Source organism: Cibotium barometz, chromosome 30, assembly GCF_041138505.1.
Source record: "Cibotium barometz isolate CiBa-2024 chromosome 30, ASM4113850v1, whole genome shotgun sequence".
In the NCBI taxonomy this organism is placed as follows: Eukaryota; Viridiplantae; Streptophyta; class Polypodiopsida; order Cyatheales; family Cibotiaceae; genus Cibotium; species Cibotium barometz.
Window position 1 is genome coordinate 38633401 of NC_141075.1, and position 72089 is coordinate 38705489.

The window sequence follows — 72089 nt, forward strand, 5'->3', positions numbered from 1 at the left end:
CACATCACACACCTCTCCCTCCCAAAAAATTTTTTTTTAAAGAAATTAGGGTTATGTATACAGGCTTTGATAGAGCACTTGATTGCTTTGTTTTTCAAGTTTTAGGTAGTGAGTTGGTGTTGCCATGTGTCGCACACGTGTTATGGAGTTATGATATTTTTTAGAGTCTTGGGGTTACTCGGCAGTGCCACGGAAGTGTGTGCACAGATCTCTTGCCCATGTAGCACCCAACGTCACATGGCACCACATGGGCCTAGAAAAAATGCATATGCACCTATCATATTCACATTATGGACCACTTGTACATAATAGCACTCTAGTACTTATGTTGGGTTTTCACTTATCTTTCGTCACCTTCTTTTGAGAGCAAGAAGAAGAAAATTAGGATTACATGTGCCACGTGGCAACGCATGCCCATGGTGCCACATCAAAAAAAAAATCACTATGTTTTAGAGGCAAGAGAGAGAGAGAGAGAGAGAGAGAGAGAGAGAGAGAGAGAGAGAGAGAGAGAGAGAGAGAGAGAGAGAGAGGGAGGGAGGGAGGGAGGGAGGGAGGGAGAGAGAGAGAGAGAGAGGGAAAGAGAGAAGGGGAAGGGGGGAGAGAGAGAGAGAGAGAGAGAGAGAGAGAGAGAGAGAGAGAGAGAGAGAGAGATCATAAAAACCTCCCATGAGAAGAGAACCTAACCAAGAAGAAGAGCCATCAACACAAATAAAGCCGACAAAAGCCTAATAATCAACCAAGAAGAAGAGCCAGCAACACAACTAAAGCTGACAATAGCCTAATAATCAACCAAGCTTCGCATCTCCCTCCAAAGAATTCCTACAACCATGCTAAAATCAAGTAAGGGTAGAGATGCCCCAGAGGTTAATACAAAGCTGCACGACACGGTCAACATTGCCTAATAATCCTAAATTTCACATCAAAGCTGTGTAAGCTCTGTAAATGCTTCACTTCTTTCCATCACACTGCCATAGTTCAAGCAAGGGGGTTGACCAACTTTTCAAAAAGAGTGTTAAGAAGTGCCCAAATCCATTCGGCCATGTCTAGTAAGCCACCCATAGCTTGGAGTTTACCATTGTACATGCAATATTGGGTGTCCTAAATTCTTCCATTCTAATGGACAACCCAACCTCATTCACTCCCACCTTATTGATTGTTGTATCAGCCAGCCTCGTTACACATTAACACTTGATTTCTTATCTCAAACCATGTGTAAGAATCAAAGAAATCAGACAAATAAGTGTCAAAGAAAGCGAGTTGTTGGAGTTTTTACTGAAAGGAGCTTCTATATGGGCACACCTTTTGCCCCCATGCCCATGCATATGGCACCTATAATACACACTTGGGCTCTGCATCTAGTAAACACATCAATAGGAACTAATATCTAAAGAACCTACATTAAGCCTCATCGTATACAGTTGTTCAAGTCTATTTTTGGATGGGCAAACCATGGCAGCTGGCCCATGGTACAACCCATCACCTAGACCTTCCTCAAGACATCAAGAACCTTCCATGGCCTCTTCTTTAGCCCCACCACCCATTGATCCACATTGTCTCTACCCCTAATTCTTGGTAATGCCAAATCCCTCAGCACCGATGTCACTCAGCTCCGTGTGTATCTATATGGAAACTCCACTACCATGCATCAACAATCTAATGATCTTGACTCCCCAAGAAACAAGATATCAAAGAAAGTAGTAAAGAGAGTTGAAGAAAGTAGTGAGTTGGAAAAAAGCCCACACGTCACTTGCATGTTTCACTATGGGCATTACATTTTTTTTGCATCTTATATCTCTCGGCATACACAAACACGCATCTCGCATCTCTCAACACACACAAACATATACACCTACAACTAACCTTATTCAGCACCAACCTCCCAAGTCCATATCTAAATGGCGGGCACAAGCTTGGCTCATGTTATGACCCATCGCCTCAAGAACCCTTGACCTTGCAGGTACCTCTAAGGAGCTTCAATGCATGCAACATCTACTTCGACTCCAAATTTAGCACCGGCAAGACCTATATTTTCCACCAAGATGCCTAAGCGCTAAGCATCATGTTGTGAGATTGGGACATACTATCATGTTCACGCCAAGAAGATCTGGACCACCATCTATCCATGCAAACCATTCCATGGTGGTCATGGAAATTATTCCACCACAATCACAGGGTGTAGACCAATTCAACCAACTACCTAATTTTGAAGGGTCCCAACCATTTCCAAACAGAAGGAGGCCTTGTATGAGAAAAAATTCTATATCACCTATACCTTTCATGCCACCTTGACAAGCTACCTACCACCAAGGCTACCTAAGCTTATCACCAATACATCATGCATCTAGCTAATCGGTCCCAAATCCTACCATCTAGCCTCACAAACCAACTTTATGGCATATCCTAGATCATCCACACTTTTCCATGTTGGCAACAACTTCACCACTGGCTTGGTGACACAAGGACGTGATCAACATTATGAAGGGGGGTATGTTAAAGCTACAGATTAACCACTCTATAGGTTAATATGGTTTCAATTGTCTAACCTATATCGTAAGTCTCTTTGCCAACTTACCTACTCAAATAAGCACTTATCTTTTGTAAGATGGCGTTGGAACGTATGAAGTGGTCTTACCTTGAGCTTAATATCGAATAGGGAAAGTCTAAGGACTTTGTGTACATACTTGCTTAAGACTAGTAATAGGAGGTCGTACCATTTTTAAAGTTTGGTTGGCCTAGTGTGTAAACTAGTTGTTTTTAAAGTTTGGTTGGCCTAGTGTGTAAACTAGTTGTTTTTAAGTTTGGTTGGCCTAGTGTGTAAACTAGTTGTTTGTATATATGTCATTTTTTAAACTAAGCAATGCACAAGAATTCCCTTCTGATAGAATACTTGTGAGATCTTCTCTTCTCTATTCTTTCTTATTGCAAGTATGCTATTGGATCTTGCTTGCTTTATGGATGTATGCTAGATAGGTTTGTTTGTAGGGTTCCCTCTTACATTAACTTCTTCTTCTTACTCCACTTTTTGTGAGAGAGAACCATCATCTCACGAAGGCTCTCTTTTTACCTCATCTAGGCGTTGATGCATTTTTTTGGAAACCCTTTTTCTCTTTTAGATTGTGTCTAGGAGCTAGCACAAAAATGTAGCTTTACACCTTTGAGTTGATCGGGGAAGTGAGCATAGATAAATGAATAAGCATGTAAAGGCCATGTGCCTTCTTTAAAGGAAAGCTATTCATGAAGATGCACGTGGAATATCAAAAGAATGAAGGCGACAAGAATGGGGAGGTTGCAGAGGTGTCGTGTGAGTCTCTTTTAGAAAGGAAGAAGGTAAGAGGTACAGCTTGCTTTTCCTATAAAAAGGTCTTTCAGCTAAAATAGGAAGGGAGAGGGAAGAAGAGAGATGAGGGAATATAGGCTTGAAAGGAGAAACACAGAAGAGTGAAGCTCCAGAGTAAGAGAGAAATGCTATAAGCTTTGTTTGTAAGACATTTAAGCATGTAGGTTAAGAGAGTCTTTATTTTCACTGTGTGGGTTTATTTGAGATATGGGATCCGTGTAATCAGTACAATAAGAAGAATTTCTTTTTGTTAAGGTTTGTTGAACCTTGTTCAGTTTAAATCTGCTTACCAATCGATGAGTGTGGAGTGCCTCATGTTTATTTACCTTCTCTAAGAGTCTCTTTGATTCATACTAAATATTGCTTATGGGTTATCAAGAATGTCAAGTTTGTGTTTGTCATTAAGTTTCTGTAAGGTAAGAGCTTTTGGGTCAGGGACCTAATTGCCTGTGGTTTTTTTTTGAAGTTTTCTTTGTGAGAGGTGTCAGTTGAAGGATAAATCAGATCAATTTAGTTTGAGGAGGAAATCTAGAGAGAGGTGTCAATTTTCTTTGTGAGAGGTGTCAGTTGAAGGATAAATCAGATCAATTTAGTCTGAGAAGGAAATCTAGAGAGAGAAAATACTGTAGCCTGTCGGAGTAGGAAAGCATTCAGATCAAGAGTATCTATATGAGGGAGTGATGGAATAAAGTTGTTTGAAGTAAGAAGTATCAAAGTCGGTGCTAACTAAATTAGTGCTGACTGAAATAGGACGAGTGAGGAGGAGTGCTTTCTAAATCAAAGCTGATTGGTTAGAATCAGGAGAAGTGTTAAAATCAAGAGTTATCTAAGTCATAATTGTCCAGTAGAGTAGCAAGTCCCTTAAGAGTTATCTAAAGTAGAACTAGTCAAAGTTAGGCTAATCAAAATAGAATTAAATTAGTGCTGATAGGTTCAGTGTTGACTGAAGGAGGAAGAGACAAGTTCAATGCTGACTGAAGGAGGAAGAAATAGGTGCAAAGCTAATTGAATGAGTGCTGGGCTGAAGTAAGAAGATTCACGCACCAGGAGCTGTTAGAATCAATGCAGACTGAAGCAATGCTTACAGATACATAGCTAACTAACGGAGGAAGAGTCAGGCTTAGTACTATCTGAGCCTGACTAAAGGAGGAAGAGTCAAGCTTAAGTACTATCTGAATCCGAACACACTGAAGGAAGAAGAGCCACGATAGGAGCTGACAAATTAGAGGTCAGGTCAAGAGTTGTCATATCTAAGTCGGTTTGAGTCAACTATAGTTAGATTATGACCTAGTCAAGATTGAAGTGTCAGAAACAATGCCGATCAGTGTTGATAGAAATAAAGCTGACTAAAAAGTGAAGTGACAGGATATAGAGCTGACTAGGCGAGTGCTACATGAACCATAATTGATTAGAGGAAGGAAAGGAACCAAGCTGACAGGGTGAGAACTGGCTGAATTAGTGCTGACTAGAAGAGGGAATGAAGAAATGGAGCTGATAGGATTAGAGTTGAAGTAGAAGGCATTTAGATCGATGATATTTGAACCCAAGTTGATTAAACCAGTACAAAGTGTATCTGCTGCCTAAATCAAAACTATTAGAAGAAAAAGAGTGTTAAAGATCTAAAAACATCAAAGGAGGGATCTGTCTGAATTGAGAGAAGGATCTAAAAGGTTTTAGGAGCAGTCTGAAGAATCAAAAAGATATTCAGAATAGAAGTTATCGAAATCAGGAAGAGGGTCAGAAGAGTTTAGGAGCTGATTGTATCATAAAAGTGTTCGATTTAGGAGATGTCAAGAGGTGTCCAGAGCTGCATTTAAGCAAAGTCCACTGAGTTGGATAGAGGCAAGCCAAGACCTTCAGTTTTTGGTGTTTTTTTAATGTTTGGGGGTGGTGCCTTGTATACCTAATCTCATCTAGTCCTCTTCTAGTGCTAGCTAGTTATAGCTAGTGTGGGAGTTGGAAAAGCTCTCATAGACTAGTGCCCCACTGAGGAAGGCTCTGAATTAGGTATAGCTTGTGTGAAGAAGCAGGTATTATGGAGCACATATATATGCCTATCTATTTGAGGATTCCTTTGTTCTTTGGAGAGGAAGGGGAAGATGCTCATACATTTTTAGAAAATGTGACCACTTCATGTATTCTAAGCCACAAAGATACACCAGTAGATAGGAGGACTACCTTGCTCTTGGGACGACTGAGGAGGAAAGAGGCTAAAGAATGCTTTAATAGTTTGGATAGACAGGTTCAGCAGCAGCAGGATCCTGATCATTTGGAAGGAGCTTTCAAAACTCAATTTTGCAAATGAAGAGATGCAACGACGTTATGTTATTGTAGAAGATTCTTGGTCTGAAACAAAAGAAATTGGATGAATACGCTTAATATAAAGCTGAATTTCTCAAGTTATGGGGCAAGTGGATTAGAACCTTAACCAATCCTGGAGAGGTGGTAGAGTTTTTTTTAAAAAAAATATTTTGCAGGTCTTCATCCTATGTTGAAGGCCAAGTGGAAGAGGAAGAACCTATTGACTTTGAAGAAGAAGAAGAAGCTAGGGTCAAAGTGGAAGAGGTTGAACCTATTGACTTTGAAGAAGAAGAAGAAGTACAAACATAGGAAACACATGCAAGGGACAAAGGAAGATGAAGAACCATTAACAGCCTATATGCTGCTATAGAAAATATGAATGAAGATGTGGCTCCAATTGTGGACTATACAATTAAAGGTAAGGTTGTACCCAATACTTTAGTGGATGGAGGAGCACAGATACGCATCATGTTTGAAATTCTTATGCATAAGTTGGGGTAAATTTTCATGAGATTCCCTACATCAAGGCAAAGATGGTAGATAACAGCAAGGCTAAATGTTTGGGTGTCAGGTAGATGTGGATGTGTGTGGTATCAAGAGGAGAGTGGATTTCTATATTATGACCCTCAAGGGGTATGGCTATGCTCTCATTTTAGGAAGACCTTGGCTGTGTGGGGTAGGATCTATACAGGGTTGGATGAAAGGACATCTTATCATGCAACAAGATGAGCATAAGGTTGTGTATGACTTGAAAGATCAGATCTAGTTTAGTGAGTTAGAAGAGGATGAGACAGAGGAGATGTATGATTATGAATTAGGATCATCTACAGAGAATGAGTGGTATGTTGGAAGTGAAGAGGAAAGAGATTTGGAGGTCATGGGATTGCTGTCAGGGGAAAAGGCTACTTAAATGTTCGGCAAGAAGACAGAAATAAGGAGTATACAGTTTTGTTAGACAAAATGATTGCTAGAGATTTGGATCAGCAGGAAAGGGGTCAATATGTAGAGATGTTGTCTCAGTTTCCAAACTTGTTCATTACTGAATATACTTAGATTAGGGGAGTAGAAGTTGTCCAACACCACATAGAGTTGAAGCCCAATGTGAAACCAATAGCACAGAACCTTAGGAGACTTGGTATAATTCAACAAGATGTCTTGTGGAAGGAAGTGACCAGAGTATTGGAAGCTAGTTTCACATACCAAGTAGAGGAAAGTGATTGGGTTTCTCCAATAGTAATAGTCCCTAAGAAAAATGACAAGTGGAGTATTTGTGTTGATTATAAGCCCTTGAATGCAGCTACCAAAAGGATCATTATCCTTTGCCATTCCAAGATGAGATTCTAAATGAGGTTGTAGGTCATAAAAGGTATCCTATATGTTATGGTTACTCAGGTTATTTCCAAATTAGCATAGCTCCCAAGGATCAACTAAAGACTACTTTTATCACTCCTTGGGGATGCTTTACATGTACAGAGTTATGCCTTTTGGGCTTACCAATGATGTTGCAACCTTCCAAAAATATGCAAACATGGTGTTTCAGCTTCTTTTTGGTAAGAGTATTTGAGTTTTTTGTGATGATTTTTGCATTTACAATTCAATTGTGCTTCATTGTTCAAAGGTTCAAGAAAGACTCAAAAGGTAAGATGAACTTAAGGGACATCTGAATCCAGAAAAATGCCATATAGCTGAAAAGAAGGCTATTTTGTTGGGTCACAAAGTGTTAGAGGGGAAGGGATCAGTGTGGATCTGTCTAAAGTTAAAGTGTTGTTGGAGTTACCATCACGAACAACCAGGTAAGGAGCTGATTTCTTTTATACAAAAGACCAAGTATCTTTCCAGATTCATTCATATGTCAAAACTGAATTATTACAACCCTTACAAAGGCTTAGCCATATGATTGAGTTTCACTCGAATAAGGAGGCCGAGGAGACATTTAAGGAATGTAAGCAAGTGTTGTCACACAACTGCCCACCATTATCATGCCACCAAATTGGACTCAAGGGTTTTTAGTAAACCCAATTATAGGATTAGATACAATTGGAGTAGCTCTCTTGCAAAAGGATAAAATTTCATGTATGCTAAGGCATGTGTACTTTGCTACTAGGGTCATGTGACTGAAGGTGAAAAGCATTATGCCCAAGTTGAGCAATTGTACTTAGCTCTGATTTTTACCATTAGGAAATTTAGGTTTTATCTACTCTCAAAGCCTTTTGTCATCATCACTATAGTGCCAATATTTACTCTGATTCATCAGCATAGGCAGTCAAGTGCTAAAATTGCCGATGGTTCTTGGAATTACAAAGCTATGAATATACCTTTCAGGTGGATTGTTGGTTGATTTGTTAGCTTATAGAACATCAAGGAAAAAACTTATCAAATCCAAAAAAAAATCTCAGCAAAGTTCATCTTGAAGACCCCCTGAACCTTTGAAAAATGCTTATACTCTATTCTTTGATGGAGTGGACAAGAGGGTGACTTAGATGGGGGTTTTCTCATGTATGATCCAGGAGGTGAATTAGTGTGCAAGAAGACAATGGTGCTGAAGGATGTCAACAATAATAATAATGCCGAATATACAATTTTGATCTCAGCTTTGGAGAAATTCAAAAGACAAGGAATTAAAAGGCTGATTGTCAAAGGGGATGCATTATTATTGGTTCAGCAAGTGTTGGGCATTTGGTCATGTAAGTCTGACCATTTGAAACAGCTTGTGAGAAGACTTAAAGCCTTGTTTAACTCATTTGAAAAGGTTTGACTGATACATATTCCAAGGACTAAAAATCAGGAGGTTGATTCTTTGGCCAAGCAATCAATGAACAGGATGCTAGAAATGTTTGTGTTCTATCCAAAGTTTCTCCTCACAGGAGCCTAGATATCAAGGCTTGGAATATCTTCGGGACATTGTGATGTACTTACAATATGGAGAGTACCCGGTTGATTGCTCTAAAATGGAAGTAGAGATTGTTGGCTAAAAAGGCTCTATCTTATGTTTGGCTACAAGAGATGTTATATCAAAAGGGTTTAGATCTGTTTCTGATAAGGATGCCCAGCAAGGATGAAATTCCCAAAATTCTCAAGGGTGCGCATGATGATATTTGTGGTGGCCATTTTTCTCATGATCTCACAGTGAAGAAAATTATGTAGATTGTGTGTATTTGGCCTAGTATGTAGGTTGATCTGTAGCATTGGTGTAGATCATGCCATGCTTGTCAAGTTGCAAGGGATAGGAGACTTACCTATGGACCTTTTGAAAAATGGGGCATAGACGCAATAGGACCATTACCTAGGACCAAGAACAAGAAAGTGTATATTTTACTTGGTGTGGATTACATGACTAGGTGGGTTGAAGCTATGTCCACTACCAGGATCACATGCAAGGCTCTCCCACAGGTTTATTTACACTCATATTTGTTGCAAGTTTGGTGCTTCTTTGGAAATTGTATCTCATAATGGTCCGATATTTGTTGGGGAAGAGCTGGATGAAGCATTAAAAGTCCTTAATACCAGACATAGGCATGTGACTCCATATTACCCTCAGAGTAATGGGCTAGTAGAGAAAGTCAATGGTATTGTTTGTAAACTTATCACTAAGCTTGTTAAGGGTAATCCCAAGCATCAGGATAAAGCTTTGGATGGAGCACTTTGGGCCTATAGGTGTAATCACAAACAAATTATAGGGTTAACTCCATTTCAGTTAGTATGTGGGAAAAGGCTTTACATCCTGTGGAATTGGATGTATCTAGTATGTGGTACCTCAAGAAGATTAGTATTGTACCTAGAGAAGATATAGCAGACAGGATGCTTAGCTTAGTTGACTTGCAGTTGAAGAGGCAAGATGCCATGAGTTAGGCAAAGGCCTTGTAGCAACAGAGGAAAGAGAAATTTGATGATCAGCTCTCAAGAGACAAGGGCATTAAAGAGGGGACATTAGTGCTCATGTATAATAACAAGTTGGATAATAGGCATGATGTGAAGTTTCAACAGAAGTGGAAAGATCCATTCAAGGTTCACTCTGTGTTCCCTACAGGTTATTATCACTTGGAAGATTTAGATGGTACTTTGCACAAAAGGAAACTTCCAAAGATTGTGGCCAATCAACTGGGATTCAAATGATTCCGATGATCAAATTGATGTAATACCAAATTTGTTTATGGATGCAGATGATGGGGATGGTACATGAATGTACCATCTTCCAGGGGGATGGATTTCCATGCTGCACTTTTTTTGGAAACACTTTTTCTCTTTTAGATAATGTCTAGGGGCTAGCACAAACATGTAGCTTTACACCTTTGAGTCAACCGGGGAAGTGAGCATAGATAAACGAATAGGCATGTAAAGGCCATGTGCCTTCTTTAAAGGGAACCTATTCATGAAGATGCACATGGAAGATCCAGAAGAATGAAGGCAACAAGAAAAGAAAGAGAATGGAGAGGTCGAAGGCGTCCTGTGACAATCTCTTTTGGAAAGGAAGGTAGGAGAGGCACAGCTTGCTTTTCCTATAAAAAGGTCTTTTAGCTGAAATAAGAAGGGAGAGGGAAGAAGGGAGAAGAGAGAATACAAGCTTAAAAGGGGAAACACAAAAAAAAAAAAGTGAAGCTAGAGAGTAAGAGAAAAATGTTGTAAGCTTTATTTGTAAGACATTTAAGCATGTATGATGAGAGAGTCTCTTTATTTTCACTATGTGGGTTTATTTGAGATACGAGATCTATGTAATCAATACAATAAGAAGAATTTATTTTTGTTAAGGTGATTTATTAAACCTTGTTTAGTTTAAATCTGCTTACCAGCCGACGAGTGTGGAGTTCCTCATGTTTATTTACCTTCTCTAAGAGTCCCTCTGATTCATACTGAATATTTCTTTTGGGTTATCAAGAATGTCAGGTTTGTGTTGGTCATTGAGTTTTTGTAAAGCAAGAGATTTTAGGTCAAGGTGGACCTAATTACCTATGTTTTTAGTTTTCTTTGTGAGAGGTGTCTGTGTTGAAGGATAAATTAGAGCAATTCAATCTAAGAAGGAAACCTAGAGAGAGAAAATCTTGTAGCCTGTCAGAGTAGGAAAGAATTTAGATCAGAAGTATCTAGATCAGGGAGTCATCTGGAATAAAGTTATTTGGAGTAAGAAGTGTTAGAGTCAGTGCTACCTGAATCGATGTTGCTGACTGAAATAGGAGGAGTGAGGAGGAGTGTTGAGATTGAATCAGATTTGATTGGTTAGAATCAATGAAGTGTCAGAATCAAGACTTATCCAGGTCATAATTGTCAGGAGCAAAGTCCCTTAAGAGTTGTTTGAAGAGCAGGACTAGTCAAAGTTAGGCTAATCAGAATAGGTGCTGAATTAAGTCAGTGCTGATAGGTTTAGTGCTGCTGACTAAAGAAAGAAGAGACAAGTCCAATGCTGACACGTTCAGTGTGCTGAGTGAAGGAGGAAGAGATAGGTTCTGAGCCGACTGAATGAGTGTTGATTAAAGGAAGAAGAGTCAAACACATGAGCTGTCAGAATCAGTGCAGACTGAAGCAGTGCTAACATATACATAGCTAACTAAAGGAGGAAGAGTCTGGCTCAATACTATCGAAATCAGAACAAACTGAAGGAAGAAGATTCAGGATAGGAGCTGACAAATTAGAGGTTGGTCAGGTCAAGAGTTGTCAAATATGAGTCCATTTGAGTCAGATACAGTTAGATTGTGAGCTAGCCAAGACTGAAGTGTCAAGATCAGTGCGCCGATCAATGTTGACAGAGACTGAAAGAGAAGTGACAAGATATAGAGCTGATTGGGTGAGTGCTACCTGAACCATAGTTGATTGGAGGAAGCAAAGGAACCAAGCTAACATGGTGAGAACCGGCTTAATCAATGCTGCTAGAAGAGAGAATGAAGGAATGGAGTTGATAGGATGAGAGTTGAAGTAGAAGGAATTTAGATTGGTGCTTTCTAAACCCAAGTTGATTGAACCAGTACAAACTGTATTTGCTGACTAAATCAGAACTGCTAGAAGCAAAGCGGGTTAAAGATCTAAAAACGTTAAGAGGAGGAATCAGTCTGAATCAAGAGAAGAATCTAAAAAGGTTTAGGAGCAATCTTAATCAAAAAGATATTCAGAATAGAAGCTATGAAAATCAAGAAGAGGGTCAGAAGAGTTTAGGAGCTGACTGTATCATAAAAGTGTTTGATTCAACAGCTGTCACAAGGTGTCCAAATCTGCATTTAAGTAAAGTCCACTAAGCTGGCAAGAGGCAAGCCAAGACCTTCAATTTTTGTGTGTTTTGTTTAGTATTTGGGGGTGGTATTTTGTATACATGATCTCATCTAGCCCTCTTCTAGTGCTAGCTAGTTATAGCTAGTGTGGGAGTTGAAAAAGCTCCGAGTGTAGCGGGCACTTCCTTCACCCATTGGCAAAAGAGCATCTTGGTGTGGCAATTGAGTGAACGGGCTAGTGCACCCATGTAACAACACATGCTTCAACTAGGCTAAGGTAAGCTCTTGCCTTGAACAGAGAAATGGATCCACAACCCTATACACAAACCAACCTATTCTCATGACTCCTCTCCAAAGCCAACACTTGTACGTTACATGCTACAACTTGGAGCTCAACCTTGACTTGCCACCTTTGCAGCTTTTATAAACCCCACTCCAACCCTCTCCAGACTAAAGCCAAACCTGAGAGAGAGAGAGAGAGACCTTTTGATTGTTGCTATTTGTTGATGGTTGATGATTGTGGTGCTTCTAGTACCGCTAGCTGATGATTGAGGAACACATGTTTTAAGTGTTGCCTAGAAACTAGAGAAAACTATTGGTTGGTTAGCATGCTTAAAACACATCATTGCTTCTACAAGGGCTTGTGGTATTGATGGCAAAACATTCAATTTGAACATTGCTTTTGCATGTGGTGACGACTTGAGGACATTCACCTATTTGGATAATTGAGAGAGAGAGAGAGTTATATTAAACATCTCCTAAGACCCAATGGGTCTATGAGACCAAAGTGACACAATGATATCCATGGTATGTCTCATCATGGAAAAGAAAAACAAAACAAGAGAGAGAGAAAGAGTGCATGTGTGTGTACCCCTTCCAATGAATAGTGCTTGATAATAAATATGGCCTTAGTAGCAAAAATGATATCTAGTAAAGTAGTCTTCCTCATGAAGACTTGATGCAATCACAATCACTACGATTGCATGTCTGCAACATTTAGCAAAGTTATTGTCCCCCATCCGATGACTAGTTTACTTGATTTGAGAAAAGACTCCTTGGCATGAAACCTAGGGAGAAATTTCTACCACGGAAGACTACACAAACATCAAGAGGCAAATAAGAGGACATTGCCAAAGTGGTACAAGAACAATTGTAGCTCGCCAAAATTCGCGTTGATCCAATGACATTTCTAAGCTAAAGAGATGGATGTCCATGACTCGCACGTAATAATGCAAAAGAAGTGGAGATCCATGATTCATAATGATAGTTCAAGGAGGCAATGTTAGGTTCAACTCCTAGTCACTACTAAATTTGGCATCATCAACTTGAAGACAACACAAATGTGCTTCGTTTTGCACACCTCATCCTACACTTTGACCAATGACCTCATACAACATTGTTTGGTGCATACTCGGACAAGGATGGGTTTCATGGGAAGTAGAAAAAGTATCATAGGAACATGCTGGCATACTTGACCTTGCTCCAACTTTGTTCATTATATAGGAATACATCTTGCAACACTTAATTCCAAAAAAGTCAGGCCTTGAGAGATATAAGAGAAGTTCAAAAGATTTTCCTTTTAATGGTGAGTGATATTACTTAGAATGTCATTGACAAGGAGAACATTTACCTTTATATTTAGTGACAAGCAAGATATCCAAGGTAACAATTATCTAAATTAGTGATTATGGTTCTCATTGTTTGCTATCCTCTAATTAATCTTTATTGTTCATATTATAGATCCTCCTTCTTAGAAGGGGCAAGCGAGTATACTAAAAAGAAGTCTAATACATATATATATATATATATATATATATATATATATATATATATATATATATATATATATATATGCACTTACTTATGAACTTAAACACACACACACACACACACAGTTTTCTATGTGTTGATTGACATATGAGAGAATTTTAGTAGGGTTTTCTATTTAACAAAACATAGTGCAAGAGACGTAGATTCATGAGCCTAGAAGTGCTACCGATAATTGATTTGTGCCTTCTTCATCCATGCACTGTATAATTTAGATGAAAGTCACAAAAGACTTCTGAAATAATAGAGTGACTATGAAAGGGGGCCATAAGTTCCAATCAAGTGGCCCTTCTAACTAGCTTTGTCCTAGTGCTACATTATTTTGTTTATAAAAGTGTGATAACTTGCAATAAGCAACTCGTTAAACAGGATATTGCAACTCTTTAAACAGGATGGTTGACCATATACAGTATCATTAACTGCTCATAGAGAAAAACTATCAATGTAATCAAAAGGTAGGAAATTGTAATAGACATGTTAATAGATAGAGAGTGAGCATGAAGGCATATCTCATTATGAATGCCAGGAGGTCTCAACTCAACTGCATCTCCTCCTCCAAAATTGCAGGGTTGATTCTGTGTTTTTCCGAGCTCAACAAAGGGACACATCAAGAATGCTTTCAACTCAAGAGACCGAAGTTCTTGTTGCTATCCTTACTACATCATTATAATGCAAGGACTCCAAGTACGGTGCTTGCATACAGAACATATACTTCTAGCTTGACCCAGACTCCGTCACAGGTGGCTTATAAAAGACAGCCTTTCTTTTCATGATTTTTCCCTGCCATCTTAAGCTGCTAGGGCGGCTAGAAAAGCATCACCAAGAAAAACAAAGCCACATACATTTGAAGAATTATTGAAGCAGAGTGATAATGAACCTGACAGGCAGGACCACCACTTTACTCTGTAGTCTTGTGGTGTTCTTTCTGCCATTAATGGCTGACTCTCCGTCAACAACCCTCAAGAAATGCCATCTCCCCAGACAAAACAAAAACATGCACATGCAGATAATGAATTGTTGGACAAATAACATCTAGACAAAAGATGTCAATGAGAACACTCTTGTTTCTTCCAAAATTTGAAGGCAATTGCCTTTCCACTCTTTAAGATAAATATACCAATGCTTAGCAGTTAATAGCCAAAAGCCCACATGCCATATGACAGGAAGTTGTTACATCCAATAGACACATTCAAAACTACAAAGAGCCACCTTTTGAAACACATAAATATAGCGGCATCCCACGACTTTTTCACTGCCCATCTGTAATGACGTACCTGGCATTTTCCTGCTCTACTTACCATTTGTTGATGGAAGAAGCTCTTCCTTTATATAGGGCATGACGTCTTCACCTCCAAGTAGCTTCTCTACAAGCTCGTTCGAAAGTCCAATAACCTCCCTAGTCTTCTCCCACACATTGAAGGCCACACCCACATTCTGAGCTTGCCTAGTGGTTACATTTGGCTTGCAATCGGATGAGTAATAAGAACACACTGGCCATCCTTCAGCTCTTAAGTTGTCTGCATATTCTAGCACCTGAGGATCCGTAGCACAATAGAGTACACTCCTTGCCCCTAAGTCAATTTGTAAAATCAGGAAGAGAAGAGCTTGTCAATCGTGTGTGTGCTTGTGCCTGTGCCTATGCCTGATTTGTGAAAAAAATGTAATTAAAATTAGAAATCCTACCTTCAAGAGAGCTCAGAGAGAAGAATCCTATGAGACGATATGTTGCTTGCACAAGTTTGGGTAGCGTCCTTGTCTGCAACCAGGCCATAACATGTTTGAAAGCAGGGTCCTCACACACTACTTTCGATACTACAGGAGAAAGTGATTGTCATACCACATTTGTTTTCACGATCCCCGGGTTGACACAAATTATATGAATGCCAGACTCATTGGGCAGCTTATTCTCAAGGACACTGCTAAAATAAATCTGGTACACATGTTTCAAGTCCCCCCCCCCCCCCAAAAAAAAAAAAACAACAAAAAAAAAGGCACGAAGCAATCTTAGTTCCCAGACATGCCTGCAGTTCCCAGTCACAGTTCCATTCAAAGTCAAATGCATAAGTGTTCAAACCTGGGCGAGCTTGCTTCCAGAGTATGCGGCAACACTACTGTACTTTCTTCTCCCAGTTGTAATATTTAAATCATTTGGATCTACGACTCCAAAACATTGCATCTAGACACGAAAACACATGACAATATAAACACATGATGCTAGAATACGTATTGACTTTTTCAGTAAAAGAGGTGAAACACAATTCAGGCAGCAAGGACGTAAAGAGAGAAAGAAAGAAAGAAATGTTTAGGAGCATCTGTAGAGAGTCCAAAATGCCTATGAGACCAAGGTTGCCATTCAATTCACCACGTGATATGCACTTTTCTTGATGTGGAAAGAATGCCCACATCCATTGCAAATGGCAAGATAGAGCCTAGAATGTGAAAGAGATTGGTAAGATTAAAGTTTGAACTTCACCCTTAAAAAAGTGAAGTTCTTGGCACCATCATCAGCTGAAGTGAGCATAATAAGCACCACCACTGCAGCCATTGAAGAGGAGCTTGCTGTTGCAAGTGTGTCGATTGTTGAAGCCTGCTCAGTATGGGGCACTCCAGCAAGCTCAAACTGAGACCTGTTCAAACAGGTTAGAACGGGGGTGAGAGAGCAGCTGAGGGCGACTGCTGAAGCCCAATGCTGAACCCACTGGAGCAGGCTGGAACGAGTGATCAAGCAAATAGACTGTTGGGCCGAGCTGCTGAATAGACTGCTGGGACAGGCTGGAAGGGGCGGGCGCATAGGGCTCAGCCACTAAGCACCCAAAGTTTGGGCAAAGCTTCAGTGAGTGGCACAGAGTTCAACATGCCATTGGGGCCACTACAGACTCATCCTTGATGGCACACAGACCGTTTCGGGGCAAAATCGATTTTATCTGAGCGAATCTAAGCAGCAGGGTGGTGGTAGCTGCTCGAGAGTTTGGTTTCGAATTCTACAGGCGTACACAATCAAGTGTACTGGTGAGCAGTCAAATGCCCAATATAGAAAAAGATCCTGCCTGTGGCACGTACCCTCTAGCTCACCTCCGCCATCTGTCCAGCTGCGCACTCACCTGTGCACAATCTGCCCCACCATCACCATTCACCACACCTGCATCTATGTGGTGACCAGGCTGCTGAGAGCTTTTTGGATTCACTCAGAGCTGATGGGTGTCGTGTGCTGCGCCTGTGTGTGAGAGCTGCTGCTGTAACCTGCAAATGAAAGGCCTGAAGTGCACCCTTCAGATTTTCCAGAGCTTTCTCAGTGGTCTTGAATAAAACTTCTTTCCCCTCCTGCGTCTCCCGCTTCTTTGTCTATGTCAACATATGGAAAAAAAAATTACCATGTTCAAGTCGGCCGCCCGCCCTTATGGCTTCTGCCCAAGCCAATCATCTTTCACCCCCACCAGCCACGAATCACAATAACAATCCTTTTTTCCCAAGTAAGCGTAGGACCTTACAGGCACATTTTCATAAAGAAGTCAAGACCACACTCATTGGAAAGATTTTCGGGTCTCATCCCTGCAGCTATACCTTTCTTCAGCTACACTGTGTGTAATGCCAAGTTGCTCATGCTTGGAGTAACCCAGAGTGTTCCCACTCTTAGGCCTCACTAGGAGGCGTATGACATTACAATCCCCATTCAGAGGAGATTCTGGCAGAGACTCTAGCACTCGTACAGGAGGAGCCAGATTTCCTACTACTTCTGGCTGTTTCTACACAGTCGGTTGCCCACCAACCAATGGGCATATATTTTTGGCGTGGATCCCTCTCGTCCTAAATTCCCAGTTCCATCCGAGACACTGCATCATTGCTTATGGGAGTGCAAAAGAGCACAGAGGATTTGGGTATCTATAACCCAGCTCTTGGGCAGATTGAGGAGTGATCCTATCTATATTACTTGGGGAGATATTGCATAGTTGACTCAGTCTGGCCCACAGCTGCTTTTTGAGGAATAGTCACCAGAAACGAGAAACAGGAACGGAAACGTTTGAGGAATGGAAACGGGGAAACGAGTTTTTAGGGGTGGAAACGGCCGTTTCCTGTGACAACAGCACTCGGGAAATGAGAAACGCCTATGGCAACGGATGGGGTCCTGAAACAGAGAAACACGTTTCTAGGGGCTGAACGGCCATCTCCTGTGACTATGTTTTGAGGGTACTGATACAGATCCTGTTATTCTTGTCCGCAGGGGCATAGCTGAGAGAGGTTTGCTTCAGGATATCCCTCAGTTACGATACACACCCGTGGACCACCTCCGCTGAGTATTGACACCACTTGGGAGATTATTGCTAGTATCATGGCATGGCATATCTGGAAGACCAGATGCTCAGAGGCCTTCGGGGGTATTCATGTTTATGCCACCCAGTGTATCTGCAGTATATGGAGTGACATCGTTCATAGATCTTCTAGAGAAACGCAGCAGATTTATGAAATTAGAATTATGGTATTTTCTTCTCCTCCACTCCTACGGGGCTTTTATGGCAGCATAGTGCCCCCGATTGGTTGAGCTCTCCAGATCTTTTGGTTTGAGAACTCCCTTTGTATGAATTTATATTACTTAATAGAAGTCTCTTTTCTGAAAAAAAAAACTCTACAGACTGTATAAGGGATGGGTTTAACAAGCTGAGGAAGTAGAGGAGTAGCTTCAATGCGGTTGTCTCAACTTTACTCCCACACTTCAAGCTAACCCTCGTACTGGGCATTGGGGGTGCGCCAGTCATAAATTGAGTGGGATTGTGTGCCTATGCTGAGGTTGTACACTCACTCCATGTCAAAGCCATGAGTTTCGAAAGGTAGCTGAGAACCTCACCTTTAAGCAGACAAGATGATGAGCCCTCCATGTGTTCACAATGCCCCTCTGTCTCTTGAGGCCTCCTCCAGATGAATCCTCGATCTATGGGATTGTTGTGGAAGTCCAAGGTGTCCTAAGCCTAAGTCCAGTAGCTGAGAACCTTAGCCTTTGACGGAAAAGATAGTGAGCCCTCCATGTGAATGCCCCTCTGGACTCTCTCACTCCTGAGGTCTCGTCTAAATGAATCCTAAATCCCTGTGATGTTGTGGATATCCAACATGTCCCAACACAAGTCCATGGACGTCAAGATGCAACTCACCGTCTCTTTTGGGCTCCATGTGGTGCCCTATTAACTATCTCTAACTCTTGAGGTCTCCTCTTAAAAAATCCTAGATCTGTGGGGTGTTGTGGGTCTCCAACATATCCTGACACAAGTACATGGACATCAGGATGCAGCTCACTGTCTCTTTTAGGCTCCATGTGGTGCCCTTTTGAGTGCTCTCTGTATGATATCCTCTAGGTAGTAGATGTGGCTCAACAGATCTTGGGTCTGCAAGATGCAGCAAAATATTCAAATGTGTGGACCTCAATCCAAGCTCTAACTGGGCAGTCTTGTGGGCTGATTTCATACGTCTTCCACACTCTGCACTCAGTAATTCTTCAAAAGCTAGAGGTAAGGAGTGACTAAATGGTATCTTTTCACTTGCTCTTGCAAGGTTCCTCTCGATGCCTACAAATCTCATGCAACTAGAGAGAGACACACATCTCTGGTGCCCATTCTCAATGACTGCACATAGAGGGCTGAATTCCTCTCAGTAGCAACCTCTTTCAAGGACAACGGAATATAGTGTGTTCCCCTGTCTTCACCTCTTGTGTGTTAAAGGCCATGCATGAGCTCTTAACTAAAAACAAAGAAGTACTCATTGCCATATTGTGGGATGTATGATTACATCTATCACTTAGTCATTTTCCCTGCGTCTAAACTCTTGTAAGAATGAAACACGCTACAATGGATACAATCCTTAAAAGCAAACTTTGGCCAATTTGAATTGTTTGTTATAATCCAATCATGTCAAACTGCTGCAAAAAGATGGTGGTATCCACAGGTTGCAACTCAAAAAATTGTATGTCACAACCAATAACATACTTCCACATATAAAGGAAATAAAATAAATGGCAATTCCAAACATCTTGTTAGTGCCTCATTCACTTGCCACAAAACCAAATGCATCATCTAATCAAAACAACACCAGAGATTTTACCAACGAAAATCATAAGGAAAAGGAAAACCTTTTCTCGCTTACATCTGAGTTCACATTCACAACCCGTGAAGGAGCACCTCGAAACAACGATGGCAGAAGTAACATTGTTAGAAGAGCAGGTGCCAAATGATTAACTTGCATATGTTCCTCGTGTCCATCTTGTGAAAACTTCTGGGGAGCTGAAAAGACCCCACAAGCATACTGATGAAAAACCGTATTCACATCACAAAGCAGAGAACAATTCCACGGCATTGAAAAAAACCAAAAAAAAGCATTATCCATTACCCGACATGGAGAATATGCCAGCATTGTTTACTAGGACATGAAGGGGACCTTGCCGGGCCTCCCAAGCAGCTGCAAACGACCTTACTGATGACAATGAAAGGAGATTCAGCTCCATCACCTTAAGTGTATGCAAAAGAAAAATTTCCGACTTTACCATCAAAACGCCATTAAGTTTGTTTCAAAAAGAAAAAAGGAAAAAAATCCAAAAGCATCATCGTGCTCCTACATCAAAGGTCCAAGAAAACAAAATATATCCTTGATGCTAAGGGATGAATCAGTTAAATATACCAAGAATCTCTGAAGTATATAAAAACCAAAACATTGTCCATCTTAGAAACCATCTTACAAGAAGCATTGTAATTCATTTAAAAGCACAGGTATGCTTGGCTGGACTGCATCAGACAAGGTCCTTACTTTTATAGACTCAAATCATTCTTGTCAACTTCAGTCTCAGTGCTTGAGGGACTCCACTTAACATTTAGCTCTTTATCATAAGTCACACAATTGAGAATAGAGGCATGCCACACTCGAAAGAAAGCTTACTTGAATCCAAAACGAACACATAATTGTCACATGCGCTTTTAATTAGATGCATGTGTCATGCTAGGCTACTAGTTAGGCTCGGGGTTTAGCATAGGAATCAGCCCCCATTGTGGGGCCTAATCTTTTAAGGGACAAAAGAGGCTGTAATTGTGAGATAAGGCACCCACAACGCGCAACCATTAACTGCCTACCAAAGTGTGAATCCAAAAATGTATATTGAGGTAACGTGAATTGACTAAACTACTATCTTCTTCAGACACAATAGCTTTTGTATACTCCAGCAGTTGTGTTGATTTCCAAATACATTATCTTGTGCTTCTAATAACTCAAACGTCATATTTAATGACCACATCATTCAACACTGTGGTAAACTTGGAGACTATACTCAGCTGGACATCTACTGATAATATTGCCACCAGCTCTAAGCTTTGTGTTTGGTGATCCTTCAAATTGAAAAGCAGCACCTCCTCTTGTTCAATCACTCTTTCAAACTCATCTCTTACCTTGCCTAAAAAGTGGCTACAAGGGAAAAGCATGTCCATGTGCAAATCTACTTGGGCATGCACATGACAAGATTAGAACCGACAGCTCCCTTAGGCAACCACATGGTTGTCCTAATTTCATAGACTTGTCATGATTCGAGACAGCTCGAATGCAATCACCGCAAGCACCACACTCAACCACGAAAGCCCTTTGAAGGTCCACAATGATCAACACAAGGCTAGACATGAGTGTCTTCTTCAAATTATAAAAAGCCTTCTGCTAAAAGACAACCTTCTTCTTTGTCAAGTCACGCAATGAAGAAGCTAAAGGAGAAAAGTATCACATAAACTTTGTGAAGCATAGTCCTAAAACCATCACGAGGAATGAATCCTTTGAAGAAGTGGATGAATTTGTGACTGCCATGTATGCAACTTTGGCAGATCCCTCCTCTGAAACTTTGCCTTTATCTTTGGTGTTGTCCTTGTCAGATGCTTTAGAAGCATCCTGGGCTTTATACTTGGCTTTTGCTGCTCGAGAATCATCATGATGAGCAAAGCAACAAGCCTCAGTATGACTTGTCCTGCCACAATAATCACATTCATTGCTTTTGTCCTTGGATTCCTTAGAATCCTATTTACCCTTGCCTTTGCCTTTGTTTTTGTTGTTGTTGCTGCTGTTGTTATTGGAGTTCCCTTTTCCGCCTTTGCCTTTGCCCTTGTCAGAGGCAACAAAAGCAGACTCTGACATGCCTTTTCCACGAAGCATGCACTTGTCGTGGAGATACCTCATGACTTCCTCAAAAGAGAGGAGAGGATCACGAAAATAAATATTATCCCTGAAAGAATCAAAGGAAGCAGGCAACTTACCAAGAAGTTAATGGATGGGATTGTTGATGGTGCTCCTGTACTCCTCAAGTTGCCGCTTGATACCAGAAAACTCTCCAATCTTCTCAATCGGGTTATCTGACTCAGTGATGGCAAGCTTCTCCACATCTGACTCCAATTTGGCAATCTTCACTGTCGAAACTCTCCCATACCTCCTCTGGATCTCTGTCCACATTTGATGAGCATTACTCCGAGAGGAGACAAATTGTGCCTGTATGGATGGAGTCATGCAATGGATGATGATAAGACGAGCTCGAGCATCCAATATGCTTCTCAAAGAAGGGCCCACCAAGTGAGGTGTGGAGATAGCCATCCACACACTGGCTCCTTCCAGCAACAACTGAGTGTAGAAAGACCAAGTATGATAGTTGGTTGCGGAAAGCTTCATGGAGTCACTTGGAGAGGATTGTAGGATGGTATGTGGTAGGAGTGGAAGCAAGACCTGGATGAGAGAAACTCAGAGAGCAAAGATTGGGAATAGGAAACACCTGTGGAGGAAAGATTGGGAATAGGAAACACCTATGGATCCAGCCTGTGATGGTGTTGGAGTATCAACACGAGAAGGAGCAGCTGTAGAGAAATCTCATGAAGCCATGTCCTCTGACAAGAAACCTTCTCTGAAGAAATCTCGTGAAGCCATGTCCTCTAACAAGAAACCTTCTCTGAAGAAAGGGGCTGAAAAAAAATCATCAAGTCCTCCTCTTAGGTTGTGCACAGCAAGAAGAAAGGGAGGGAGGGTGGGAGACTGAAAGGAGAGGAAGAGGATCTCTCCAAGATGTAGTTCCCTATCCTCAGCACCTAGAAGAGGGCTTCAACAATCAGAAAAATCAGCAATCTTTGCTGAAAATTCAGAAATACAACAGTCCCAAGTGTCACATGAAGAAAACACAGCACTCTTGAGGAAGCCTCTGCTCCCGGAAGAAAACGCAGCACCTTCTACACTGAAATCTGCAGAAAACGCAGCAAACTGTCGAAGCCTCTGCTCCAAAACAAAAAACGCAGCTTTCTTCTGCTCACAGGTCAGCGTTTTTCTCTGATACCATGAAAGAAAGTGAAGCAAATATAAAACACATATGTAGGAAAAGACCTGTAAATGCTGGAAACTGATGTTTATTGCTGAAATCTGAGTAGGAAGGAAGCCTGTAGGTGCTCTACAATGGTGAGAAGCAGTAGCAGCTGCTAATGACCTCAACTGAATGCTGAAAAATGAGATAAATGGAGGGAAAGGGAGCCAGCCCTTACATACTACCTCAAGATGTTGGTCGGCCATCTATTGCAGGCCAACAACATGGCTGTAGCAAAAAATGCTACATAAAATGCCAAAAAATACCCCAAAAATGGTAGAAAAATATTGAATAATCTCTACTTAATGTAGGGCCTCATAAATGGCCAATACAAGCATGAAAAAGGTGATGTAGCCCTCTGGAGATGTTATAATCTAACAGAGGCAGCATGATAAAGACTCACTAGAAGCCCAGATTTGGAGCATGGTATGGCGTTTTGGCAAGGAGAGTTGACCAGTAGAGAACGTGGGGGCTGTCGGCCAGTATACAGAAGAAGAGGAATCCCGTTGGCTGCAGCGTATGTTTATTTTATGTCCAAGAGCTGGCCGACCAACAGTCGGCCAGTTCACATGGTCACTTTCAGGCCTATAAATAGGCATAATTGCTCATTGTTTTATTCATTCAACTCCTCGTCTAGACATAGACTAGGGTTAGGGTTTGTTTACCTTTTCCAGAAGGCAGCCCATGGCTGCAAGGGATTATGTACCTTTTTGTACCATATGAAATACTGAATTTCCAGCTCTCTCTCTCTCTCTCTCTCTCTCTCCCTTCTGTCTGCATTTTTGCATCAGCATGTCCTAGATGGTGTTTAGGGCTGACAGAAGACTCTCAGAGCTTCCGCATGTAACATGCCACAAGGATTTAGGCTAAAAAAATCCTTTTCCAAGTGATTGCTTTTTCCACATAATCTGCAATCTTTACCTTTGGCTTGTATGTATGAGTCCTTGGAATTTACATCAAAACCTTGTTCTATGACAGGTTTTGTTGACCTTTGCTAAATTCAGTGTGGAAAGTGAAAAAACCAAATTAGGGTTTTCGTTTATGGGTTTCAGCCAATTTTGCATGTAGCAAGAGGGTAGGCAGTGCAAAAGACTTAGCCTAGGTCTAACCTAGGTAAGAAAAGGCTTCTTTTGGACACTCTCTCACTTCGATCCACGATGAAAAAGCCTTGAAAACATGAAAGAAAGGCATCGGCAAGGAAGAAAGGCTTTATTGGAGAAGATTCGACATGAAGAAGAAGCATGGCTCGTTTGCAAGGCTTCAAGAAGGACAACTTCAAGTAGAAGCATCGCAAGCAAAGCTTCAAAAAGAATTTTATAAGCTCTTAGAAGCGATGGAAATGTTCATGGGAACCTCAGCTAGGGCCAAGGTAGAATCACCTAGGGTTGTGAAAGCAATCCAAGACTGAGAGCGTTGACCCAAGGAAGGGAGAGCTTCCAAGGCACGAGCTGTGACCATTTGTCCACCCAAGTGGTCTTCCCCTATTTCATGCCAAAGTATAGGAGGCCACGGAATTTCGTGTCGCCCATACTTAGGCCAGGACTTCATCACCTACAAGAGGCCAGGCCACGTGTCACCCGTAGTGTGGCAAAGACATGGAACCATTGTCAGGACTCAGGGAACCAGTTTAGGCTTTCCACTGAGCTAGTTCCATGCTTGGGAAGACCTCCCATTGATCTAGTTCCATGCTCAGGGAGACCTACTATCTACAGATTCCAAGAACGGGAGATGTATCCATTGCATAATGCATGTGGTAAGATCACTCGTGAAGAGCAAGAACAATACAAAAAGGAGGGGCGATGTTTCTTTTGTCATACAAAAGGACACACTTCTAAAGTTTGCCCTAAGAAGATCCCTCCTCAGACTACCACCCGGGCCTCAACAGCTGCCATGGTGAGCCAGCCTCCCACACCGACCCCCAAGGTTGTCACTAGTCCTCCAACTCCCACATCTTCGGTTATTAGCGCCATTGTCAGTCAAGAGCTTGGAGATGCAACCATGACCCGGGGTATGAGCGTAACAAATTGCTCAAGACTTTTGGCTACATAGGTGGCCAAAGAGTCAATGTCTTGTTTGACAGCGGCACTACTGAGGACGTGGTCAAGGAACAGGTCATCGATGAGCCCGTTTTTCATTGACCTTGGTAGATAAGAAGGTGGAGGGATTTAGCACAAGCATAACAACAAGCATCCAGTTTGCAGCTTGCCAGACTAAATTAGTCATCCAAGGCACAGAATTTGAGCGGACTTTCATGGTTGCCCCTCTTGTAGGTGCAAACATAATCTTATGGATCCATTGGGTTCATAAGTTCACCCCAGATATTGATGGGGACCAACACACGTTCCGGATTATCCGAAATGTGTCAAAGGCTCCTGTGATCATTAAGTGTAAATCTAACTTTCCGGTCATTGGACATCTCCAGGCTAAACGAGAGATTCAAACCGGCGCACGGTGTGCAATGATCTCTACATTCAGACCACCAATACAGTGACAAGTGCTTCGGAGAAGTACAAGGCCCTACATGACCAGTTCTAGAAGACCTTTCTTCAGGACAACATGCCTCCCAAACTTTCCCCATCCAAACCGGAGGACCATAAAATTGAGCTCCTCCCAAGTTTTGCAGTAAGTTTCCATACCACCTGAGCAAGGCCATGGAGACGGACTTGGGACCGTCAACTACGATCCAGCGTGTCTCCACTCGCAGCCCCGATCCTCTCGGCTTTGCGTAGATTATCGAGTGCTCAACAAGCTGACGATGAAGAGCAAGTTCCATGTGCCTCGCATTGATTATATCTTAGAGAGGCTGAATGGAGCAAAGGTGTTTTCAAAAACTGACCTCAAAACTGGCTACCATTAGGTGACAATTGTGGACGGGAACATCCCCAAAACCGCATTTTGAATTGAGCGGGCCCACTATGAGTTCGTGGTCATGTCTTTTAATTAACCAACGTCCCAGCTACGTTTAACTACACGATGATGGGACCTGATAGGAAAGTGTGTCTTTATCTTTTTGGACAACATACTCATTTTCTCAGTTACAGAAGAGTAACACGAGATTGATGTCACAAAAGTGATGAAATTTTTGGAAAGCAACGAGCTTTATGTCAATGAAAAGAAATTGGAATTTTATTTATACGAGGTTCACTACCTCATATATATATATATATATATATATATATATATATATATATATATATATATATATATATATATATATATATATATATATATATATATATATATAATCAGTGCTGCCAAAGGCATCCAATTAGACCCTACAAAGGTGGCAACAATCCTTAATTGGGAGATTTCGAAAATAGTATATGACGTTAGGTAGTTGGTGGGTATTTGCCAGCCATATTCCATCCACATCGACATGTTTCCCACATCTCGACAGCTTTGACTTAACTGATCAAGACTCGGAGCCAAAAGATTAAGATGACCCCTCTTTACAAGCTTTCAAGGACCTCAAGGTTGCATTTTCTTAGGGTCCTTGTTTAGCATTAGCCTCCTGGGATTACCCATTTCAAGTGATCATCGATGTGAGTAACATCGCTACCGAAGCGGTCTTGCAACAGAATGGGCATCCAATAGCTTACATGTCCCATAAGCTGATCCCTGCAGAGAAGAACTACTCGGTTTATGACCGAGAACTCCTTGCGGTGATATAGGCCCTGAAACAATGGAAACATTTTCTTTAAGGGCGCGACTTTGAGGTTCGCACAGATCACCAGGCTTTGTGTTGGCTTATGTCACGACCCTGTGTTTTTCTTTGGACAGTATGCAGGTGTGCACGGGGACATAGTGGACAATGTGAATGGCATCAGATTGGAGTCAAAAAGTAAATCCATGTGTGACCAACCCCAAGTGTGAAGGGGGCCAAGTGAGTAAAGTCTTTTCTCATAACCCATGGGGACAAAGGGTTAGAGGGGACAAATGTTTAAAAGCCTTTTAAAATAAAAGAACCCCTTTTAGGGGATAATCGTGGCCTTTATGCTATTATGGGGGCATATACTTCTTTTAGAGGAGATGATGGTTGAGTATGGTTCATAGTCACGCGCACCTTGAACTATAACTGCAACTATGGATGACTCTATGGAGGGCATAAGTCTTGCGAGCAGTCCTAGAGTTGGTTTGGTTCATGTATGGATTGAACTCTATTTGTGCATGTATGCATACACTTTTTGTGGTATTATTGTATTCTGGTGCCATTGGATATTGGTACCATTGAGAATACATTGGGTAATACTCTGGATTGTGTCGTGTGCTGCATGTATATTGGTATGATACATCAAGTGCTTTATTATGTTCATGGATGCACCACTGGTGTGACTCTTGCGGGATGGCCATGAGACATATGTGGGAAGTACTTAGTGGATGCAGTGATTGGATGCATTGAGTGCTTTCATATGCTCATGTTGTACCATCAGTCGTGGGTCCTGCGGGATGCCCATGGGCGTAAGGCTTGCGAGCAGCCCTTAGACTGTTACTTTAGAGTAGGTAGAGCATTTTGAGGAGCATAATGTTTGCGAATGCATATATGTATCATGCATATGTGTGTCATATGTAGAATGATGCATGGTTTTGTTTTTGGCTAACACAGTAACGTGTTTCCACTTGATTTTAGACTTTTGCTGCAGGTTCTGAAGGAACAAGCAAGAGTGGTTTCTTGAGCAAGAGTTGTTTGTCACTTTGATGTGACAGTGTGGCCTATTGTGCTGTATGAATCACCCAAATGCACTTGAGGGACATTGCCTTTGTCATATGGGGAGTCTTTGCTCATAAGATGCCTTACTGTGCCATTGAGTGCAATCGAGGACGCTTGCTATTTTTCAAGAGGGGGGTATGTCACGACCCTGTGTTTTTCTTTGGACAGTATGCAGGTGTGCACGGGGACATGGTGGACAATGTGAATGGCATCAGATTGGAGTCAAAAAGTAAATCCATGTGTGACCAACCCCAAGTGTGAAGGGGGCCAAGTAAGTAAAGTCTTTTCTCATAACCCATGGGGACAAAGGGTTAGAGGGGACAAAGGTTTAAAAGCCTTTAAAAATAAAAGAACCCCTTTTAGGGGATAATCGTGGCCTTTATGCTATTATGGGGGCATATACTTCTTTTAGAGGGAGTCGAGCTGCAGCTTCAGTCGCATGTGCTTTTTGAGAAGGCAGTAGGGCAGGGGCTGAACAACACGTGGGGATTTTTCTCTTGTGATGGTCGGTTGCAGCTACACGTAGAGGAGCTTTCACCCATGAGAAGGCTGGTGGGCAGGGGCTGAACAGTGCGTGGGTCTCTCCTCTCTCTCTTTGGTGAAAAGCTGCGCAGGTCTGCAGGAGGACAGGAGGCGGGCTGGATTGGCAACAACATGTGCTCTCTCTCTGTCTGGCGACTATTGGGCTGCAGGACAGGAGGTGGGCTGGACTGCAGGTGCACAGGGCTGCAGCAGAGGAGAGTGTATGTTTTCTCTCTCTCTCTGGAAAAAGGCTGCGTTGCAGTTCAAACAGGCCCGAGTGAATTTTTCTCTCTCTCGGGCGACTGTCAGCCTGGATTGCACGTGGCTGGACTGCACGTGGGCTGAACAGAGGAGTAGGGTTGAATAGCAGGCTGTCGGGCAGTTTTGCAGGGGTACATAGGGACTGAACAGCAGGTTCTTTACCTATTTGCAACTGGCCGGCTCCAGCTGCATGTGTGCGCTTTTTCTCAGGGGAAGGCTGGTGGGCTGAAGTGGCAGCATGCGCTATCTTAATCTCTCTTGGAAGGAGGCGCACAGCTGGGAATGTTTTGAGACTGTTTATGAGCTGTTTTGCTAGGCTGCAAGTACACTTTGTACTTGGGTTTCTGACTGCAAGTACAGGTCACTTGAATGTGTTTCTTGGCATGGGAGTGAAGCAAGCTTGCATGGTTGCATGCTCATGGAGCAGATTGTTTTCTTCCTGCTAGAAAGGAACAAAGGGACCTACAGTTATGGGCATCTCTATGTTTCCAGATGTTTCATGGGGAAATAGGTAACTAGATGTACGCCGTTGTTAGCACTGTTGTTGAATGGTGCCATGAATGGTTCTGTATGGAAACAGGACAGAAGTTTCAAAGGGAAACAGGCCTAAGGGTTTCATGTGGAAACAGGTCGTAGGTTTCTCAAGGAAACATGTTTTTTAGGAGATAGATCACATGCAGGCAGAAGGTACAGGAATGGACACATGTTTGGTACAGCCTTGCTACTGATTGGGCAGGGGACAAGGAATCCATGACAGAGATGGATATGTTGGGTGTTGGACTCACACACTCACACACACAAACCTGCACATTAGGGTTAGGTGCAGGGTAGAGAAGCTCACACACAGAAATGAGAGAGAGAAAGGGAGAGCCAAAAGTGTGGTATCCACAAAATGCAAGTCAACCCTTGCATGTGTGCCACATCCATATAACATAGAAGTAGTACCCTTGGAAGGTAGACAGGTGTGTCGACTGTATGGTATGTTGTGCTGTGATACGAGTTCTCTTTTGAGAGACAGTTTGGGAGTCTGTGTTGTGATGTAGAAGCACTGGATGTGTCAGGGTGTGATGCTGTTCATAGGGTGAGAGGCTATGGATGGTTGTGGCAGTCCTGATCATGGGAGAAGACTTCTGTATGCAGGACTCAATGTGTGAGAGCCTTTTGAGGTTAACAATGGCTGGACTTGTTTGTGGATGCCGAGTGGATATGAAACCATGATGCAGGATCTTTGCAAGCTTCAAGAGTTCTACTGTGACGACTGAGTTCCAAGCCTTATTGTAATCAAAGCTCTTATAATCAATTAAAGAAATACCGCAAGGGGCGCCACTGCGTTTTGGGGCCAATCGGTGTCCGTGTGCGGTTTGCAGGAGCACTCTAGCTCCACTTGTTTGTTTTCCTTTTCTAGGTCTTCAATGGTGTTGAAGTGTTTTATGTGCGAGTGTTTGTTTCACCGCCCATCAGATTTCTGAAGGCCGGTTCCAACTTAAGACGATGGCAAGCGCAAATTGGAGTGACCATCAACACCACTGGAACTAGATTTTCTAACAATTTGGTAGAATGATCGAGTATCTTCCAGGCAAGGCCAACTCAGTGGCCAACGCCTTGAGCAGGAAAGGAACCATGTCCCACATCCAATCCACACGGACGGAAGTTGTTGATACAAACTAGATGAAATGAAGCACAAGTACACGGATTCCATGGAATTTGGTACACGGTGAAAACAAGCATTGGACACCAAAGGACCATGCCATTTCTTGATATGCGATGGTTGGCTTTTCTACAAAGGTCATGTTTGTATGTTGAAACAATTCTAGGCAATTGTTCTCCATGATGCCCATGATGCCGTTATTGGTGGTCATAGGGGGCATGAACTTGACTTTAGAGAAGTTAGAGAGGTAGTTTTATTGGCCAAGAATGAGGCGCAACGTGTTCACTCATATGCAACAATGTTTGGAGTGTCAAAAAGTGAAAGCTCCTTGTGGGAAGAAGATAGGATTGTTACAGCCTTTACCTATTCACGAAGGACTCTTTCAAGATATCTCGATGGATTTTGTGACGAACTTGCCTCCCAATCCAGATAAGCGTAATACGCAGTGTTTGACGATTATTGATCGTTTTAGCAAATTTGTTATGCTTATTCCTTGTAGGGCTAACGTGTTGCATGTACGGAAGCCTTTGCTATACTAATCTACAACCCTAAGCTTGATTAAGAACAAGATACTGATTTAAACATAATTAAGACAAAAGAGACAAAAGAAGAGAGAGATTGGTGTCAAGGTTTTCTTGTATTTAATATGGTACAAAGAAGTTGCATAAATGCTTGTACATGCTTTAGGCCTTGGTCAGCCCATTGGGGTGACCCCTAGTCCCTTCTACATGACTTCTACTAATGCTAGATGTAGCTCGCGACGACAGTGCCCAGGGGACTAGGGCCTTTGACACACTTGTTGATACCATCAATGCATATTAAAACATTTAAACATGGCCACAACCCTAACACATATCCATCATCACTTTGCATAGAACATAAAGCTGGACAAAACATCCACAAATGCTGAAAATGGAGCTTGCACGTGTGACACCGCATAGAGGCTGGTACAACAAGTACAGAAGCTGGTACAGCCGATACAATGAGTGGTACAGCAAGTACAGAAGCTGGTACCGCCGGTACAAGGGCTAGTACAACAAGTACAATGGCTAGAAATCATAATAAATGATTAAATACCCTTGTCTTCAGTATTTCTTCGCGATGGAAGCCTCCAAAACAGTCCCCAACAGCCGGTATTCTTCATGGGCAGCCTTCAAGAGAGAGAAAGAGAGTAGCCATCATTAGGGCAGCCTGTAACAGTGGTAGAGGCTAGTGTGCAGCAAGAGAGCCTCTCTTAATGAAGAGAGAGGGCTCCAGTTTATAGATTTGGACCTCCCATGAGCTAAAATGGCAAGAGAAGGCTACAATGACAAGTGGAGAGCCACACAATAGCTGAAGTGACAAGTGTGAGGCCACTTGTCTCACTTTGATCCACTTTCTAACAAGTGTTAGGCCACTTGTCTCACTTTGGTCCACTTTCTTGCCACATGTCCCAATCTACGAGATGGGTCTTTCCATAAACTTTATCTCTAAAAATATCCCAACTGGTAGACATTCTGTCATAGACACTTTGCCAACTCTTGGTATCTGCTCAATTCCAAATGTAATGACGCGAACAGAATTTCCATCGGAGTCGGGCCAAAAATAGCAACTCTCCTAAATTTTAGAAGTGTGGTCCTTTGTATTCTAGGATAATCTCCCATTCCCAAAGCTTGTACTTTTCAAATATTTAGACATCCTGGAGTCCACCAGACCCCTTACATACTGGGAAATATCCAGGCTAGTGACACTAGACTTAATGAATGCTAAATAAACTTGATGACGACTGAATTATGCTTTTTTGCTTATATATATGTGAGGGATGAAGTCGGCCAACTACCAGTGCCCACTGCCTGTCAACCTGTTGTGGACATGAAGCAAGGATTAAATCTCATTTAATTATGTGCTTAGCCTTAAATATTGTCCACCATGTTGCCATGTCTATTATGGCTGCTACTGCCTCTTGTCTAGATGATAGAATGTGCAACAGAAGAAGGGAAAGTGAAAACACAGGAGAGAGAGTGAGAGAGAGAGATGGAGAGAAAACACAGGTGAGAACCTTCTCTCAATATCATCACCAAAAGAAATACATGTCCCGAGCAAGAGGGGAGAACCTCGTAAGTGAGGGACTGCAACTAGACAAGCTAGGCAAGCAATGCAAGTAGTAAAATATGAGGGAGGCATGCCGGCTATATATACCTCTACATGAAGGCAGCCGACTAGTGATAAATACCTCCATGACTGAGGAAAATCCCAAGACCATAAAATGGGAAATAAATATGGGTAAAATATGAGTGAGGGGTGACCAACCCCTCTGACTAACATGGTCAGCCCTAGAGGCTAAAATAGGACACCAAATAGGAAGCCAGCAAGTAGGGGATGATGTCTAACACCCCTCTCAGCACCGAATGCTGAGCAAAATCCAAGAAGCCAAAGATGCCGTCCTCGATCAAAGTTGAAAGACTGCAGAAACACGTACCAAGAAAGCTCCACAAGCAATCTCCTCAGCAACTCAGCTACAAAAGCAACTAAACAAGCTGCCAGGTACACTGCTCCTCTGGAAGAAAACAACCATATAGGCTGCGGCGTGCTGCTCCAAATAATGGTTCCAAACCCAAGTGTAAGAACACTCCCCGAAGTCGAATGTCGTGTATCCAACCTGGAGAAGGTATGAAAAACCTCATAACAAACCAAGATCAAATCCTGTATATAATCAATCCTGGGAGAAGCAAATTGCTCCTCACTGAAACCCTCAAAGGAAAGAGTCAATTTGCTCCAACTCTGTACCAAGAGTAGCCAAACGTTGTACAAAAGCATCCTCTGAAAAGGTTGGCATCGCAAGATGTAGAAAAGATAGGGTCCATCTGCTCAAACTCTAGAACATGAGTTGCCAATGCTGTACATAAGTACACGCCACTGAGGTGGGCATCGCAAGATGAAAGGACTCCACATCCCCCTCTGAAAAATGATATCGTCGGACTGGTACAAGCCCAACCTGATTCTGATCCAAATCCAAAAAACTCTGGAAGTACCACTGTGCCACAGACACGATTACCAACCACAGATCCAAAGCATCCCACCGTGTCCAAAAAACCATCCTCCAAAACAAGCCATCAGAACTCACAGGGGGAGGGACATCCTCAAAAGCATCACAAAGAGAGGCAGAGGTAGACTCCTCACAATGAGGAAGGGAAGCAGGAATATAAACTGCAGTGGCAATAAAGTCCTCAAAAGCATCACGAATAGCAGAAGACTGTTCCAGAAGTAGAACCAGATCACAAGAATCAGCAACAGATAAAAGATCCATGTGAAAGGATCACACCGCAAAAGGGCAAAACACCCTCCTTGTTCTGCAAATACTGTAAAGAACACAAGCTCGGACAAAATAAACTCTGCTCAGGATCTCTGAAAAGATCACTGCTCTCTGAAAAGATCACTGCTCTCCTCCATAAACTCCTGTCAAAGAAGAATGTCTCCACAGATACAACAGAGCTCCCGAAACTGATCCTCAAGTGAAGTAGATAGAGAAGGACCCCCTCTGTAGAAAACTCTTGTGGGAAGCAAAACGCAGCCAAAACACTGCTATCCAGCAAAAATAGCACTCCACCGCCAACAGAAGGCAAGGAACATGTAGAAACCGGGAAACTGTGTAGGCCAAGAACAAAACACAAGTATAGATGCTTCAAAATCAGCAAAACGCTGACTGAAATCAGAAATTCAAAATCCTCCTCAAGTACCAAACTGCCTCCAAAGCCACAATCCAATCAAGCTGCAAGTGATCTGTGTCCACTGGAGAAGAAAACGCAGCCAAAAAAGGGCTACAAACCTGAAAATTCAGGCCAACCAGTGTCCACACCTCCTATGAGGAAAAACGCTGAAGAGAAGGTACCTTCAGGTCCAACAGATGAAGCCCAGTTGAAGGTAGAGCTACCAGCAAGATCGGTTCAAAAAAAACGCAGCAACCATGGCTGCAAATCTGAAAACGCAGAGGTATAAGGGGCTGAATATGGAAACGCTGAAGAAATAGGTACACCCAAGCCTCAGATCAGCAAATCAGCATCAGAAACCTGTAGAAGAAAAAAACAGCAAACATGCTCCTACTGAAGAAATAGGTACACCCAAGCCTCGGATCAGCAAATCAGCATCAGAAACCAGTAGAAGAAAAAAACAGCAAACATGCTCCTGTTGGCCTTTACAAAACAGGCGACCAGCACTAAAGGGGGGGGGGGCGGGGGGGTATGAATGCTGAGAACTGCTGTAGACAGCCACCTGAAGAAAAACGCAGCAAACCTATGTGCTGTTGCCCTTGCTGAAAACGTAAAAACGCAGGTCTATCCAGGGGCGAAAAAAACGCAGATATGAAGAGGTAGAGGAGGGAGCATCCAACGCTGAAAATCACCGGCGCTCTGATACCATGATAGAATGTGCAGCGGAAGAAGGGAAAGTGGAAACACAGGAGAGAGAGTGAGAGAGGGAGATGGAGAGGAAACACAGGTGAGAACCTGCTCTCAATATCATCACCAAAAGGAATACATGTCCCGAGCAAGAGGGGAGAACCTCATAAGTGAGGGACTGCAGCTAGACAAGCTAGGCAAACAGTAAAATATGAGGGAGGCAAGCCGGCTATATATACCTCTACATGAAGACAGCCGACTAGTGATAAATACCTCCACGACTGAGGAAAATCCCAAGACCATAAAATGGGGAATAAATACGGGTAAAATATGAGTGAGGGGTGACCAGCCCCTCTAACTAACATGGTCAGCCCTAGAGGCTAAAATAGGACACCAAATAGGAAGCCAGCAAGTAGGGGATGACTCTGCTGGCGCTATTGGTTGTCAACAGGTCATCTAGTCCCATGACGGTGATGGTGATGGTGATGATCCTGCTGATGAAGCTAAGGCTTTTGCTGAGGATGATGATGCTTCTGATGCTACTGAGGATGATGGTACTTATGCTACCACTACTGACCTTAATGCTGAATTAATTGATGATTAATCAAGGATTAAAGATGTTCATGCAGAGAATTAGCCATGACACATGCGTGCACATGACATTCCCTTCTACTGAACTTGATGACGAGGTGGACACTCTATCATCCTTCCTCCCTGGACTGCTACTGACTTCAAATTTGCCCTACTACTTTAACTGACTTTACTTTGTCTGATATTTTTGTTTGATCACCTTCACTCCTAATCTCCACTTCCAAGTCTTGCTGAAGAATTGAGCATCTATTCCACTGCTGTCCCCATGCCTGCTTTTCCCTTACCCTTAACATAAAGGTGGGTCACCTACCGTAACTAATCATGCATGTTGCTAGGCCTTTAGAACTGATCTGAGAGCTTAATGATGTGCTGGTTCTGAGTACATACCCTCAGGGAATGCTTCCTCTGGCTTCGCCTATTGCAGACCACGCCATTTGCTACCTTGTTGCATCCTTTCTATTATAACTATGCACCTTTCTTGGGACTAGGAAAACCTTACCAACTTCTTTCATTGGATATGAGTTGTTGTTTGCACATGTGATTGTGTCTCCTTAAGAGAGGGAAATAAATCACAGCCAGTCGACCAGCCCTACCAGGCCTGGGCAGCCAGTCAGCTAGCCCATAAAGGGCCAACACAGTAGGCGGCCAGCACCCATGCAGCCATACAGTAGGCGCCGGGCGGCCAGGCCATGTGCAACGGCAAGAGCAAGGCGGCCAGCATAATAGGAAAAGGGTACATATTTTATGCTGTCCAAAACAGGTCATGGGAATTATTCCTTCAGACCGATCCCTTCTAGAACCCACCGACCAGTGACATAGATTAGTATAAAAGCATGGCTTACCAAAGGCTTTATTCATCTCATAATTCACAAAGTGCTGAAGTGTTCCAAGGGCCAGAACAGCCAAAGGGAGCATAACGCAAAGGTGAACTTGAAGTCAAGAGCCAGGTCATCTTCAGGCTGAAGGTTTACAGCCAGGGGAAGATCTCCAGAAGTCAGTCTTTTTCTTATCACACAATAAAGCAAATACACCATCCTTGGTGGGGGCCTGCAAAGGGTATTTAGGACCCAATCGGGTTACCGTGTCTTTATTGTGGTTTCTCCTCTCTCTCTCTCTCTCTCTCTCTCTCTCTCTCTCTCTCTCTCGCACTCTACTTCCGCTACATTGTGCAATCGTCAGGAACCAAGGTGCTGAATATTCATTATCTAAAATATAATCCTGTTTGTAAGCTTCTACATGTTACATCCAACTCCATGGCTTTTTGCTGATTATCGGCCTCCGGATCTCGATGTAGCAGGGATACCTAGGCAGAAAGCTAGAGGATGGCAAGAAGTAACTTCTAAATGTCCTGCTGCTACTGTATCTGCTACTACATTTGCAGTTGTTGCTGCTGCATCTACTGCTGTATAAAGGGAAAAACAGAAGTCATGGAAGCCTCGGGTCCAGATGAAGAGACAATGGGAGAAGGACGACGGTCCGTGGGAGAAGATGAATCAAGGGGAGTAGTGAGCTGCTCCCGTGGTGAGGCTGAGTCTTCCAGGTTACTCATGGTGGGGGAGTGCTCCTGTTCAAGACCAGGCGCTAAACCATCCACCAAGGGTGTGGAAGGCTTTTTCAGGGGCTTTCCTCGTAGGCTAGTAAACCAACCACCTATAAGAGATGGGTACCGGACCCCGGTACTTGGATGTGCCCTCGGAGCCTGAAAACCAATCACACAAGGAAGATAACTTTTGGCACACTCTTTGACCAGAGTCAAAGCTCTGATACCAGTGTGATGCCACTTATGTGGACGTATTCTTTCAATGGAAAAGAAAAGAGATTGTTTAAAGTGCTTGCTGAAATTTGCAAAAATGATAAAGGAGAGATAGAGAGATGGAGGTAGCACACAGCACACCCGATTGGGTCCCAACCACCCTCTTAAGGGCCCTCACCTGTATGCCAGGTGTATTTGCTTATGTATTGCATGATGTAAATAAAGTACGAGATTGACTTACTGGCTGTCCACTAAACAGAGATACCTTGGGGACTGTTTTGGGCTAAACAGACACCTTGCTTATGTATTACAAGATGTAAATGAAGTAGAAGATTGACTTATTGGCTGTCCACTAAACAATGAACAGAGACACCTTGAGGACTTTTTTGGGCTAAATGGAACCTCTGTTTTGGGGCTCATTCGGAGCACCTTAGGGGTATCATGCGGTGTTTTCTTGCTGCTGTAGGCCGCTTATGTGCTGTGTGTTTTGCTCCAGAGATGGCCTTCTTGATGAGCTGCGTTTTAGGGCTACAGGCTGGCTGGACAGCCTTCTATGTTCTCCTTCAGATGATGAAGATATCTCTATGTTCCCCTTATGCAAGCTATTCAAGGGCCAATCACCTCTTCATGCGAGGGCTGACCCTTGAGCCCACAAGTTGCAAGATAATTTATGCCCTTGGCTGGCTGCTCTTATATAGAGCATCAAGAGTTCGGGTTGGCCCTAAGATTGCTCTCAAAAGATGTGTCCTTAAAGTCTCTTTACATAGGCGCCCTCCATCAGCCCACACCAAGGGTGTCCATGGGCTAGCCCATGGCCCCCCAACACACACTTGGGCTCCCGCTCACCTAACCAAATAGTCTAATAAGTACCCGGTTGGCGAGTACAACATTATACAACTTGCAAAGAGGGTTACACAGACTCGTGCCACAAGCATGACGGACACTGACCCTAGACCTAGACAGCGCCTGGCAACTTGTCCCTTGCACTAGGGCTCACAACATGCACTTGGCCCATCAGAAAAGCCCTGTCCTAGAAGCTGCAGAATGGTACACATGACAAAATCCCTACAAGCCCTGTTGGTATTATGGTCGTCAAAGCAGCCACAAGTTGTAATGCCTTTTGGGCGAGAAGATGTAATGCCTTTTGGGCGAGAAGACCAAGCCGCCTCTAGGCAGGTACCAAATTGTGACCACATAAGGATCTACAAGGAGGAGGAAGAAGGGGGGAGGGGGGGGGGTGTGCGGATAGAGAATCAAGTCATTCCTCTTTCTCTCTTCCTCATCTCTCTATTCTCAATTTTGTGCTTTATAGTAGCTGACCCATTAGGGAACCTTGGTAAGTATGTCCATAGTGTCTCATGAGCCAAAAATTTAGACACTCATTTTTTCCAGCAATTGCCCATTCCCTCTCAGCCACGGGACAGCATTGCAATGCACTTTGTCATAAATTAACTGACTACTCCTTAAAGCAGACTATCACAGATCAATTCAATAAGCACAAAAAACCACAAGGACTCAATGTTTCTTTGAATTTCAAAGAAGCCTACAGCTCCCATACTTGTGCTTCATGATTCCTAATCAGCCCACGGCTCTTGAAGGCCCTGACTCCAATGCATACTCATCAAGGAGACCACTTCTGGCCACTTACAAAGTTGCTACTATCTATTCAGTCCAACATGCCTTTATGAATAGCTCGGTAGCTTCAGAGAAAAAGTAGCATTATTGCAATCTTGGATAGTCATCACAAGTCCCTTCTTTGGATGCCCCTTTGTTACAACCTATGCCTCTGAATCTTCAAGTAAACCAAGTCACCTCCTGTGCAGCTTGCATCCATTATGCAGCTAGACCTATTAAGATGCCATGTGCCACTTGCGAACACACATGCCCACACAAGAATTCCCAAAACTTAATCCATCCATCCCAAACAATGCATTGGCTACGGTTCGTCTCCAAAGATTCGTCAGGAAGGTCCACCCTTGGTATTGAACCTTGCTTCAAGCTCCTCATTTGTGCTAAAGTGGCATGTGGAAAGAGATGATTGCAGATTCAGGTCCAGTTGAAACCTATTAGATTCTGGACTGCGTGAAAACCCCCTCTACCCCACTAGCATCTACCAACTCCATTTTGACTTGATAATAGCTTCGCAATCCCACATTGCTCTTCCTAGCTCATGCATAAGCTCGCGATGGCGAGTCCCCTCAAAACCCCTTAAGAATACAAGTCAGCTCAAGGCATAGGCCAAGTAATGGAAAAAAGAATCCCATTAGTTTTCTAAGGGTTAAAGTTTGCCAGTGCAAATAAAAAATTTATTTTTAGATGTGCAATTTCGGCTATAAAACAATGCTTTGCTAGAGGCCAAGTTCCATCAATCTATAAACAGGTAGATATTGAATCTTTAAGAAAAAGACAACTTTAACAGACGTTTAGATCAACGATGTGTGATCACTTATGTCGTACAAGTTATCAACACCTTACAAAACAAACCTAAAAAACATAACACTGACCTCCACATCAAGTGGACCAGAAAAATGGTGACGCTCCTTTTGCCATTCATGTACCAGCGCTTGTGCCACCGTAGTATTGCGGCATGCTAGCACAACATGAGCACCAGCTTCAGCCAGTTGTCTAACACAAGCAAACAAGAACCCATGAGAAACACTCAAGCAGACAAATCTAGCTATAGTTTTCTAGCCAAAAAAAACCTTGTCATCTTCTTTGATGCCCAAAAAATAATATGCACATATAGCAGTGATGTATTCAGATTCTTTCTTACTTGGCAGTTTCAAGGCCAACCTAAACTTACAATGAAATAATGAGAATTTTTTTATAATGATGAATGTACCTGATTTTGAATAAATTTAAAAATCTTCAAGACAACTATGTATTTTTTATTAGGAAAAAAATTATGATGTTTTTCAAAACAACATTAATATGCAAGAAAAATGATACGGTAAACCTTGTCTAATTTACAACTCTGCTTGACAAGTCTTTTCAGAAAAATAAAGAATCTCTGCTTGATACATCAGTGGTTTATAGTTGTTATTTTTAGCCATTAAATTTCCAGAAAAAAGACAGCAGATTTGATTTTCGATTCAACGGTACACTTGTTTTTCACAAAAACGATAGAAATATTTTAAGAAACAGTAAATTTTAACGAAATGCAGGGAAATCAAAAACAATAAAGCAGGGAAATTAAAACAACCACAGCTGGATAAATAAAGAATCTCTCTTGTTTTTAGTAGATTTACATGGTAGATTTTTAAAACAGACGATTAAAATGCAAGGAGACTAATCTGTTTCAATACCACAACTGAGTATTCGAAGAATCTAGCGACCTCTGTAAGTTTTTATTTGATGGGCTCATACTAACTTTGCAGTTTCAAGGCCGATTCCGCTGGTGGCACCGGTGATGATGCAGGTGAAGTCGGTGAGCACAGGCAAGGGCAGGCGCTGGGGCAGGTGGCACGTGTAGATGCGCTGCAGGAGGGTCTCTGAGGTAACGTGGAAGCAGGCAGAGGCCCAGTCCAGCCAGCCCAAAGCCATGGCTCTTCTCCAAGAACCAAAAAAGTGCCCACTAAACCTCACATTTGCCCAAAATATAAGAAATGCAGCAGCAATCAGCTTGCCCACATGATGAGATCCTTTGACGAATTAAATGATCAACCTGCCCACATGTGTGAGTTGGGTGCTTTAAGCAACCATTCCTGTCCAAATAAATGCAAGAGATGCTGCTGGTCATGATAAATGCCCACACACATAAAATACATGTGGGAGCCCACCTCTGCATAGTGAGAAGGATAACTCTCCTTCTTCTTTGGGTCGCATGTGTGTACTCTTTTCACATGAGAGACCAAACGTGTGTCCAAGAGTCATCTTTAATACATTAAGCTTCACACGAGTTAAATGGGTAGGGTCTCCTATGCATGTTGATGTGGCCACTACAAGGTTTTACACATACAATCTCATGTTGTCCTATGTTATGGGTGATTGGTGATTGTTTAAGAGCACGAGAGAGTTTTTGTGGTGTCAAAATATGTGACAAATGAACACAAATCCATTCACACACTCTTTCTACAATCACTTAAGCAAATGTTTAAGAGCCTTTCCCCACGACACAATTTACCACGCATGAGAAATTGTAGGGTGTTCTAATGATTGAAAGAGTTTGCATCCCATGGGCCAAGATTTGGGTGTTCTAATGATTGAAAGAGTTTGCATCCCACGGGCCAAGATTTGGGAGAGTTTGCATCCCATGGGCCAAGCCTTTCCCCACACGACACAATTTACCACGCATGAGAAATTATAGGGTGTTCTAATGATTGAAAGAGTTTGCATCCCACGGGCCAAGATTTGATCAGGTTTGTTCATTACTTAGACGGTGAACTTTCGAGAGTGTTTTTTAACTTTGCCGATTTTGGCACGTAAGGCCAATATTTGGGAAAAGCATTTATGACAAAAAGGCGTGGTTTACATAGCCCATGGGAAAAGCTTATAAGTACCCCAACTATAACTTTTTCCTCCAGGCACCTAGAAGCACCCCAAATGAAACCTTTTACAAGGAGGTGTGAAGCCTTTATATTGAAAACGAAAAGATGGTCATTTTTTTATAACCTTATATATATCCATGTTTAAAGAATAATTTATATTTTATCAAAATCAAGTACATGGAAAGCTTTTTTCATAACATTACTTCATACCCTAGCGAAGAGGATTTTCACACACGACATTGTCATATGTTAGCCTCCAAATTCAAAGGTACGCTTGCACATGATGTAATTGCTTGCACTTGTGATTTTATCTTTAGGAGGGGATGTACATACTATCTCATATGTGCTAAGGTTTACAGATACTACTATCTCATATGTCCTAAGGTTTGGGAGGGGATGTACATACTATCTCATATGTGCTAAGGTTTACACATAATAGTTCACATGTCAAGTCGATGCTAAACTATCTCATATGTCCTAAGGTTTGGGAGGGGATGTACATACTATCTCATATGTCCTAAGGTTTACACATAATAGTTCACATGTCAAGTCGATGCTAAACGTGTAAAGAATTAAGTCTAGTAGAGGTTTACATACTACCATGCCTATGAAGATTTGGTTGTTTAAAGTTATAATCTCGAATTTGTATGTTAAGGAATCCAAAATATATCATTCAATAGCCATCAATACAATCTTTATGACCAATATTTAAAGCTAACCACCTTTGGTCCACAACAATGTCTATATGCCTACTTGTTATCCCACTTGTCCACTTCATTGCCCATGAGTTAAACAACCCCCCCTCCCCCAAAAAACGGTAAGATAAAGAATTTAAAATCATGATGATTAGATACTATATGAGCTTTCTATCAATTGTAATGAATATAAATGACCAGAGTGTAAACCACCAAGGCTCAAAGGGGGTCTATATTTAATCTTCAAATGAAGTGCTTGACTTTGGAAAGACTATGATATGTTTTTCAAGTGTACTACTTCTTAGAAGTGTAATTCATTATGAAACTATAAAAAGTTTATTCTTCATATGTGAGGCATGTGATACAAGCATATGATCATGAGAACTAAATGTCACTGTAGATTAATAAAATGGGTGTGAAGAACAACATCATTTGCATCGTGGAGCCCATGATATCCATTGACCTTCAACATGAAAGGTAATTGGTGTGTCATGTTATGCCACATTAGGTAGACCACACCATTTAGGTGCATGTGCAGGTTAGGAACCTTGTCATCCTAGGGGGACCTTTTGTCCACAAAGCTCTTAATGATGAAAGGCCACGTTCAATCTAGTTGCATGTAGAAACTTCTGACTCAAGACTTAGCATTCAAGGCTTCATGGAAAAGTGAAATTTTTAATGCTTAACAGGGTCACCTACCCTTTAAATGTATATAAAGGAAAGAAGCATGTGGTGTGCTTTAAACGGCTATTATCAATATTCCATACTACCTCACTATATATGTACCACATTACCTTACTTGTTATTTCATAATGTGATAGATTTGCAAGGAATCCTAAATGCTTATCTTGCCTATTAACTTGGATGAGCCCTTTCTAATACACAACAAAACAGGATATGAAGAAGCAACCACCTTCTACCATTAAGAGCATAGTTTTACCAAGGGATGAATATTAACCATATTACAAGTTGCTTAGCATAAAGTGTGTAAGTAGGTTTAAGAAAGGATGGATTAGCTAAGCAAAATCACAAAGCATCCTTTTAGAGAGTTCCACTTTATTTCTTAAATCTTGTGTGCTTGATATGGAAATATATTACCTATCAAGACTATCATCTCAAGCACTCAATCTACATCCACTTTTCATAGTTTTCTAAAGCAGAAAACGACATGCTTACATCCACCTCCGAAATTGTAATCACATAGATCAAGCTACAATCATCTCTAATCTTGCATTTTCCTAATCTTTAAATCATTTCTTTCATGACATTGGATCAAGATCCATATTTTCTCCATAAGTTATAATTTTTGCTCTAATCTATGGCATTGTCCTATAAGGATAAGAATGGTAGAAATTATGGATCAAGATCCATAATTTCTTTCATGACATTGGATCAAGATCCATATTTTCTCCATAAGTTATAATTTTTGCTCTAATCAATGGCATTGTCCTATAAGGATAAGAATGGTAGGAAGGCAATGTAGCTCCCAAAAGGAATAGAATTCCCTTTAAAAAAAGAACAAAATCTTACTTTGAAGTGTTGCTTTATTCAATGAAACATCATTAAGTTACTTTTAATCCTTGAAGATGGAGAAAAAAACAAACATAATAAGTTGTTACATTGTACTAATGATAAATTTAGACAACAATATATATGTATTTAGATTTTGATCTTTACTCTCTTGTATGGATAAGATTTTGTTTATTTTTAAGAAATACTCTTATTGCTCTAAGTGGAGCTTTCTAGAACACCTACCACCTAAAGTTCATGTTCAAATACATATTAACGTATTTTGTGCAAATGCCATTGATTTGTTAAACCTACCCCCACCTTACATATTTTAGAAAACAAAGACCTTCCCTAACCTATGGTATTTAATATCCCGTAAATGTAAAAATTACCCTCCACCTCTACAAATTAAATCATTAAATCATCAATACACTTTTACCCTGTGGTTCTTCCTTCATACAAAATGTCAATTCCTTTATGTGACCCATTTGCATACCACGTTGCTATTCCTAACCCAATCTTGCCTATCACATAATCATACACATGGTAATCTACACTTCAACATCCAATAGGAAAAATATAAAGAGAAGCCATGTAATACTACATGGTTTCTCTTTGTTTTCCTAATTATACTATACACAATATAACTTGTTACCCTATTATTATATACAAGAAGCCAACCCTTCAACAAATGACATGAAGTGAAATCTAGTGTTTACTTCAACTCTAGTCGAGCTATCGTGTTTTAACAACTTCAAGTTACTCCATCTTCTAAATTTGAATGAGCCCCTTCAATATGTTTTATAAAAAAGTGGCCTTAGAGAAATTTTGTAAAAGCATGCATATCTAAGTGCCTATGAGAGTTGTTAAATTCATCAAGAAAACTTGCAAAACTTGCAAACTTCATCAAGCAAACTTGTATATCCAAGTGCCTATGAGAGTTCTTAACTTCATCAAGCAAACTTGGAAAACTTTCACATGTGTTGAAAAGCTTCTTTCAATGGTGCACATTCTTGCAAGTGGTATAACTGTTAGCTTTTTGATTGGTGCTTAGTTTGAGATTTGCTAGTCTCTTAATTATGTGCTTGTCCATACTAGCTCTAACAAGATTTTCCAACTCATTAGTTACATTGGTGGCATTTTCTTTCTCAGCTTACCTTTTAGAATGAAATATTGAATGTGGTTGAAAATGGCCAAACTCCCAAGGAGTTATCAACTTTGAAATGTTTATATTTGAGCATTTTTTGAGATTAATCAAGCAAGCAGTCTCACCCTTCATCCCCTTTAGCTTCATGGGATTATAAAGCAAGCTTTTTTAGTTAGGAATTTGAAGTCCACACAAGGTTACTTATTAAAAAGCCCTATTTTATGGGTAGGGTATAAAGTTACACTTTTGTGATACTAAGAAGAGAACATGAATCATGTCCCTATTAACTAGGCTACGGAGCCTCATGGAATTTAGTATCTTCATTTGACTCCATATCTTCATGCTAACTTCTTGAGGTGATACCAACCTACAAAGCTAAGTTTTCCAAAGAAAATAAAATTGTGCCAAAATTGGTGTAATTTCATTTTCCATTGACCGTGCAATGATTCTAACTTAACAAAGGCATAGGAAATCTTTGTTACAATCATCATGTTAAAGTGTTATTATGAGGAGCACAAGACCTACAACTATTGAAGAGTCACATAAGTAGAACTATGTGCAAACCCATAGCTTTCCTAAGACATAAAGGAGATGTGTGTTACCATTGTGAAGTGTCTTTGCATACATAGGATAGTTTCACACCAAGAATCTTGCACAAATATAGCCAAAGGACATCAGGCCTAAGCACCAAACTGCTTACACCTCCTCTTTATGGTTATAATGCTAGCCCCATCCACATATAAGATAATGTGTTACACATAATTATCGTTGACCACACTATCTCTTAATAGTCATTTTCTTGGAGATGCTTGATTTACTGGAAATTTCTATTACTCATGGTTACTAGGCTTGTTAAGGCTCATAATAGACTCTACAAAAATCCATCGTGTGGGCATGTCCTTTTTTTCAATCTCTTTGTAGTTAAGATTTGGTACCTACCCTTGGCTTCCAAGGATGTTACAACTTGTGATAGTAAAAAAGTGGCCATAATACCAATGGGGGTCTATGGACATTTGAACTTGCCATGATTAGTGAAGTGATTAAGAAGATGATAACAAGAGAGTACCAGGCAGCAAGTGTATTCATCAACAACAAGAAAATTCTTCATTATCATCATGCTCATAATATAGGCCTTGGGTTACATCATGAGTAACTCATCCATATGCCACATCATCATCCTCATCTTCCACATAACCATTATCCTTATCTCCTCCATCAAAGCACCCATTCACATGGTGCTTCTATATTGGTACACGAGGGCACCACATATTCCAACACCCCCCTTGGTGCCAAGTTGGCCATACATATCAGGATAAGTGCGAAAGCATACACATACATTCATACATGGTCATCATTTCGTATGAGCTACATCATCGATGCTCATAGGTGGTATTTCATCATCATGGGAAACATAACATGGATATCACAAACCCATGTTTCATTGTGCATACATAGACCTCACATATCTACATGATATGGCATACATATAGGCTACATCTTTGCCAGGGTTACCTAAGCCCATGGTTGATCATACATTGACATAAACATTGTTGACATCCATAGGCATAGACATGGCCTTCTTGACAAAGGCTTTTGTTGAAACATACATTGGAGCATTGCATACATTTCTTCACCATAACATAGGGAACCATCATCATTGAACTATATGAGCATTGTATAACCTCTTCATCCATGGCTTCATTGGAAAGCATCCATTGAACATAGCATAAAAGGCATAACATCCATAAAATAAGCATCCCATAAGCATGGGCATCATCATGTTGGAGTAGAACATTGGGTCTTCATCATCATTATAGCCTCCATCTTCATTGGTCTTCATGGCATCACCATTGTTGAGGCAGCATCCATAGACTTCATTAACATTGAAAACGAGTACAACAGCATGGCATTGAAGACTTTGAACCTCGTGAGCATCATATGCAGCATGAAACTCCATGGGCATAGTTCCTTCCTCCATTAAACCACTTGAACCTTCAAAATTTTGAATATGAGAGGCTTGGTGCAGGTAGTAAATAGCAAGCCCTCTTAGGGGTCCAAAGGGCACTACATGGGGGTCCTTTAATCCAAGTCTTGGCTAAAAACCCATGACACAAAGACACATCATTAGCAAAAGGAGTAACAAAATTTGTGTCCGTAGGATTGTTAAGCTAAATGCGCACACAGCAGGGCTCCAAACCAAAAATAACTCTTAACCAAGCCTTGTCTACTTTGAGGAGAGGCCGTAAGGAATTTGAGTATAATTGTTTTAAGCTTGATTTACAACCGTATCCCTAAAATAGGTGTAGATCAAGGGAAAACACAATGCTGCAATCTGTAGGGCACAAATCCCTAATTTCTTTGAGCCACGAGTGCACCTTGGTATTGGAAATAAGCTCACCAAATCTTGTAGCCAATGATCTACTATGCAGGAAATGGCGATTAAAACACAGACTTGTGGTTTTGGAGGAGAAATAAACTTTGTGGATAAGATTAGTAGGCCTCAACTAAACTCAGTGATGATAGAAGGCTAATATGGCAGGAGTGCAATGTGAGGTGAAATTCTAGGCTTTTGCTCTGATACCATGTAAACATACATGGATCATGGGATGTGTGTGTGCAAGAAGGATCCATGGCAGCTCATACTTAATATAAGCCATGATTAGTGAAAGCAATTAACTTAGTAGAGTGATTAAGAAGATGATAAAATAAGAGAGTACTAGGAGAGTGTATTCATCAACAAACAGGCATATTCTTATAATATAGACCTTGGGTTACATTTTGAGTGGCTCATCCATATGCCACATCATCATCCTCATCTTCCACATAACTATTATCCTTATCTTCCACATAACCATCATCCTTATCTCCTCCATCATAGCACCCTTTCACATGATGCTTCTACATTGGTAACGGGGGCACTACATATTCCAACAAAACCTCCCCTACCAAGTTACAAGCCTACACACCGCTAGGATACACACCCATTGGTGGTTGGGCATGCACTTTTTTAGTCTTGCCTTTAGAGCAGGAACACTTATGCAGCTTAAGGATTTTCATCAACATCTTGCTTGGTGCAATGGTTAGTTTTTATCTATTTTGATGCTTTTTTAAATTTTAACAATTTCTAATTCAACCTTATTTAAGTCTCAACTACTCTCTATTGCTACATAATTTACTTAGAGTAAAAACCATTAATTGGTGAAATTGAAATTGAGTATATAATATTTTATAGAACTAAGTTTAATTGATGCTAAATAAAGACTTTATTATTCACCTTAATTAATCTATGTTCAAGTATGATTATTAAATGGTCAAGTTAAAGGCAATCTTAAAATAATGAACTTATTTGCAATGATTGGACAAAACCCTCAATTTGATTAATAAATATGATCAATTTACAGAGGCTGATTTATAGCTAATCAAATATGGTTAATTTATAGATATTAATTTATAGCTAAATATACCATGATTATTCATGATTTATATTTAGGTTAATTGTTATTTATCAACTAGAAAACAAGTGGCTATGGACTTTCCTATAACACATAGCTTCTTGGTTTAATTCACTATTGGGAAATTCTTTAAGCCCAGTTGAGGAAGTAAATAACTTATTTGGAATGGTCGAATTTATATGTCTTTAAGAGATATATTGTTCTAGGAATGCTTTAGTCTTCGCTACTTGCGATGTTCAAAGAGTGGAATAGGCTAACCGTATTATAGTATGTAAAGGATTGTATTATCTTTTGTCATGGGTGAAATTATAGATCGGGAGGCTTCCATTTAGAGTGTGGTGCTAACACCCCCTTCCATGAGATCATTAAATGAGAAAGGAGAGGTGGAGCCACCACTCAAACATGTTGGGAACCATTCACTACATCCCACCATGTACCGTTAATCCTAGTATTACCATTCACAAGTGTGACCTCCTCTATGAGGGCCTTAGTTTGTTGAGACAGGTGCCTCTTCTATTGAGACACGTGCCTCTACAAAATTCATATCTATGGTTCCTTGACTCATTTCCAACATTGCGAGGATTGTGTTATGTCGGTCTTCATAGGCAAGAAAGGCAAAACCTTGTGACTTTCCTATAGCTTTATCACGGATGAGGTTGAGATTTGCGATCTCACCATATTTTACTAGACAAAGACGACTAGGAGGTCGCCTTCTATAAGGTCGAAGGAGAAGTTGTCCGCATAGATGTAGGAAGTCCTTGTACTTGGCGTGCCGAGAGCAATCTCGGCCCTAGAGTCCGCGTTAGACATTCCCTATCTCAGTATCTCTGTTCAACAAACGGAGCTTCGAAATTGAAAACAAAAAGACGATGCATCTGCTCTCTCTCTCTATTTACCCCTTCCTCCTCCTATCTGTCCCTCTCTCTCTATGTTTCATGTTTCATGCTCCTGGTATTCCATGAAGAGATTTCTACAAATAATTTTGTATCTCCTAAGTAAGATAGTCTTGATTCGTTCTATTTTATTTTCCATTCCATGATGAGATATGCCATGGACATTATTGTATCACTTTGGGCTCATAGGCCCATTAGGTCTTTAGTAACTCTCTCTCTCTCTCTCTCTCTCATATTCTCTATATCTTCATCTACCTGTTTGATTGTCATCTCTCTCACTCTCTTTCTCCCCCTCTAATCTCTTAGTCTATCTCCACCTACCTCTCCCAATGTCCTCTCTCTCTTTCTTATATCTCTTTCTCTCTATTCATTTACATGCCCTTTACTCAATATCCGGTCCATGCAAACACAAAATAGACTTCCATATGTCCATCACAAAGAGGATATTTTTAACCATTGAGAAAGAGAGAGAGAATAAGAGAGGTTAAAGAAAAAAGAGAGCCCATCATATGAGTGTGATTGCAAGAAACAAATTTTTGTGATGTATTGAATGTCACTGAGAAGGAGAAAGTACAAACACAAAAAAGATTCATATGTCCATTACTATATCCATTATAATTTACTCAATGGCACTAAAACCTTGTTAATGTTATGCTCATCTGGTTCTATACAGACTATCTCTCTTTAGATCCCTCACAACTTTCATGAGCTCTCTAGTCCCAACAAAGAGGTCCAGCACCATAGTACTCCCCCCAACACCTTCTTCCAAAAAGCTCTCCCACCTTGTAATCCACCTGCTAGTCAATATGGCAAAGTTATTAAGCTATCAACCATGATTCCAAAGTAAAATTATTCATATTAAATAGGAAAGAAACACCCACCTCTATATGCATGTCCACGACTATCTAATACCCACTCCCCTACTTGGCCTTCATCCTTCTAGTAGTCTAGATTAGGATGTGTAAGATGATATCGATGATGCCCCCATAAATAAGGATAGTTCTAGATTGCATGCCTACAAAATGCAAAAACAATAACACCATTTAAATCAAAATATTATTGCATGCTGCTTTTGGGATTCACGAATACATAGTTGAAAATATACTCACATGGTTCCATGGATTATGCCATTATCTATTTTTTTACCTCAATGTGTGAATATCATAACAAGCTCCTATCCATATAAATGGCTACTCCCGACAGCATAAGTGGTAGAGAACAAGTTGCTTATAATGAGGACACAACCATTGTTTTATAAACTGACTTGTTAGCAGTCTCCCAAATATTTTGCTCTCTTTGCTTGCAATTGTAATTATTCGCACACAGTGGCACAATTTCACCAACCCTAGGCACCCATCCTATTGGTAGGACTTTACAAACCATTAGAGAGAAAACAACACGTACAATTTTGTTTTTTAGACCAAATATATGACCTAGAGGAGTTAACCTCTCTAAAACATTGTGTAAGTAAACAAAGCTTAGGGTGTATCCCCTCCCCTTAACATTAAGCCAAATTTTGAAGGATCATTGACCATAACCTCAATCTTGCCCAAATTGCAAATGTCTATTACACACATAGAAATTGGAATAAGCTCGGGAACAAAATTCACTACTTAATCTAGTGGTTAAATTCTTGCTCTTCCTTTTTGTTATGAGCTTGACTCTTGAATTTCAGATGGTAGAGCCTGAGTTTCTACTTGTTGCTTAGGTGGAGCATGAGATCCTCCTTGTTAATTGGGCGGAGGGTGAGTTTTTGCTTGCTTCTTGGGTGGAGTCCAAGCTTCTCCTTGTTTCTTTAGTGGACCCTTAGATTTTTCTTGTTGCTCAGGTGTAGCATGAGTTTCCACCTATTGCTTAGGGGGAGCATGAGTTTCCACCTATTGCTTAGGGGGAGCATGGCTTTCTTTAAGTTGCTACTTCTTCTGAGCCTGTAAATGATTTAAATATCACTACCACACCTTAGACACCTTAGAGCATCGGCTGCTTTGTGGTGTGTGCTCTCTCCATGCACGAAAACAACCACCTATTCAGAAAACAAATACCACCTTCGGTACATTGAAAGTTCTGTAAAATAAACCATTAGTGATTGTTACCCCATTTAAATGCAACACTTTACTGCTTGCTTTACATCAAGTTACTTGTCCAATGCTCCCCCCCCCTCTCTCTCTCTCTCTATTCACCTTGCTCTCATCCTCTCTATCCCTCTCTCACTCTCTCTCTTCTATCTCTCCCTCTCTATTCATTTACCATCAATCAATATCAATCCATGGAAACACAAAACAAACTTCCATATGTCCATCACAAAGAGTATATTAATAACCATTGAGAGAGAGAGAAAAAGAGAGGTTAAACATAAAAGAGAGTTGCATATGCCCATCACATAATTACAAGAAGAATTTTTTTGTAGTGTATTAACTCGAGAAGGAGAAAGCACAAACATAAAAAAAGCTTCATATGTCCATCATTATATCATTTGCTCAATCATAAAAAAGTTTCATCTGTCCATCATTATATCCATCATAGTTTACTCAATGGCACTAAAACCTCGTTAACAATATGCTCATCTGGTTGTACATAGACAATGTCTCTCATTATATCTCTTGCAACTCTCACGAGGTCTCTAGTCGTACAAAGAGGTCCAACACCACATCTTCCACAACTATTAGATACTTTAGCATCTTCTTCCAAAAAGCATCTATAACTATTACACACATAAAAAATGAAATAAGCTAGGGCACAAAATTCACTACATAATCTAGTGGTTAAATTCTTGCTCTTACCTTTTCTTATGAACTCGACTTAGTGCTTTTGCATGCCTTGCTCTGGTGGAGCCTAACTTTCAAACGGCGAAGCCCGAGTTTCTACTTGTTGCTCAAGTGGAGCATGAGATCCTGCTGCTTGTTAATTCGGTGAAGGGTAAGTTTTTTCTTGCTTCTTGGGTGGAGTCCAAGTTTCTTCTTGTTTCTTCAGTGGACTCTTAGATTTTTTCTCTTTTCTTGGGTGTGTAGCATGAGTTTCTCCTATTGCTTACGATGAGGAGCTTGACTTTCTTCAAGTTGTGCTTCTTCTGAGCCTGTAAATTATTTAAAATATCACTATTAGTTTACACTATGACACATTAGAATCCTTATATAATTGGTTGATTTGAAGTGGGGTAGGTTAGGGGGCCCATTGACTCTTGACGTGGATGCTCCATCACAATGCAACATATTGTCAAATCCATTGATGCTTAATGTGGGTGCTCCATCACAATGTAGCATATCGTCAAATATGTCGTATGCTGCCAACATTGATATTTTCAAGCTCCTCTCCTTCAAGGGCTTCCATGTTATCTTTTGCCATCACACAAAAGGTGAATGGGATGGATTTTGACTTTGGAGCTTCTTACCCTAAGTAAATTATGGAAGTTTAAATATAAATGTAGGTGTGAAGTGAAGATGCATGAAAGTATTTAAAATACCTTTCTTGCCTTATTAGCCTCCCTTTTCTTTTTTCATGCTCTATAAACTCCTCCTTCTCCTCTACTAGGTATTTATCACGTGAAAAAATCTAACCACCAAGAACACTTCAAGGTCCCAAAAATCTATGGCTTGCAACTTGGTATACACATTGTCTCCTCAGTGTTCTAGTCTATCCACTACTCAACCATAGTGGTAGTGGTGGTATAACCTCTAGTTCATTTCTGTCTTCAATTAAGAAACAAATACCACATTTGCTACATTAAAAGTTGTGTAAAATAAACCACTAGTGAATGTTACCCACCTATAATTGTTTTACATTATGCTATTTGTCCAATGGGAGTGCCTTAGCCTTGCCAAAGACACTTGCAAAGTGCTTTTGTTTGACCTCAAGAGTCACGATTAAAACGATTAAAAACATTATGGGTAGCCTTAACTTTTAAGTTTTCTTCATGAACTTGATCAATGTGGTACCATTCACCATAACATATTTTTCCTCAAGAGTTTTTTTAAGTGTTATCTATGTTTCAACTAAGAGCAAAGGTTTTAGAAAAAAACTTAAAATAGAACCAAACTTGATGTATTATCAATCTCACTTGCATCTCTGCTACCTACCATTTTGAATATTGTGTGCTTTTCTTGTTTGAGCATCTTCTTCTTTTTTCAACAAACAAAGTAGGTTCAATAGGTGGTAGGAACGAGCATGTGATAGATTAAACTATATCCTTTATCAGGCCTTTCGGTTTCTCATACCAATTTATTTGCACTAGTTGGTTGGAAAAGAACATATAATAGGAGGTGTTAGGTCCCCTGCGAAATCAACAAAATTGATGCTTAGAAGATGATCTACAAGAGTACAAGTAGTGACATTGATACCAAGGATGTTGTCCTTCCCTGGCTTCTTTCTATAAGTGCTTGGCCATCCACTTTCTATCTTCTTCTAAGGCATGGTGTAATAGGATTTCTTGTTGATTACACCCCAATGTGTGCATAATGTAAATCTTGTCTGTGACATGAAATATAATGTGATCCATGTTTATTGATGATGTTTAGGGTTGTTAACAAGACATATACATATTTGGAATAATCAAGGTGATGTTGTTGGTGTCTCTACAATTATACTTGTTAAGTCTTACCACCATCGATACTGGTTCCCCTTTAAGTTTATCTCATGCTTTCTCTTAATCACTCTAGTTAACCCTTGTGATTAACCCTAATACCTAATAGGCATCTTTGTTCACCATAATCTCTTGATTTTGAGCAAGAGTCAAAGCCCAATCATAACATTGAGGCTCAAAGATTTGTACAGCAATAAGCCTGATGTTAGAATCAATCAAGAAAGAGGTGGAAGGAAGATGTGCATGCAAGGAGGAAGCCCAAACTATCCCAATCATGAAAGTATCCACATGCAAGCATCCATTATTCTAACCATGAATCACCACACAAAGCATGCAACAAGAGAGTAGGGAGAAGAAGAAGAGATGTCACACACCATGCATTGGTAAGTTGAATGACTTATTCTCTTGCTTGATGTCAGAATTGCGTATATATAAGAAGCTAGCTTTTACACTTGATGGCTTAGACTTAAAAATAGGCCTAAGAACTTAAACTCAAAGGCCACTGCATCCCATGGGTCGATGGGGGTGCAAGAAAAGATAGAGGTTAAGAGGGAATTGAGACCATAAGAGGGTCATGGTCTGGGAATTTTATAAAAATCAAAGGTTGGGGGGTTAGGGGGTTGAGAGATGGGGTGGTATCACCTTTGGTGTCTAAAGGGACGAGACCTTCATCAATTGTTATGCTGTTGAGGAAAAGGGATGGTCTTTGGGGTCTTCAACTGCATCTTCTAGCTTGATCTTCTTCATCTTTGTCTCCCGCTTCATCTTTGTCAATGATCTTCATCAGAGGATACAAGGAACGTTTACACTGCCATCATTTGATGGTGGCATTGTTGGTGCTCTTGCAAGTGTGTATACACACTATGTGAAAAAGCTTTAGGATTTTAACATTGGGGAGCTGAATGTTTGGGCTATTATAAAGATGGAAATGGGAATATGGAAATACTCCATCAATATACATAAAGGAGGAGGTTATCAATATAGGGTTGTGCAATGGGGAGCTAAGCTCTAGGGCATGGTTTGTGAGGAAATGTAAGAGAGAGTACTCAATAAGAGGGAGGTCTTGGTCATATAAGAAGATAGAGCTAAGGGCGGTGGTATTTAAGCAAGTGATGATGATGGCTACATGAATGGGGTTAGATAGGAATATGGATACATCAATGGGGCTAGTTAGGGAAGATGTCAAACTAGAGAAGATAGAGGGAAATGTATTTATGTAAGAGGTCAAGGATTTCCACTATATGCGAGGTGTAATAGCCAATGAGTCTAAGTTGGCTATCACAGTCATTATTGTCTAACTTCTATTGCTCTTGCTACTTGACCTTTTGGGGCTTTACCTTTATTTTCTTTAATTCTTTAAGTTCCTTATGGGTAGCTTCTACCATTCAATCCTTCTCATTGAAAAAGGCCTTGTAGGATGCTTCCTTGCTCTGCTAATTTATTATAAAGTTTCTTCAAGCATTGGCGGTGGGTTCTTTCATCGTCTTTATCATTTTACCATTTTGTTCAATAAATTTTTTTTCATAGTTGAGTTGAAATGGCATTGGCCTTTTTTGCTTCTTTCTTGAGGGCCTCTAGTTCTTCGGCATAGTTCTCGGCTCTATACATCTTGGGCTACTTTGGTTACCACCATTAGGTCATTCTCTCTTGAGCTTCTTCTTTTTTGTTTGGTCAATTACAAGCTCTTCCTTGAGCCTTCTCCATTCATCTTGAGGTTCTTTAAGCTTGTCTTCAAACTTATTTTTGTGACCAAACTCTATCTCTTGTTGATGATCTTTATCCTTAAGAGAAGTGGAAGCGTAAGTGAAATTTTACACATGCTCTTGGAAGTAGAAGTGGAAGTGGAGGTGGAAGGCAGAAGTGGAAAAGGTGGAACTGGAAGCGGATCAAAGTGGAATTGAAATTCCACCCATGCTCTTGGAAATGGAAGTGGAAGGGAAATTTTACCCATGTTCTTGGAAATGGAAGTCAAAGTGAATTTTTTTCCCATGCTCTTGGAGGAGGAAGTGGAATTGGAAATGGATACAAAAGAGGACGCGGAAATGGATACAAAAGTGGAAGTGGAAATTTAAACCATGCTCTTGTCATGAAATCTGCTCTCATACTTCCTTTACTCTCATAAGAGAAATACCTTCTTGTGCTTTCTCATAACAAATAAGCTACTTTTGACATCCTTTAATTATTGTGAATATATCACCAATTCATGAGGGCATGGGATTATTCCTTACACCCATCAATAGATATGACTTGGCACATCCTAGTGGCATTGGCTCCAAATCCTCTTTGCCTAAACCTTTGAATAAACCTTAGAAAAAGTGGCTCAAGGTCTTATCATATTGCTCTTCTTCCAAAAGGCAATAGCCAAAGGAGCTCTTCACTAGAAGTCTCGCCCTCTTCACTAACTCTTAAGATTCTTGTCCAACCAACTCTTAACTTAGACTAAACCTAAAATTTACCAAAAATCTAAACCTTAGGTTGAGTATGTATTAAATTCTAGAGCTTATGGTCAATCATTTACAAGGGATCCTAACTCTTTTATTACTTTCCATGCTATATTAGTCCATTAGTTTTTCCTAGCTCATGTTTACATGTATATACATGTGTTGACACGCATATACATGATAGTTCACATGGGCCTTTTTTATGACAAAACCCAAAGTGCACATTTTGCACCTTAATTATTCATCAAATTAACTAATTTTATTATTTTTTTACACATCTTACAGGGTTTCGTGAATCTGGGTACAACTAGCATATACTTATGTGCACCTAATGTGCATATGTGCACATTTTGCACATTTTGGCCTTGAATCACACACACACACACACACACGCACACACACAATTCAATATTCTCATTAATTTGATTAATTTATGTTGGGGTTTTCATGAGAAGTTATTCAGTTAACCCCTATACTTTCACCAGGTTGAACGACTGCAGCCATGTCAATTCGCCAACACTGCTAGCAATTATCTACCCCCACCGGTTTCATTAAACTCGGCCATCTGACTTTACCTACTAGATAATAAATAACCAGTTTACCTACTAGATAATAAATAACCAGTTTACCTACTAGATAATAGATAAGATGAATGATTTGGACTAGCCACTATTTGCAAATCATTAGAAGAGATTTTTACCTACGAGATAAGTAGTGTTAATCGCTAGATAAGTAGTACGATCCGGACAGAGTACTGAAAGACTAGATAAGTCATGCTAATTGCCTAAAGACTAGAGCGGTTACTCTAAATGATCTACATGGCAGTTACACACACACATACATAGGCCCTAGGTATATTTTGTTCAAGAGTAAATTTCACAAAAAATAATTTCTTTACTTATTCAATGTCTTCATTGAGTCAAGTTTAGGATTTAAGTATATCATAAACTTTCTCTCTAGAATATCACTGAACAAAAGTAAATATTTACAAGTTCTTCAAATGCCTATAAGAGGGACCTTACACAGAGAGGTACATGCAGGGGATATCAGCTTGATCTATTGCCCTAAATATGACAACATTACAGATCTATTTATGAAGGCATTACCTCGAGAAAAGCTTGAATATTTTTGTAAAGCTTTAGGCATACTCTCATTTGGAAGAGAATTGCTAATCGTACTTATTAGGGTACTTCTGGTTGTACACGTCTTATCACTTCATTCTAGTATATCCACACTTTTGAGCTCTCACTTGCTCCCTACTTTATGTCCTAACTATTTTCTATGTTTTTTGTTGATCATTAGGGTTTCTCATAACCCAACAGATCTCATATGTCTGAGAGTGTTCATTGAAAAAATCTAAGAGTTGTCCAAAAGGATTAATAACACTCCTACTATGAAAAAATCAAAGAGATTTCTTGAAGGCTCAACAACACTCCTAGTAAGAAAAACTTGACGATTAGGTAAAATTTCCATTTAACAACATATTTTTATACAATCATGTTCTTAAGATGTTTTTCTTGAACATCCAGAATAAGCTTGGGTTCAAGCTCTATCTGACTTTGAGCTGGAAGAGATATCCGTTCATCGTTGAGTACATGGCTAGGATCTAGAACATAATTCTTGAGTAAACTCACATGGAATGTTAAATATGGAGGAAGTAAAAATTCACTAGCTTGATCTCCAACCCTCTTGGTGACTATATAGATAACTTCTCATATTTTCCCAAAGGTATAGGACTTCTTTTTAGTTGGACACAAAGAAACACTATATCACCTTCCTCGAGTTAAACACAAAGAAACACCATATCACCTTCTTTTTAGTTGAACATGAAGAAACACTATATCGCCTTTCAAGAAGAGGGCATAGATGGCTAATTGGCTTTTATAAAAGGGTATACCTAAGTAAGCAAAAGAAGTGGAAAAGGCCTTAGTTGCTAATTTAGATAGCCCTCTGTCTAGAGTTTTTTAAAATTAGGTCCTCTATCCAGCTCTAATGAACCATAACATAAGATCCTGGGATATCTTCTTTATTATGACCTTTATTAGGTACACTAGTAGACAAAGGAGATGTCATATGTTTGCTCTTTTTTGCAAGTTTGGATGGAAGTGAGAAACCACTGATTGAGCACATCAAGTTAGAGCCCAAAGCACCAATTAATTCACAACCCTTTCTATTTATGTAATTAGGTAGGTATCAACACACGAGGTTAGACGTCAAAGAGGGGTGCGGAGTTACAACAAGTGGATAGGGACTCACATTCATGCTCGAGGGATCCCAACAAGGAGGACCAGTGTCAAGTGAATCAAGTCATTGCATGAATTGCGGCTTGGGCTTGGACAAAAAAAATAAGGTCCTCTTAGGGATAAAGGTTAGGTGGAAGAAAGAAACCTTACCAAGGAATGTTTCATTTTGGGGGTCTTCACTTCGCAAGATTATGAGATCGGCACCCCTTGGAAAAGGGTTGTAAGCATTTGGTATCCGCGCTGATAACAACGATGACATCACACGCAAGACATCACCCAGCACAAGCCCACATTTGTCCACAACATAGAATGCACGACACACGCCTGTTACATGTGCGCAGGTCACACAACAGTAAGGCTGCGCATGCCCGCCACGCTGCCCACTCAATTTTATTGCAGGAAGAGGAGAGAAACCATGTTGGTCTCAATTTGTTCTTTTTTCCCTTGGCTATAGTCTCTAACAAGGGCATGTGGGATAAATCGCTCTCTTCATAGTCCTTCATTCGTCGATGTAAGATAAGCAACCTCTTACCTTTTTCTATAGTTTCTATGCGTTACTTTGAAATCTTAAATTGGTGTAAATAATGGTGCAAATAATGTCCAGAGAATGCATCTATGATGTATGGGATGTAAATACACGTGTGTTATGCCTGGTTATACACAGAGTATAACTAGGCATGTGTTATGCCTAGTGATACTCTTTAATTTTTTTATTTTGCTCAAAAATCTTGAAGAAATTCGAGGCTATGCATTGAAAACTCCTTGAAATACACCTTTTGTGTGCTCCACATTCTTGCATGGAGGCAAGCCAAGAGGAAGTTCAGATTTAAAAACATCTTGAAAGTCTGAACTCGTTTGGCTAAATCATAAGCAACAAAGTTGGACTCCCCTATGGCTATCTTGTCCACCTTGGGTTCTACTTATGGACTTATATTCTAGTTTGAACAGCTTTGTTACATTGACCAATGATCAATTGAGAAGATCTGGTTCACCCCCTTGATGAAAACATTCTTCCCTTGGTCCAAAAACTGATATCAAAGCATGCCATTGTTTACCTAGCATGATATCAAAGCGTGCTAGTTAACATTAGAACCTTATGCTTACATCTGATATATGCAAGGGTTTGATGTCTTCCAATGCTTCACTTCCTTACTATGTGTGATGTAAAGCTTTTTGTATTAGTGCCTTAAAAAGTTAACAAAATTCAAAATCCAAAAAAGAGAGAGAAAGAGCTATGAATAGGGCAAGAGCCCAATGCATCTTCGGAGACATCAAAACCATAATCAAGGGGTAAGAGCCCAATGCATATTCGGATACTGTAAGTGGCAAGGGCATAGCGGTATGGAATAGGCAGCTGGTCTCAAACTATAGATCCAAAGCTATGTTGACAAGTTAGACTTTGAGATTACTTAACTAGCACGCTTTGATATCATGCTAGGTAAACAATGGCACGCTTTGATATCATGCTAGGTAAACAATGGCATGCTTTGATATCAGTTTTTGGACCAAGGGAAGAATGTTTTCATCAAGGGGATGAACCAGATCTTCTCAATCGATCATTGGTCAATGTAACAAAGCCGCTCAAACTAGAATATAAGTCCATAAGTAGAACCCAAGGTGGACAAGATAGCCATAGGGGAGTCCAACTTTGTTGCTTATAATTTAGCCAAACGAGTTCAGACTTTCAAGATGTTTTTAAATCTGAACTTCCTCATGGCTTGCCTCCATGCAAGAATGTGGAGCACACAATTGGGTTGATTATGGGAGGAAACTCTGTGAATAGACCTCCCTATCACATGAATTTGAAAGCAGAGAACGAGGTAAAGAAGTTGATAGATGAATATCTTCAAAAGGTCTTGATATGCCCTAGATTCTCACCATTCGCCTCCTTGATTTTACTTGTTAAGAAAAAGGATGGTACTTTTTGTATGTGTGTCGATTATTACAGGGAATTAAATAAGCTTACAATTAAACATAGGTACCCAATGCCAATAATCGATGATCTCTTAGATGCCTTGCATGGTGTTGTAATATTTAGTAAGATAGATTTAAAAAGTGGTACCATCAAGGGTAAGAGATGATGATGATGTATATAAGACAAGTTTTAGGACAAGGTTTGGTCATTATAAGTATTTGGTGATACCGTTTTGGCTAAACAATTCTCCTGCTACTTTTATGATGCTCATGAATGACATTCTTAGGCCATTCATGTGTCGATTTGTAGTGGATTTTATAGGTGATATTCTAGTATACAATAAGTCTATTTTAGAACATGAATATCATCTTTATATAGTTTTTCAAGCTTTAACGAAAAACTCTTTATATGCTAATGCAAATAAAACAATTTTATTTTTGGTTCAAATAGAATACTTGGTTCATATTGTTTCACCTAATGGAGTGACTATGGATCTTAAGAAAGTCGCGGTACTTTTAGCATGGCCAGTGCTAGAGCATGTCACTACTTTGTGATCTTCTCTAATACTTTGCTGGTTTTTATAGGCAATTCATAGAGGCTTACTCCTTACTTACCACACCTATGATTGATGTACTGTAAGAGAAAACCCCTTAGGAGTGGACTGCTATGTAACAAAATAGCTTTCAAGAGTTGAAGCAAGCTATTTCAATAGCTTCGATTCTCAAGCTAGTTGATCAATGAGAAACATTTTGGCTTAGAGAACGGTGCTAGTAGCATTGTGATAGGGACTAGTTTTAACCAAGAAGGTAGACCTATAGCTTTTCAGAGTAAGAAACTCTCCCCAGCCCAATAGAAATGGCCAATACATGACAGTTCTCAGTAGGACATCTCGGGACAGATAAGATTGTATAGTTAATTAAGAGAACATTTTGGTGGCTAAATCTCCAAAGAGACGTCCCCACAAATATGTTATTGTTTTAAGTGTTAGGTAGTTAAACTAGAAAGTGTTCGATCACCTAGATTACTTTCCCCTTGTAAGTTCTGGAAAGGTAATGGCAAAGTATATCCATGGATTTTATAGTTGGTCTTCGTAGCCAATCAGGGAAGGATGCCATATCAGTAGTAGTTGACCGTTTGTCTAAAATGGCATGCTTCATTTCCATAGTTGAGAATATGCATGCACCTCAGGTCGTTGAGTTATTTTTGCAACATATTTTTAGGCTACATGGACTACTAGAGTCCATTATATTTGATAAGGATTCAAACTTTATCGAGCCATTTTGGCAGCATGCCTTTAACAAGCTTGAAGTTACTCTTTGTAGTATGAGTAGTGAGAGACCGATGTCAATTGCTCACGTTGTTTAAAGATTTTATATTTTCAAGTTGCATAACATGAAAGAATTCTAGTGCTATTTAAAGATTTTATATTTTTGTTCCTATGTCTAAGACAAAGGACATTCCTTCTATCCTTGTTATGTTCTCTCTTTTCCCTTATTATTTTATTCAAAGTTGCTATTTCTAAGGTAGGCTTGACTTAGTGTTATGCCTTTGAGAGAACAAATGAAATCATAGACATGTTCATAAGTAGCATGCTAAATCTTGTTTATTTGGTGTTGTGGATCATGCAAATCCTCTTGTATGGGTTGGAGGTTTGGGGATCATCCAGAACCTAAGAATAACATATTGAAGATTTGAAATATGTCATAAGGAGAGACACACCACGACCCCTGACTCCATTCTTTGTTAAAAATTGGAAGCATGAAATTAGAAATTGTGGCTTGGAAGGAGTGTATGGTTAATCACCAAAAAAAAATCATGTGCCCAATGATAAGACTATAAGGGTTTACATGAAAGGTGGACTCCAAGCTACAAAAGACCACTAAATCAAGCAACATAGTTTAAAAGATGGGATGCATAATGGTAATGGGACCTAGATGGGATGACAATAATGGGACCTAGAATTGAGAAAAAATTTCATTACTATCTAGTTTTGGGGGGAGGGCGTGTGTGTTTTAATGAAGTTATGTGTGAGTGTTTATGTGTGTATATATAAGGGTAGATAGAGAGAGTGCATGTGTGAGTGTGTGCATTTTCTATGTGTGGTTGTTGTGTATGTGCATAGAGAGAGAGGGGGTTGGGGTTTTTGTTTTTGTTTTTTGTTGTTGTGTGTGCATATGCGAGAGTTTTATGTGTGTGGAGATGGGGTTATACATGCGTTTATGTTTTATTTTTGTTTTTAAAATTCATGTTTTTTTCATCATTCCCAAGTATATATATCTAAACAATAATTGATAGATGGTGCTACGTTTACCTTGTGAACTTAGTGGTGGTAGCAAGGGTAAAAAATTCTCTTGCCCAACCCCTTGCTTATCCATGATGAAAGCTTCGATGCCACCACCATTGGTTTTGCCCATGGCTTTGGCCATCCATGATTGTTGAAATATGCAAGTGAATGGGTGTGTGTGGGAACAAGCCCTTAGCAAGAGACTGTAAAAGGGAGTATGTAATTAAGTGGGTAGCACTGAAAAGGTGAGAAGAATCTACTGATGAGAGAATCAAGGGTAGCATGAGTGAATATAGGGGTATGGAAAGATTCTAGGAAAAGGTGCCCCCAAATGTAGGGGAGGTGGCACAAATCAAGGAGAAATCAGCGGGATTAGATGCTTGGCATCTTGTGGATGTAAAACCTATAAATTGAGGCATTGGCCTAATGAGAAATTGCTGGTTTTTGAGTATCCATGCCTACATTAAGCCATTAGATTAATTGTGCACTAATCTCGTATTAATCAAGGGTAGCATGAGTGAATATAGGGGTGTGGAAAGATTCTAGGAAAAAGTGCCCCCAAATGTAGGGGAGGTGGCACAAATCAAGGAGAAATCAGCGGGATTAGATGCTTGGCATCTTGTGGATGTAAAACCTATAAATTGAGGCATTGGTCTAATGAGAAATTGTTGGTTTTTGAGTATCCATGCCTACATTAAGCCATTAGATTAATTATGCACTAATCACCTTCTAATCATGTTGATCTTTGCATTTGATCCACCATAGCCCACTCTTGCTTGCATTTCAACTTGGTATCAGAGCCATAGCCTAGGATTCATCTAATTAAGACCCCCTTCACATCATCATGAGCACTGCACAAGAAATTGCTAAATTTAACGGGGAGCAATTCCATACATGGTAAACAAAGACCATGTATTTACTCATCATGAGGAAGAATCTGTGGGGGACTAGTTGAGGGAAGAGATGAATGTCCAGAGGAGAATTGGGAGAATGAGTGGAAGAGAAGGAATGAGAAAGCATTCTACACCTAAGGAGGCCTTGCATGATGAGGACGAGGACGAGGAAGAGGAAGGAGAGGAGGAAGGACCTTCACTTGTTGGCTTTGCTAGTGCACTTGATTGAATTTTGGTCTTCCAACTCACGAGTTGGTGTTATGGCATGGCATACGGCGGTGTTATGATGGAACTAGAAAGGATGTTGATATAGAGATAGATATTGTGTTGGCATTAAACAAATGGGGGGGGGGTTGATAAGCCACTTCCTCTCTGATGGTCCCACTAAAGTGGCATGGGGAATATTTCCTCTTTCAGCAATACACACAAAGAGCTTAAGGAGGTCGAGGTAGGTATGAAAGATTAGCACATGGAGGTGCTTAAGGTTGAGTTCACATTTTGTACATCTAGGTGTTAGATTAGGTTGGTTAAGTGTTTAGAATCAGGGCATGTATCCTTTCCTTCCCTTTAACCGCTGCCAGTTAAATATTTAGGTTTAGTTAAATGTTTAACTAAGTTTATGGCATTTATACTTTCTCTCCTTTGATTGCTAAGATGCTGATAGTTTCTAGTATGTGTCACCCTCACACTTACGCTTATTATGGATCTGAAAATCTATGTATTTTGTGACCTTGTGGCTAGGGACTTAATAAATTTTTGGTTTCGAAAAGCTTCGTATTTTGTATTTTGTATTTCTACATTCTGTGACCTCGTGGGCTAGGGACTTAATAAAATTTTGGTTTCGTTGCTAGGACAAGCATTGTTTGGAGGTAGCATGCAAAATATAGAATTAACATTTTAAAATCTCGAATCAACATTTTACTCATCAAAGAGATTGGAGCATGATTTAAAGAATAACAACTACTTAATTGTGCCTTGCACATATGGTCAAAGCTACTCCCTCTCATTCACTTTGTGAGCTAGGAGGAGAAAAGAAAAATGGCCACAAATTTGAGAGAGAGAGAGAGAGAGAGAGAGAGAGAGAGAGAGAGAGATGATGATGCAACATGCATATCATTTTTTAATTTTCAGCACCTTGTATGCACAACCTTTTTGTGGTGTAATTTTGCAATCCCCTATACCACTTAGCATCCTTGAGAGGCTAGTGAGACATGACCTATGGGACCTAACAAGAACATTACGTAGTCTCCTCTAAGAGATCAGAGGGTCCAACTCTTATGCATTTTGTCATGGTTTCTTTTCTATGCTTAAATAAGAGAGAGAGAGAGAGAGAGAGAGAGAGAGAGAGAGAGAGAGAGAGAGAGAGAGAGAGAGAGAGAGAGAGAGAGAGAGAGAGATTAACGTCTGCGAAAGGCCAAAGTGGCCTATGAGACCAAAACATAGTACACAGCTGATGGTGTCTCATCAAAAGGAAGACAAAAAGGACTAAAAAAGTCCTAAAATAGTCCTAAACAACTATGAAAGGAAAATACTCCTATTGAGGTACAACAAAAGTGTATAATATCTACAACTAGCATAAGATTGGTGTAATCTGCTCATCACAGTATCTCTCTCATGGGGTGCTGTAAGATAGAGAAACTAAAGTGGCAGGGCAGTCATCTCCTATGGGCGGGTGATGATGGCTCTAATCCACCAATGATGAAGCGGCCGGGACGGGGTCCTGGTAAGTGTGGGTGTCTCGCTCGACAAAGTGCTATGGCTCTGTCAAGGGTGACTCCTCTCCTGAAGGACATCTGGCTCACCGAGGGGGTAGTCGAGGTCCTGGTCGTATCTGCCAGGGTGGTCCTAGCCCTGAAAAAATCTATCATGGCTCGTTGGGGCGGGGTGGATCCTAGTGTACTGACCTGGCTCGTAGGAGTGCCTCTCGATATGGCGTCTGAGCTCTCCAATAAGAAAAGCCCCAAACATCTCTGATCCTCAAACTCCATCACATGTCGTAATCGTCCGAAACCCTCTCGAAAGAGACACCAGTATCTCCCTCGTATCTCATAGTAGTACATAGTACATCGGCATATGTATTGCTCCTCTGACTCCACTTCTTGGTCACATAGCTGACAAATGCGGTCTTCTGGCTTCATCCCCTTGTATATGCCAGTCTCTACCCTTAGATGATTTTTTTTTGAGAGAGAGAGAGAGAGAGAGAGAGAGAGAGAGAGAGAGAGAGAGAGAGAGAGAGAGAGAGAGAGAGGAAAAATGGCTGTGTTTTTGAGAGAGAGCAAGAGGTGGTTTTTTTTCCTGATTCTTCCCTTCACAGCTCTTCGTATGTGTTGTTAAAAGAGAAGAATTATTCCCTTTGTCACTTTGTGGACCATCAGATAGGATAAAAAAAGAGGTACTGTTATAATAATTATAGCTTACCAAAGAGCAATAGAGAGAGATCTCTTCACTTCCACCATAGCTTTCACTACATTTACAATCTATTGTGTGTATACAAAGAGAGAGAGAGAGAGAGAGAGAGAGAGAGAGAGAGAGAGAGAGAGAGAGAGAGAGTTGGCCTCTACATGTGTGTTTTAAGGGAAGGGTATGTAGCACTAGTGTGGGAGAGTTGTTATGCATGCAGAAAGTGATGTTAAGGGAAGGGTCTGTAGCATTAGCATGGGAGAGCTTTCATGCATGCAGACATGCTTGCAACATGGATTAGGGGGTTTGGGAGGAGAGAAAATATTAAGGAAAAAATCAAATTATAGTTCCCTTTTCTCCACCTCTTCTCATGATATCCCCTTATCCCCCACCCCCACCCCCACCTTACCCCATATCCACCTCCCACTAGCCCCTAGATCCCCATAACTCTCACCTACTAACCACCCAATCCCCTTGAGCACTAACCCCCCACCACCACCCTACAGTGTCCCCTAGCCTCTTAGCCCATTTATTTTATTTATCCACCCCCACTAAAACAGACACCCACACATATTTCCTCTATGCTCCTTTGCATTCATACCATTATTTTTACCAAGACCCATCATATCCACAATATTCTAAACTACCAAATCTCTTCATGAAAGTCTCCTTAATGTGTGCAAGAAGTGTGTTCTCTCTCGTCTCCAACAAATTTACTCTCTCTCTCTCTCTCTCTCTCTCTCTCTCCAAGGGGGAAGGCGTAAGTGTGCAAGAGGAGGTATAATAATGTGCTCATATGTGGATAGAACACATGAAAAAATTATGTCCATTGGCATGAGGAATGGGATGATGTTTTTCACCGTTGATCCTTAGTCATTTTGATGGTCACTGACATTTCCTTCACAACTTAATAATCAATGCTTGTCTCACTATGTGTGTTTATTGCCTTGACCACTGACCATCACTTAAGGTGAAAATTTCCTCTCCATGTGTGACCCTGCCTTTTTGTCATTGTTAGTATCCTTGACTCTTGAGCCTTGCCTTGAGTCCTTAACCTTGTTGACTTTGACTCCTAAGCCTTACCATGATTTATTTGACATGGTGTAGTTTTGAAAGGGATACTCAAACCCTCCTTGATGTGACACATGGGGTGTTAAAACCCTAAGATCTCTCTAGATAATTGTTATGCATAAACATGCATAAATCAGGCATAAACTCATCCACCCGACCACCCCCGAGCCCAAGGGATGCACACATGAAATATAATGAAATACATCACACCTTTACCTTGATGTCCCATACCATCAAGAGGTATAACTCCAATCCAATAGCATGTAGCTATAGTGTGAAATGGTAGGTGAGTAGATACGATCCTCTACACAAGAGACCATAGCCTAAGCCTCTAAGCCCCCCTTGAGTGTGCCCCATGCCCCTATTATATATAGGAGGGCCCTCAAGTGACTCTTGACTCTCCATTTCCCATGTGTGACCCTTGGATGCCTGACCCTAACCTTAACCCTTAAGGTTAGTCCTAACCCATGCTCCACTAGAGCTTGTTCCCATGCTCCCATGCTCAAAAGCCTAATGTGGGTTAGCCTCCTAATATATGCACACATAATGTGCATATAACATACTTCCCCTCTCTCAAAACATTGCACTCTTGCAATGAAAAGAAGGAGAACTGCGCTAAACAATCTCAATCGACTCCCAAGTTGAATCCTCTATTTCCTTATCTTTCCACCTAATTTTAACCTCAGGGATTAGTCAACTACAAAGTTTCTTTTCCCTGAATTCAAGTACCTTATTAGGTTCATGTGGAACATAGGATAATTCTTCGACTTCAACGAGTTCTTAAGGAGTAACTCTGTTATCCTCATCTCCCAGTTTCCCTTTTGATATGAAAGACTAGATGAACTCTAACAATTCGAGGTAGTTTTAGTTCATACGCAAAAACCGTGCCAATCCGATGTATAAATCGAAATAGACCACAATATCTAGGAGATAAATTTGAGCATTTTCCTTTTGACAAAGTCTGAAAATCTTTAGGAACTTTTAAATAAACTAATGCTCCTGGTTCAAAAGACCAAGTTGAGAATCTTCTATCAGCATAGAACCGTGCCCTATCCTGAGCACTCCTGATAGAATCCCGAGCTTTGGTCAGCATATCACGCAAGAAATCCCTTGATGCATCAAGCTCGATGTCCTTAAGACCGACATCAATAGGTGCCCTGGGTTGATACCCATACATAAGTATGCACGGACTAAAACCAATAGCCGTATATTTAAAACTGTTATAGGCAAATTTCATCATTGGAAGATATTTTTCTCAATATGATGATTTTCCAAAGACATATGCACGAAGCATATCCTCTATAATCTGAGTCATACGCTCTGTTTGCCCATCAGACTGCGGATGATTAGAGAAATTCATACTCAAAGTAGTTTTCTCGTTGTTGTAAACCATTCGGAATAAAGTAGGAAAACATGGCATTATAACAGCAGGAACCAGGGATTCATCGTCGCCTTGACGTATCCACATATGCACATGGAATTATCGGTGTCCCGAGTTACCCATATCAATATAGAGAGTCATCAACGTCTCGATGAGGCACATATGTCCATCCGTAAACCATCAGGTTGATTGTATAAATCACCTAAAGTACGAAAGTAGAGAAAGAAATGCCAACAAAGGAAAAATCCAAATTTCCTTAATCCAAACACAACAAGATAAACTCGTTGAACTCTAAAGAAAGAGATTTCAACAAGTGAATGCCGATGAGATTACACTCATCAATACATGTAGGCTATAGATAAAAGAAGTTTATCTAGAGAATGCCCATACTATAACTTCTAGTGAATTCAGAAAATGAGATTGTCTTTGAATGTTGAGGTTAACATGCTAAGTGATGTAAGCAAAGCAACAATCTTGAGCCCAAATTATCCCATAAGATAATATATGTGAGGGATCACTAGCATCCCATACCACCATGATACCACCCATACATACCTTACCAATTTGAAACTCCCTAGTATGCCGTCTAGGAAATATGAATGAAATCTTGTATAAAAGGAATAAAATGGCCTTATCCCAGACTTTCACATACTAAAACCTGTCTCTATATACCTGAGACTACATCAAGGAATAACTCTTTTCGAGTACATCATTAGAAAATAATTTTGAATTATTGGCGCCTTTCTAATGATAACTACCCAAAACATAATAAAATTAGGGTAGAAAAACAACTCACCTAGATACATAAGCAACAAGGTATCCGAGTTGGAATATGTACAAGAGTACAAGGAACATAGTCCAAAATTACGTGCAAAAAACGAAGGCAAATGCTACCTTCAAAGCACATGAAATTATCCAAAAGATCAAAAGATCCTTATAAAAATATGGATAAAAGCATAGAAGCTCCTCAAATTCATGAAAACCATAGTTGATCATAAAAATCAATGCATGCATTAATCATGCCAAAAGAAGCATTTTAAAATTAGTGGCCAACTCATCAATCTTCTAGCGTATATGAACGTGATGTTATTCAAGCAAAACTCCAAAGTAAGCAAGTGAAACACATGTGTGTAACACTCATTAAAAAACCCGTAGACACAAGTGATCTAGGCAAAACCTAATGAGTCCAATAAAACTTCAGAGAATTTTCTTTTCTCAGATTTCAAAATTTCTCCCTTTTTTTAGGCTTTTCCTCCAAGCTTTTTTGAATAGATCTCAAAAGCTTTTTTTAAATTGGAATTTAAAAACTCATTTTTTTAAAAAATGAAAAATTTAAAAAAACTTAATAAGCTTAATAGCTTATATAAACAATTTTAGGGGGGGCACGATTTTTGCCCGGCAGCGGCGGCTGTGCCCCCCCTCCCTGGCGTGCGCTAAAAACTGTGGGAGAGAGAAGAAGATTCTCTTCTCTCCAACCCTCCTTCTCTTCTCAACAAATGAATTCCACTCTCCAACCCTCCTCCTTCTCTTCTCTCTTCTCTGTTAATCAGAGAGGTTAATACATGATTAATTAAAAGTTAATTATGATTAAAAATTAATCCCTACTATTAAGAGAAGTTCACCCCGTAGGAGAGGAAAACAGAACGAAAAATCAGAATTGAGAGGCGAAGAGGGTCCCACACGCACACGAGAGAGCATTCCATGCATCAATATGCTGCCCCCTATTGCATTTCAGTAGAAAATCGACAGAAATTTGATCGCATACCCTTGGAAAAACCCGCAAAAATGGAAAAAAAATAAATTTTAATCATAAAAATGCTCAAAAAATTTCTAAAAAATTAGGGAAAAATTCTTAAAATTTAGGGAATCTAATCTACCAAAAATATCCACAATAAAATATGTGGTATTTTTGTAAAAGTTTCCATTAATGCTTATTTTAAACCACAAAAATAGGAAAAAATAGCATTAAACTCACGAAATTCCCTCGCAACGTCGATTCGTCCATTGAATAGTAGTAACACGCGTTCCAATAACCATATCGACAATCCACGTGCAAATCATCAACACAAATCAATAAAATAATATTTTTATTAGTAAATATTAAAATTTACTTCAAAAAAATGCCAAAAATTACAATAAGAAAGAAAAATCAACAACAATTAACTAGAGATTGCTCTGATACCACTCTTAAAACCCTAAGATCTCTCTAGATTATTATTATGCATAAACATGCATAAATCAGGCATAAACTCATCCACCCCGACCACCCCTGAGCCTAAGGGATGCACACATGAAATATAATGAAATACATCATACCTTTACCTTGATGTCCCATACCATCAAGAGGTATAACTCCAATCCATTAACATGTAGCTATAGTGTGAAATGGTAGGTGAGTAGATATGATCCTCTACACAAGAGACCATAACCTAAGACTCCAAGCCTCCAAGCCCCCCTTGAGTGTGCCCCATGCCCCTATTATATAGGAGGGCCCTCAAGTGACTCGTGACTCTCCATTTCCCATGTGTGACCCTTGGATGCCTGACCCTAACCTTAACCCTTAAGGTTTGTCCTAACCCATGCTCCACTAGAGCTTGTTCCCATGCTCCCATGCTCACAAGCCTAATGTGGGTTAGCCTCCTAGTATATGCACACATAATGTGCATATAACATGGGGAAAGCTAAAGGGGAAGGCATAATCCAACATTCCAATGTTAAAGAGGCATGTGAAGGTATATGAAGAAGAAAAGCAGTTTAAAGTCATCCATGTGTATGTTTTTGGGAACCTCCACCGGGATGCATGGCTAGGCAGTCAAGTTTGGGACTCTGGTATGCGGCCCATCCTCAAGTCATTCAACATGGTATCAGAGTTGGTGGAATATGTGGGTATTATTGTGTATTTTAGTGCTGATGCTACTTCTAGTGGTTGGATGGGTGTATGTGCTATGTTGCACTATGTTGGAATTTGTGGGTATTACTATGTATTTTGGTGTTGGTGCTACTTTTGGTGGTTGGATTGGTGTCCCTGCTATGTAGAAGATGACCTCTTAAGGCATGTGCCACCTATTCTTTTGGACTAGTAAGCCTATGGTTGGTTGAAGGCATGTGTTTCCTGTATCGTGCCTATATACAACACATGGTTGTGCATGCCACATAGGATGTCTCTACTGCTGATGGAGTCGTGGTGTGGCCAACCATTGGTCTTTGACTATGAAGGCAATTAAAGTTTTCAATTAAGGGAAGTTAGGTATCTGTTGTGTTGCATGTATCATCCCTATATACAACATGTGGTTATGTGTGCCACATGGGATGTCTGCTTATGGAGTTGATGTGGTCGGCCACCATTAGTTGTTGACTGCTGTGAAGGTGATTGAAGTGTTCAATTAAGGGAAGCTAGGGATCCTTTGGCATTTAAATATACTTCCACATCAAAGGTAGAGTAATATCTCTAGTGGGGAACTCAACTGGTGTTATATTCTCTAGTGGCATAAACTAAATTCTTCATATCATAACTGAGTGAATTTTTGGTCGAGTCTATTATTTTTCGGTATCATGGATTCAACCACATTCAATATATATAAAGAGGTGAGTTTAGATCCATGTGATCCACCAACTCTAGTGTCTGCTCATGTTACATGGTAGGAGGGTAGGGTGGCCGATGGTATACTATGATAGGGGATGTAGTGTGTCAGGGGTGGGAGCTAGTATGTAACAATTCAGGATGCAAGGTATCAAGTGGTGATACTTGGGAGCTGGTATATAGCAATAAGAGATGTAGGATATCAAGCACGCAACATGGGATGCTAGGGTAAAATGAAATTAGAGGCCAATGAGGGTGTCAAGC

At 40.5% G+C, this 72089-nt stretch overlaps 1 protein-coding gene across 1 annotated transcript; it reads right to left on the minus strand.

Moving 5' to 3' along the window:
• Nucleotides 1–14705: 14705 nt before the first annotated feature.
• Nucleotides 14706–40551, minus strand: LOC147621463 (dehydrogenase/reductase SDR family member FEY-like). The gene is made up of 8 exons (XM_086824204.1): nt 40229–40551; nt 39363–39483; nt 20029–20146; nt 19786–19922; nt 15734–15835; nt 15497–15589; nt 15343–15415; nt 14706–15230 (listed from the first exon to the last, which is right to left on the minus strand). The coding sequence occupies exons 1-8, from the start codon at nt 40399–40401 to the stop codon at nt 14950–14952; spliced, it is 1098 nt and encodes a 365-aa protein (XP_086680330.1). The 5' UTR covers nt 40402–40551; the 3' UTR covers nt 14706–14949.
• Nucleotides 40552–72089: the final 31538 nt, after the last annotated feature.

What these genes read in the sequence shown, in the direction of transcription:
- LOC147621463 (XM_086824204.1), bottom strand. Translation starts at nt 40,401, where the DNA reads ATGGCTTTGGGCTGGCTGGACTGGGCCTCTGCCTGCTTCCACGTTACC. An exon ending in ATCGGCCTTGAAACTGCAAA is followed by an intron (nt 39,484 to 40,228) that starts GTTAGTATGAGC and finishes TGCTTGTGTTAG; the next exon opens with ACAACTGGCTGAAGCTGGTG. An exon ending in GGATCGTGAAAACAAATGTG is followed by an intron (nt 15,416 to 15,496) that starts GTATGACAATCA and finishes GCCTGGTTGCAG; the next exon opens with ACAAGGACGCTACCCAAACT.